Here is a 72,089-nt window from a genome sequence, read left to right on the forward strand (position 1 = left end):
ACTGAGTGTAACTGCAGTCTCTTTAATATTTTGGATGTACCCAAGTTCATCTGAAAATCTCAATTTTTCCCCCCGTTTGATTTATTTTTGCTCTGAGCATTGACCTTTAGGCAACTTGATTAAGTGGAATCACTTTCCATTTGATCCTGCTCTTTAACAGCTTTTTGTTTCCCCTGCCTTTTCCTCCCCAGGAAAGGTTAAGCAGAGGTGACCTCAATCACATTTTCCTTATTCTCCACTTCACTGTCTTCTGGCATCTCTCTCCTCCAAGGGAGAATTTATCATTGCTCATCTCATTTAGTTCGTGTAATAACACAAAACCTGCTCTTACATTTTATTCTCTTTAACTTGCCAAACTCCAGTAAAGCCACGTCCTTGTTCATGATCATCATCCTGAAAAAATGGATGGGAAAAAAAAAGGATAACTGTAAGATTTGTTTGTAAATGAAGGGTTAAAACAGTCTTGCAGCACATTTCATGGCAATTCAGGACAATTTTTTTTTTTTTGTGACAAACTCCTTTTATGTGGTGTTTTATGGAGTTACCTCCATTCATCTCCTTAGTTATTAATTTTTATTTATTATTTGCCTGGAGAAGAGAAAGTTGGGTGGAGAGCATCCTTCCAGGATCTGAAGGGGTTACAGGGAAGCTGGAGAGGGACTGTTCATCAGGAACTATGATGACAGGAAAAAGGGGAACACATCCCAACTGAAAGAAGGGAAATTTAAGTTAGATCTGTGGATGGAATTGTCCCCTGGGAGGGTGGGGAGGCCCTGGCACAGGTTGCCCAGAGGAGCTGTGGCTGCCCCATCCCTGGAAGTGTCCAAGGCCAGGTTGGAGCAACCTGGGATCGGTGGAAGGTGTCTTTGCCCACGGCAGGATGGTGGAACTAAATAGATGATCTTTAAAGTCCCTTCCAAACCAAACCATTCAGTGATTCTGGGTTTCAAATAAATGAGTTAATAACCACTGCACAGCCATGGTCAGTTTGCTTTCAGCTGTATTGGCTGTTGCTGAATTGAGGAAGCACAGAAAGGGATTGTTTCAACAGCTAAAAACTTTCAGAGTTGTTACTTGTACCTTGAGGGTAGTTTTCTTTTTTGCAGCAGTTCAAAAGTAAAAGCCCAGTAAAGATCCTGCACTTATTTATACTGAGGGGCAAAACTACCCTGAGCCTCCTTGGTGGTGAAACCAGAGGGCCAGCACATGTTCTGCATTCACCTTGGGACAATGTATTTGAAGCACCTTGAGGTAGAAGGGATAGAAAACAACAGAACTAAAAACCTACAGCTTTTTTAGCCTTGAAGACAGGCAGGCTCATAGAGCAGCAGGAATTGGAGAGCTGTAATAAAACTGGAACTTTTTATTAGTTGTGGAGAGAAGTGGAAAAGGCCGAGAGAGGACAGAGCCCTGGTGAGAGAAAAGCAGCTTTGCTGGGGGATGTTTGGGGTGTTGTAAGCCCAGGGAAACGTGGAGAGGCACTAAAATGTGACACAATGTTGTGGTTGGGATGGCAAACAGAAAATAGTACAGTTAAAAGTATGGGTATGTATGAAAAAATACATAGAGACAAATGTATGCATGTGCACATATTTATTTGCCCAAAAGGGGTATGAGTGGAGATAAAACTGTTTTGGGTGTTGATCACCAAATATAAACAGAGTGAAAACTTGGGTTTGGGCTTTGCAGATGCAGGAGAAAAGTGTAACAGCAGCTCAGGCTCCAAGTTAACGGGCTGGTTTGGTCTTGGAGTTTTCAGCTCTCGAACCAGCTTGAAAATATTATTATATATAATAATATTAAAATATTACAGCTGTAGCTTCTGAGAAAATACATGAAAGGCTGTTCTGCAAACATGGGCAATGGATAATTATTGACAAACATGGAATCAGGGAGTTGTTCAGGGTGGAAGAGACCTCTGAGATCATTGAGTTCAACCATGAACTCAACACTGACCAGGCCACCATGAACCCATGTCCCCAAGTGTCACATCCACATGTTTTTTTGAGCACTTCCAGGGATGGTGATTCCACCAGAATAGGCTATTCCAATGCCTGACCACCCTTTCAGTGAAGAAACATTCCTTAAAATCCAACCTAGACCCCTCCTGGCACAACTAGAGGCCATTTCCTCCCGTCCTATCCCTCGTTACCTGGGAGGAAAGGCTGGTTTGGGACACTCAAATATGATTTTCTTCAGTGGTTTGAAAAGTTCATTTTCTTTCCCCTTTTCCCCTCCTTCCAAGTAAATGTTGGCCTGGTGGTGTGTGGGCTGCAGGAGGAAGGATTGAAGAGGACTCTTGCTGGCAAACAGAGCAGCCCAGCAGAGAGGAGAGGGATGGGCTGACATTCCAGGAGCAGCAGCAGGAAAATGTTCATCAGCTAATCAGGGCCCTGCATCCCATGTTTAGGAAAAAAAATCGATTAGGGAAGTTTAAAAATGAAAATAAAAACCACTAAATCTAAAGGATATTTCCTCTCTGGTACTGGAGGTGCAGAGCTGCCACCAAAGCCTGATTTGAAAAGAAATTGTGTTTGCATTTTTAAATAGAATAATGAGTATTTACCCATGTGAAAATGGGAAAATGTGGAATTTGGGAGTCTAAATAAAACTAATAATTGGTTGGAAAGTGCAACTTTAAGCAGGGCTTTTTGAAAATTGCATATTGGAGGAAAAATCTCCCAAATATATATTGTGTAGGAGAATTTGGGCTGGTTTTGGGCTGTTTATGGTGAGTCTTGAGTGTAGATTTTTTATTTTTTTTTTGTCAAGGAGTTTCTCTTCTCAAGCTAACACCTTTTAGAAGAAATTAGTTAGATTGGATGCAGACCAATCACTGCAGAGAATCATAAAAAGGGTTTGCACATAGTAAAGATTTGCATTTGTATCCCTTTAATTCACAAATTCCACATGAAATGTAGATGTGCCATTCACAAGATTTGGTTTCTTAAGGCCTGTTTCCAGTTCAACAGACTGTCAGAAATTGTACTGAATATCTAATTACCAAAAGGCTTAGAAAATATGTGTATGCAGCCACCAGTGATTCCAACCTCACCAAATTTATGAATCTTTAATTGCAGTTGCTGCAGCTTAATCAGAATAACCATATCTGAATTTTTCCTTGATTTCCACGAACAATTCTGGCAAATATAGGTAATATAGGCAGAATATCAGATATTGATAGAAGGAACGTGGTCTTAATGTGCTGCTTTGAAAGCAGCAAAGTAAAAATTCCATGATTTCTTTCCAGGGGAACAATGAGACATCCCTAAAAAAAATAAAAATGGGAATTTTAAAAATAAAATAGCAGCACACTTAACTCCAGCTTTTCCCCAAGGGACACATCTTTGTGACTGCTCTGTATACACTTTTATTTCATCTATTTAAAAGACCTTCTTGGTTTTCCACCCTTTCCCATTGAAGGAACCATCAGTGATATCTCAGAAGGTTGAAAAGTTCTCATCTTGTTTCTAAACTTGAAAGATAATGGATGTCTCAGGAAACAATCCCAAAAGCTACTTGCAAGACAGAATTAAAAATAAATAAAAGAAAAAAAAAAGATGAGAGAGGGAACCTCCCTTGTGGATTTATGTCCTTTTGATTTATCTGGAAGAAAAACTGAGTTGTTGTGACAGGAGTGAAAAGGGCTTTAAATTCCTCCTGAGTAAGATCAAGATATTCTGAATTTTCAGTAGTGAACATGTGGGGTGGAACACAAAAACTTGGCTGTTCAAAATAATCTGATTTTTCTCTTGGTCTTCCCTGTATTCTCTCTCTCTGTGACTTTCATCCATACTTGCAAGAGGGAATTTCTCCTGGAGTGAAATTATACCGTAATAAATTGGGGGTTTGGTGTCTTTTATTTGTACAGTTAATGACTGAGCAAAGCATTTGTAGGATTTAGGATTTGTAGGATGGTACAGATTAGATCCTTAACTGCTGTAGAGGAGTGTCCTCAGACCTACAGCTGATGAGAAATCCCATTTCCTCCAGCCCATCCCCAAACCCCCACACAGCTGATCCATTCCAAACTCTTTCTATAAGGATTTTCTTGCTTTACAACTTTAAATTTATGTCTTTAACCTCCTATGTGCTGAAATTTGGTGCTGCTCTTTGTGTTAATTACCATTGCTTGGCTCATTCAGGGTACATCAGCGTGTCCATGGGGGATATTTTTTGGATACAAAGCCCATTCCTCCCCTCCCCTGTTAATTTTGGTGACGGGTATCCAGGAGAAACATCCAGAGAACCCTCCTGCCTCTCTGCCCTTTACCAATACTTTTAATAAGGAATAATTTTATTATAATCAAGGAGCTGACATTTCCAGCAGCCCTTCCTGAGCAGGTTCCCTGCAGGGAACTTGAAATTTGATCCAGGCCTTGTCAATTTTTGCTCTCTTTTGCATCTTCCTTGACCACTTTCCCCTCATTTTGTTGGCCCCCAGCGGTGTCTTGGACCAAAAAAAGGTGTTTTTTGTGACAGCTCTGCTGCTTCTGTCCCTTGACTCGTTGTCCAAACATTTCACTGCACTTTTCCTTAAATAAAAGCCATAAATCAGCTAATTAGTTTGCATTTTACATCCCTTATATAATTAGTAATAATTTTTAATTCTTAAACCAAACCATACTAATTAAAGCATAAGAAATATTGCCTTTCACCTTAGAAATGGTAAAAAAAAAAAATAAAAAATTTCTGAATTCTGGCACTTGGGAAATTAAACCTGAGAACCCTCAAACTTCCAACAGAGACTCACTGATGCTTTGAAGTCTCTCTCTCCCTCACATCCTGTCAACTTTACCAAACTTGCTAATCTAATCAGGGCAAAGGGTTTTCTTCTCTTTGACTGAATCTTCTCTCCAGTCCTTACAGCTAAAATTTACCTTTTACACTCGTTCACCTCTAGTTTTGCCCAAAGACTGGAGAAGCCAGAATTTGTGTGATTTCAGATTAACAGGCCTTTGCATGTGTGATTTTTGGCTTCAGTTTGATGGTGAGAACCCCAGGGGGAATATTTCTTGTTAAACATCCCCCTCCTCTCTGAAATAATGCCAATATTTCAGTCTCTGTGCTGATGTTATTGATTGGATTCAAAGAGCTTCAGTGTTGCATTCTGAATTTTTTTCAAGGTATCAGATGAGTAGTTTCTCATCCTTTTCTAGTTTTGATTTATTTGAACTCTTCTTACCTTTCTCCAGCCACATGTTGGATGCTTCTTGTTTCCTTCCAATGACTCAAATTATTCATGTGTGAGAGCTGAACACCATTATGGCTCAGCTACAAGAGTTTTACATTAGCCAGAATGCAACCCTCAGATTTATAGGAGTTCCTCTAAAGCCAGAGATTATGAATTGTATTGACTGGTTGTGTTGAGGGAAATCTTTCTTCACCACTCTCCATTTGCACAATGTAAACTGATCCTTTGCTCTCCCCTCGTGAGACCACGTTCCATTCAGGGAAATACATTAAAACTTCAATTATTCAGCTGACTTTGCTTTTAATGTTGTGAAATCAAATGCAAACACAGCAAATAAATCCCTTCTTATGTATTAACAATTGAATAAATACGAGTGTTTTGCCAATAGAAGTTCCTCTTCCTCCAGATTTTTCTCTGTTTAGTTTTGACTTTTCAAAGTAAAGTGGGACTGGTTTCCCTGCAACTAATTTTGGGTTTGGTTGTGCCTCTTTAGGCTGGGATTAGAAAGATTTTGTGCCACTGAAGAGCAGTAGGTTTGCCAAATAATATACAGGTTTTGTGACATACACTTCAACATAATAGGAAAAAAATGATTATTTGACTATTTCTTTGTTGTCTGAATAAGTCAGAATAACATATGGAAAAGACTTGTGCTGTATTCTTTGCATAGAAACTCATTTGCAATTTGAACTATGTCTGTAGTCTAAAGCTGACCTTTCTTTGCTGATTAGGAGTAATTAAGGCTCCCTTTTTCCAGCACTCATTTGGAATCTGAGCTCCCCATAATTATGATGTTACTGTAAACTGAAGATTAAATGCCAAAAAAAAAATAAATAAAACACAACCAAAATATAAACCAATTTCTGACTTTCCTGAAAGTGTTTCTTCCTGATATGGTTTAGTGGCTGTGGTGGGACTTGGTTGAAGGTTGGACTTTGATGATCTTAGAGATCTTTGCTAACCTGAAAAATTCTATGATTCTATAAGCAGCTTCTTCTCTAGAGACCTCAAATACTATAGAAATATTATAGAATATTATAGAAATTCTATGAAATGTGGAGCATCCATGTGACTCTTCTTATTTGTGATGGATTTCTCACTAAAAATTGACTGAGTTTAGAGGAAAATGTGCTGCTGGTCCCACTTGGCAAGGAGAGGACAGTGTCCAAGGGAAGGACAGAGCGAGGAGTGATCTCTCCCGAGTTCCTGCACCAGTCTGGGATGATCCCACTGTGGCTTTGCACCTCAGCCTCCAGCTGGAATTTAAAGAGATCCCCACAGGCAATTCTGGCCTTTATGGAAATAACTCAAGTTTTGAATAGATTGAGACAGAGAAGCTTTTTTGGGGTTTCTTTGCAGACCTCTGAGCAGGACATATTTGAGTCTTAGTCCCTGTGTTAGCAAAGCCTCAACAGAGACCCATGATATGGGAACAGGGTTATTTATGTCCTGCTAAATTTAACAGGGAATTCTGGAGAGATTTCGCTGCAGATGTGTTTGTTCCATGGACAGAAATCCTGGGATTCCTGAGTTGATGGTGGTGGAGATGGGAATGTGCACGTTGCTGCCATGTTGCAGAATCCACTGGAATGGCTGTCATTGCTAATTTTTTTCCCTTATTTTTCCTCTTTTCTCTGTTCTTTCATCTAAACTGGCTGCCCTTGACTTTCAAAAATGGGTATTTTTTTTTTGTGCAGAATTAACTTTCTCTGCAGAGAAGAGGCACCACCACTGACTCATGTGTTAAACACATTGTTTGATGTATTTACCTTGATTTACTTGATCTTCTTACTGTCAGTTTTTATCCTTCCCCGACCTTCTGAGAGTTTATGCCTGGTTTCAAAGCTAATAATATCTGCTAAAATAGGAACCTGCTAGAAATCATATGCTGGGCTGCAAATCACTGCAGAACAGGTTTGAATTCAGCTGGAAAATTGAGGAAACTCTGTTAACTTTATGCAACCTATTAACTGCCTTCCTGTAATAATAAAGATGATGTTGGTTTTATAAGAGTGGTTAATGATCACCTTGAAAGAACAGCTGGAGGGCAGGAAGACACTTCAAATACACAGTGAAGGCAACAGGCTTCTCTTTTTTAATTCTTTTCTAAAACCTATAGAAAACATCACATGAAAATATTTAATGTAAGAATTTTCAGGGAGAACCAGATATTTCCAATTAGAAGTGGAGTCTAAGAAATTTGGGCAGGTGAGATTTTTTTAGAGCTTTGCAGAGCTGAAGTGCCTGGTGATCTGGACCTTGTTCTTGCAAGCCAGCTTCAGATTTTCTTCAGCTTCAGAAACAGAGAGGATGAAAAGAAATATTGTGACTCCAATAATAAGTGTTTATTACGTTGATGAATATTTATGCAGTACAGGAGATCTGAGAGCTGCTAAAAAGACTCCAAAGTTGAATGTATTTAAGACAAACACTGGGAACGTTTTGTTTGATAAATTTAGTTGGAATTTGCTATTGATCAGACGTTTAAACTGTTATGGTGATTAGTGTGTAAATGATTAGTGGAGCTCTGATTCCCTGTTACTATAAAATCCATGACAACAGACAAGTGAAGTGGTAGGGGCAGATTAAAACAATCAGTGCTCCAATTCTGGTCACTAAATCTTGAGCAGAGCTTTTCAAACTCTACAGCTTGATTCCTACAGGTGCCTTTTCCTTCTGCTTTAAATACCCCCCTATATACTTGTTTTATTTTTCTCCTTTTTTTTTGTTCTGTTTAGTTTAGTTTTTAAATTGCATTCAGTAAAAATGAGAGAAATACTCACCTTTTTCCTCTTGCTTTACCTTAGTTATGATTATTTTAAGAAAAACACTGCACAATGTTTCACATCCCTTCCAGGATGAGAGGAAGGAACTCATTTTACTTTGCAAAGAGATAATTCCAGAATAATCCATGTGTTTTCATTCAATTAAACCAATCCAAGTTTACAGTTGTGTGGAAAAGCCTGATGGTGTCTCAACAGTGTGTCAGAGATACTTGAGGAAAATGAGGGGAAGGAAAATTTGGAGAGTCTGAGATTTGGTGTTGAACCAGCAGAGAACTGGGAAAGGTTTAATAACACTTGTTACCTCTTTTTCTGCAGCAAAAATGACTTGAGATCAATGTGTTGGTTTGGTTTCATGTGTATATTTTGTATGGAAGGGATTTTATTCTCTTTACCACTGGTGGTGAATCTGCTGTGTGTGTGTGTATATAAAAAAAATAATAATATATATATATAATATATATAAAATATATAATATACATAAAATATATATTATATATATAAAATTATATTATATATATAAATATATATATAAAATATATACAAGATCATCATGGCTAGGCTTTGTGATATATATAAGATATATATATTATATAAAATATATATAATATATATACTATATTATATATAGTACAAAATATATATTATATAAGAATATATAAAATATATATTATATATTATAAAAGTATATAAAATATATATTATATATAAATATATAATATATGTTATATAGTATGCATAGAAATATAGAAAAATATATATTATATATATATATATATAAGACTTTTCACCTATTTTCATTGTCATGGAACTCCTACTTGCAAGTGTTTCTGGAGGAAAGGGAACCTTATGTGACTACAATTTCTCTTCTCCTAAATGTTCCTTTTCCTGGCTCCAGATTTACTGGTGTTTTTCTTCCTGTACTTTATTTTTTTATTTGTGTGAAGCTCTCAGCTTCTTTCTCACTCAAATAGGTTTTCAAACAAGGTTTCTCTGAGCTGCTTTTCTCTCTGCGTTACTTTCCTGGCGAATTGTTATTTTTTCACCCCTCTAAACCCAAACAAATTCTTTATTTCCCAGGGAAATTCCCTCTCGGAACAAACTGGGAGCTGAACCACAACTCCAGAGCTCTTCCTTTGGACAAGTCAACAGCAGAGTTTATCCCCTGGCCTTTTGTAAAGATTTACATTTCTTTATTAGAGCGAGAAAATCTTGCAAATCTGAACCCTGAGACACAAAATTCCTTAAGAAAACTGCACTGTACAAATATCCAAGTTTCTCACCTGTTCTCCAAGGAGACACTTCCACAAACACTTATATTTGACTAACCCCTAACAAATAATTCCTTTTCCTTATGATGAATGGATAAAATCATCTTCTCATTCAGAATAAATGTTTTGTCTTGCCCTCCATATTTCCATCAACTGTGTGTTTCCACAAACTTTCATTTTATAAAACCACAGAACTCTTTATTCTTTAATTCAACAGGGCTTGTTTTATACATTGGTGTTCATCCCTGAAAGATTTTTAACTTTTTTAACTTTTGTGATATCTCTCTGTGAGTTATCCATAATTTCATTTGTTTTTTCTCCAAAGGAGGCTTGAGAAGCTTGGATAATTTAATCAGGAATGTTGGTGTCATATATTTCATAAAGTAGGATAACAACTTCCTGTAGTTGTATAAGGCCATTCGAGAATATCCACAGAATTGCTGTAATTTTCCATTGGTTACACTGGAATTTTTCTCAAGGGAAAGATGGATTTCTCCTCCTTGCTGGCTTAATTTCTGATTTGATTAGAAATTTTAGGGAATTATCACTTTGGGAATCTCTGCCTTACCAGTCATTTGCACAGGTTTTGAGTATATCCTAATATTTTATGTAACACCCTTGGTTTGTTGGGTAGGAAATAATAGAAAGATAAGGTAGAAACTGGTTTAAATTGGTGTAGTTTTACAATGTAAAGGTTTGTATTTGTCACCTTCTTGTCAGAAAAGGGACTTTGGAGGGAGGGTCAGGTTTCCCTTCTCCTCATTTTATCTCAAACTCAGCCCTTGCTGTGGAGACCTTTTACAAGATTTACTGGTCAGGACTCCCTGGCACTGGAAAACCTTGGTGATCAAGTCTTCTGATACACATTTTCTTGAGAAAAGCTTTTTAACAGACAGTAGAGCTGAGAGAACATTTCTAGACCATGAGAAACTTCAGAAATTTTAGTAATTTTTTTCCAAACTTGAGGCGAGAAGTTGAAAAGGAAGAAATGTTAAGAGCGCTGATTGCTTTCCAAGTTTTTATTCATTTCTCTTGAATTGGATATTCTGTTACAGCATTCCACTGGAACCAAATATTTTGACACTCCGGCAGCAGAAATATTTTCTTTTATTCCTCTTACTCAAAATGTTTGATTGAGTGAAAGCTTTCACCAGCTTTGAGCTTTGTATTTGGGGAGAAACATCAGCCCACTCAAGTTCTGGTGGTAACTTGGAGCACTGGGTGTCTCTGCCGGGTGTCTAAAAATACCCTTTTGGTCCATGGGTGAGAACACATCTAATTCCTGGCTTTTTAGTGGAGGAATTGTGAGGTTCTGTCTCAGGAGTGGAAACATCCAGGAGGTTGTAGGGGGACAGTGTTGCAAGAGAGCTCAAGCAGGAGACAGAGGTAGAGCTCAGATAGGAGACTGAGGTACCTTAATCTGGTTTAAAAAGCAGTGCTGGCTTTACTCTGATAATCATAAAATCCTGGCATGCTTTGTGTTGGAAGGGAACTTAAAGATCCTCTCATTCCACCCCCTGCCATGGGCAGGGACACCTCCCACTAGCCCAGGTTGCTCCAAGCCCCATCCAACCTGGCCTTGGACACTTCTAGGGATCCAGGGGCAGCCACAGCTTCTCTGGGCAACCTGTGCCAGGGCCTCCCCACCCTCCCAGCCAAGAGTTCCTTCCCAGTATCCCATCTAACCCTGCCCTCTGGCAGTGGGAAGCCATTCCCCCTTGTCCTGTCCCTCCATCCCTTGTCAGAAGTCCCTCTCCAGCTCTCCTGTGAAAGTTTCACGCTCTTAAAACATGCTGGCACTTCTTTGCTGTGCTCAGTCTCTGGCTTTCCGTGGAAACTGGATTGGGAAGATAATTGCTGTTGTGTGTCTGAGTGCCAGCAATGCTTCCTCCTGAATGCTCCTGTTCAAATCAGCTCCATTCTCTTTGTTCCACTCTGCTGGCAGTGGCTCTGTCAGCTGCATCCAGCACTCCTGGTTCTCGGGATACATTTATGCTCTTTAATTTTATTGGTTTTTAGTGCTTTCTGTTGTTTTTTTTTTTCTCCCCGTTTTAGCAGCAAGTTTGTGTTGGCAGGGAGGTCATAAGCAGAGTGCAAAACCATTTAAAAGCAGAGTCCTTCCCAGAAGAGTGAGAAGAGACCTCCAACATTATCATTTCCAGGCAGAGCAAAGCATCCCCTGAGCATTTTGGGGGAGGTGGTGATGGGAAACACCACGAGAGTTGTTTAATGCAACAACAGCAAATGAGGGATGAGGAGGCACAGCTGGTAAATGGATGTAAATCATGAGAGATGGGGATGCCAGCGGGGCAGGAGAGCCCCTGACACTAATTTATCTGTGGTTGCCACTTGTGTGTATATCCCGTGTATTTATGGATGCTGTGTGGGAGATCTATTGTCCCCCAGCGCCGCGGAGAGGCAGCTCCACGGGGGTGAGAATTACAGCTTCCAGGGGGGAAAGCTGCCATCCAGAAGTGTGAAAAATTACTCAATGGGATTAAGGACAGCCCAGCAGCTTTTATCTGGCTTTAGTGTTATTGCTGAAGAGAGGCTTTCTCCTCCCTTTGTTTAATTCTTCCCAGCACGTTGGATGCAGCAGTTGGGCTCTGGGTGTACTCGCTGTGCTGGGCTGTGATTGCAGTTTGGGTTTATCTTGATTACTGCACGTCCCCAGAGCCATTTTTGTATTTTGTTGCTTCCAGTCCTACCTCTGTTGTGGGCTGGAAAGTTCCTTTTCATCTCCTCACCGAAGTTATTGCTCTTTATAAAATATTAGCAATGAGGGGAGTTTGATTAAGGGACAACACCTTGCTGTCCTCAACTCCAGCACTGGTGCCCTTTAGGGAAGGATTTGCCTTATTTTGGGATGGTTTGCTCAGTTAAGAGAAGGAAACCTCTAGATTTAGCTCCAGTTCCCTGTTTTCTCACAGGTTTTCTGTTTCAGCAGAACATCTGGGCCACATCAATGAAAGTAAGACACAAACTCCTCTGGGGAGCTGGGCCTTGGAACGACATTGCTCAGCTCTCACTTCTTTCAAAAGAAATCCCAATATTGCCCCTTTTCAGAGGGTGTTGGGAGAACAGATGTATGGAGAGCTTTGACTGTTCAGGTGCTGCAGCAATGGGAGCTGGGCAGGACAACAATTGGCTTTTAGATGTTTGTCTCAGCTTGTGTCTTGCACCAGACTCCTGATAATTAGATTGTTGCCTCTCCATCATTCTTTTCTTTGTTAACAGCCATTTCTTATCTTTTCCCATTGTCACTTATTAATTACCCATTTACACCACATCTTGTTGAACCTATTGAGGAATTTTTTGGCTTTTTCTTATTTGCTGACCAATAAATTCTTTATTGGGTGATTTGATCGATGTCCATTCTTTGATCAACATCAATTCTTTGATCATGCAGTATCTCATTACATTCAAGGGCATTTAAATTACATTTAGCAAAATCCAGCCTATTAAGCTCCAGATTCTCATCACAATCTTTTTCTGATCCTGTTAACTCCTTGGATACTCTTGCTGGAGTCTTCTGCTCTGACAATCATTTATTATCTTTTTATCTTGTTCATTGTACCCTCTCTGAGTAAAATATTTTAAAAATATTTCAGCTGTACTAAGATTTTTCCCATTTTTTCACGATTCTCTTGGTAGAGAGGAAGACACAACTTGATCATAGTGGGAAGAGGACAAGAGAGCTCAGGCTTGAGTAAACCTACAGCTTAAATCATCTCCTGAGTTTAACATTGGAAGAGTTGAGGAACAGATGAAATAGTAAAAATAGTAATAGTAAAATAGGAAATACAACGAATCCTTGGTTATAATTGTAACCCAACCTGAAGATTTCTGTTCTTTGCCATCCTTGGCAATGCTACTGTGTCCACTCCTTCAGCTTAATAACCTCAACTTCCAGCTTGTGTTCTCCTTCTAAAGCCCAGAACTCTCATTCCCAGGAGCAGGAAAGCACCAGGCTGCTGCTCCGAAGACTGTGCCTTCTCTTCCTGCACTACTTCAGCCCCTCAATAAATAAAACAGACACCGTGAGCCCATCACAATCTCACTCTTTTGGTAATTATTGATTTTGGAACTGCAAGCAACTTCCAAGCGAGTTAGCAATTTTTAATTCAAAACGTTCATCTTCCGTTACCTTTTTCTCTTCAGTTTCTGCACCTTTAAACCATCTCCATCTTGCTCTAAACTCATTTCTTTTTAAAATATATAATTTTAATTACTGTTGATAAGGAAGCAATCCTCAGGCTCGGTACCAAACCTAATCCCTCCTTCCCTGGCAAGCCTGATCATTTATTGCCAGCTCAAATCACCTGCAGGCTTTTGGAGGCAGCTGAGCCCAACCAGCCCAGCCTGGGGGCCTCAGTCCTGCCCCAGCAGTGCCAGAGGAAAGGGAGATGAGTTTCCTTGTAAAACCCAGTGGGGGAGGTTTAGTCTAGACTGTCTCTGCCTTTATTGTGTGCAGGAGGGGAGCCTGGCAGTGTCACAGCAAGCTCAGAGTCCTGTGGCTCTTCGATGACTCTCTCAGTGAATAATGGAACATCATTCCGGTGCCTTCACACACAGAACTGCACAAGAGCCTCTCAGAAAAGCTCTTGAGGGGATCTCCCACCAGCTATGCAGCCATGGAAAGGAAAAAAAGAACCTAGAAGCATATGTCATATTTGCAGATGAATTTTGTTTTGTTCACGTATCTGACAGTCCTCTCCAAATATTGTCTTTAGATTCCATGCTGGTCCCAGCTCAATATTGCCACATCTGTATTTCTTGTATTTCCTTCGGGTTCATGTGCTGCTGTGGGCACTGAGATTGATGCATTTCCTGATTTTTTTTTTCTTTTTTTTTTTTTTTTTTAATATTAAGTCTGTAATATGTTGCCCTTCTTCAGGTTCTCACTCTGCCAATATGATATTTGCCCTTTTGTTTCTGGAGTGTCCCAAATTGCTCATAGTCACAGCGATATCATTTGACTTTCTATTCCACCCTGTATTTATATCCTTCTTCAGGGCACTATTTGTTCATGCTCACAGGTTTTAGTGTCACATTTTTACTGACAACTCGCAAACTTATTTTTCAGTACCCACTGACCCAGGGCTGGCTCTCCCTTTGCTGCCTGATTGTCTCCATGACATTCCAGTTTGGAATGGATGTCATCAAACTTTCTGGAGCTGAATGCAGACACAAATGAATTGTAGCTTGAAGAGCTGTCTCAGCACTGCCTTTACATCTGCATTTCCTATTTTCCACTGACTTTGATGGATGCATGCAAAGTCTCCCAGGATTTACTGTAAGATCTGTAGCTAATATGAATATATTATTACTCTTTCATTGTGAAAGTCCTAATAGCAAATAAGTGTTATTGTAGATGGTGCATAATCTTACAAAACTGAGTCTTATGGTACAATTCTGATCTTCAAATTAGTGAAATTAAACAACTGGAATATATTCAGTGGATAAGGATGTTGACCAGGTTGTTAAAACATGTTTGTCTGGTAAAAAAAACAATTCAATATAAAACTTTAAACGTTAATATTTAGAGAATCTTTATGGGCACATAAACTAAGCACCTAAGATTGAATGCCCAGCAGATTCTGTGAGTGCCCACCAGCTGTGAAGCAAAAGAGAAGTGGCACCTGCAGAACCTCACAGAAGTACCTGCAAAACCTGGAGCTCTGAAACATCTGAGAGAACATCTCAGACTACTTCGTGTAGAGACATGAGTCACTGGGATGTGACATTTTGGGAGAGACAAGGGTGACTTCATGCACAGAAGGGACTTCATTTAGAAAGACTGAGAAGTTTGAATGTTACTTTTTAAAACATCTTTCTTTTAAAATCTCCACAGATTTGGTTTGTAACTTTGAGGTGATTAAAACTAAGTGCTATTTCGGGACTTCCTGCGTGGTTAAATCCTGAATAGACAATAGTTTTCTTTAAATTTTCAACTTTGCTTCAGTCTTTACCCTTATCTGCTCTTCCACTGATCTCTCTCCTGTCTCTCTGAAGCCTTCATTGTTTGTGGAGTAACATAATTCCTTATCACATTCTCACTGAGGGAATCTCCCTGCTGATTTCTCTGAAAAGGAAAGGTTGATCTAACACTTACACCCTTTGCTTGCATAGTAATTTGCTCCATCTGGGTGTTCTCTTTTGGCCTCCCAGGTCTGGGTTTTACATCCAGCCCCTTATTAAACAGTTATGTTCATACATTCACTTCTCTCTTCCTTAGACTTGTCTGTTGTGCTTCTGAACACCCAAGTTCAGGATTCCTCCAGGCTTTAAAATATATGAGCACAGTTTGCAGAGCAGCTTCAGATCAATCCACTGTTGGAAGACCAACCTCCAGAAATTGTTATTATCCAAAGAATCATGCTGGAAATTAAGAACATCTCTGCCAGTGGTCACAGGTTGAGTGGCAGAAAGAATTAGACTTGTGAGGCTTTAGAGTTCAAGGTGATTTTTACCTGTTATTCTGAGGAGACCTGGAGGGCAGATGTTGTGCTTGCAAGAACTTGCCTCGTTATCCACCTCGAAACCTGGAGTGTTGACATGTGAGCAGATGGCTGGAAGGCAGAGGGAAAACAATACCTGGAAAAAAAACCACTGAAGAGTTGTTTTTTTTTTTTTTTTTTCCTGGGAAAAAAATATCATTTTCCTGGGAGATGTCCCTGCATGGACGAAGGGGAGCAGATCATGGAGGGGTCACAGTAGAAGAGTTTGCATTGAAAAAGCATCACTTTTATGGTACTTGCATCCTTCTCACATTTGTTGATTTAAATTTTTGGGTGTATTTTCATTCACATTTTGTCTTTTGGCTTGTTTGTCTAGTTTTGAATCCTCACTGATATTTTTGAGGCTCTGTGGCTGCACGTTGTTTACAAGGGGGATGTGGGGCACTGAACTGTGAGTGCCTTTTGCCATCTTGAGACCTTCACTTCTTGTATGTTCAATGCATTTGTTATTTAATGAACTACTTGAGCCACACAGGAGTTCAGATGAGTGTTTCCAGTACTTAAAAGGAGCTTACAAAAAAGAGGGAGAGTGACTTTTCACATGGGCAGGTAGTGATGGGACAAGGGGAATGGTTTTAAACTAAAAGAGGTGAGATTTAGATTGGATATTGGGAAGAAATCCTTCCCTGGGAGGGTGGGGGGGCCCTGGCACAGGTTGCCCAGAGAAGCTGTGGCTGCCCCATCCCTGGGAGTGTCCAAGGCCAGGTTGGAGCAACCTGGGCTAGTGGAAGGTGTCCCTGCCTGTGGGAGGGGGTGGGAGGAGATGATCTTTTAGGTGCCTTCCAATCCAAACCATTCCATGATTCTGTGATTTTTATGATTTATCTTTCATCATTTAAGACTGAACATTTATCACCCCTGCAAAGGCACAATAATTAAGCCAGTTCTGGCTGGTTTGAGTAGCTGTAGGAGTGGAAATCTTCTAAAAAGGTAACAAAATACACTGTTCTCTTCAATCTGGTATAAATTAATTCACTAGTGTAATAAACACTTTACCTTCTCTGAGATAAATCACAGCCTCTCCATCTTAACTTCTCATTAATTTACACTTCATGATCACCAAAAATGATAATAACCCACTGAACATTTGGCTGCTGAGCATCTTCTGAAACGAGTGCTCGCTAATTGTTTGTAAGTCCATGGAATTTAATTAAACTGTGCTTAAATGCCTTAGAAGCTGATGACTGAAAATCAGCTAAATAAAATGTTTACAAATGGGCACATAAATATGCATCCATGGGTAGGAATGGGGCTGTTTGCAATGCTGGGCTCGTCTGTTTGCAAAGGCAACATCGGGTACAGAATGTCTCTGATAATTACATTGGGCTTAATAAACACAAATGGCTAGGATGCTTATTTTTAATTATGTTAATGCTTTCTTTTTTGAGGCATCTCAGTAATATGGCTCATAGAGAGATGTTTGGGTTTTTTTGTGTTGCAGGGAAAAGTGAAACAGCTCAATATTCACAATTTAAATACCTCAATATTCATTGAGCACCTCAATATTCACAATTGAAACACCTCAGTATTGAAGAATTGAAACACCTCAATATTCAGAATTGAAAGACTTCAATATTCAAAGATTGAAACACCTCAATATTCAAGAATTAAGCACCTCAGTATTCACTGAGCACCTCAATATTCAGAATTTAAACATCTCAATAGTCAATGATTTAAACGCCTCCATGTTCAGAATTGAGCACCTCAGTATTCAGAGTTTAAACACCTCAATATGTTTTACATTTATTCAACAGTTTTCATTCCAGAAGATTTTTGTCCCTATCAGATGCCTCTATTTATATACCATAGATGTGCATATGAAAATACCTATTTGAGATACCAAAATGTGACAGGACAAGGGGAATGGCTTCCCATTGCCAGAGGTCAGGGATAGATGGGATATTGGGAAGGAATTGTTGGCTGGGAGGATGGGGAGGCCCTGGCACAGGTTACCCAGAAAAGCTGTGGCTGCCCCACCCCTGGAAGTGTCCAAGCCTAAGGAAGAGCCTGGATCTAGCCAAGAATCTCTCTTTTCCTGTCCATTTGTCTTTGGCTGACACATTTGTAAAAGCCAGGTGAGTTAAGGCTTTACACACACTTTTAATAATTGAATTTTTGGCAGTTTTTTCAGTGCTTTGCTAGGGGAAAAAAAAAATAATTAAAAACCCCAGTAGAGCAGGATGTTGCCAGGGATTTATCCATGTAAATTGGCTTTCTGGGTTCAAATTAACTTTTCAGAAATGTCACAGAACAGTCACAAATGAAATGCAGTTCTGTTCCAATTAGGGAGAATTTGTTCCTTGGTTGTTATATTTGAGGTAAAAGAAAAAGAGACTCTAATCACTTACTTTAAGACCCAAGTAGTAGGAGTGAATTTTACAGTAACAAGAATCAGTCTTCCAAGAACAGCCACAACAATTTCCAGCAAAAGAAAATGAAAGGGAACTCAAGCTTCCTCGTGGAGACTTTAGAAGTATCACTTTTTAACTTGATTTTTGTGATAATGGGAAATTGTATTGACTGGTTCAAGCTGAGTCCTTGGAATGAATGCTGGGATCTCCATCCTGGCCTATTTTTATTCCTACTGAGTTTATTTATAGCTGAAGTAGAATGTTACTGTTGTGCACCTGTAGCCTTTTATTCTTATTATTCCAAGGTGTGACAATCTGGAAGCTGTAGGGAAATGAAATCTGTAAAACACTCTTGGTTTCCTCATTTGTCATTTTTCCTGTCCAGTGTTAAATATAAAAATATTAAACCCAATTCTGCATATTCAGCCATCAATTCTTTATTTTCTTGAGTCTTATCCCACTGTGAGGATAGTCATAAGTCATGGATACTACTCTGTTTGCAATAAATGTTGTTAAATAATTTAAAAAATGCATTTAAAAAAAAAGAAAAAAGAAGTGGTTAATAATGGGACTATTTCCAAATTTTAATGAGATTCCTCAGGGGCCCAGCAATGCATAGTGATATGTCTCATTATCTCATTAGGTGAGTTGGGATTATATCAGGAGAAATTTGGATTGAACCAAGGTGCTCCCTGGATCCAGGGACCTGGTGCAGCAAATGCTCAATAAAAAAAAAAAAAAAAAGGTTTCTTGACATTTGTTATTTTTCCTGGGTTGGGTTAAAAATTAGTTTCAATTAAGAAAATGAAGCTCATGCAGAACTAGAGATGCCTTGATGCTCCCAAAGCAGTTTGGGGCTTTATATACCTTTACACTAATCTTGTGTAAATTCGGTGTAAATTAGCATAAATTCATAAATTAATAATAATAAATTCATAATTTTTGCCCACAAGTTTTGTGAGATATGGGGGGTCTGGCTAACAGTCAGCAGATAGTGACAGTTGTCATGTTGTCCTCTTTATTTTTTTATTATTTTTTAGGGAAATCAATACAGGAGTCAATCAGAAATTTAACTTCAAACAGGATGGCATAGCTTGGTTTGAAGGAGGGGAGCAACTGCTGGAATTTTTAGCTGGAAAATACCTATTTGGTGACATACTCTGTGCCTGGATATCTGATATGAGTATAGGTTGTACAAATTGTATGGGTTTTATAAAATGAACAAGTCTAAGAAATGCTAATAAAGAATAGGGTGATACTACAAGCCCTCTCATATTACAGAATTATTTTAGATATTATACATGGTAGCTCTTCTATGATAATGATGTCTGATCCCAAAATACAGGGCTGATGGTTTCCTGTGGGCAATTCCAGTTAATCCCTGAGAGAGATCAGCAGGTCACTGAAAACTGAGAATAAAACACGACTGTTCACCCTCCTGGTAAACTTCAAACAGGGTTTTTTCTTCCTTTCACCCAATAGATTAGGAAGGGCCTAAATCCTGGAGTGTGTTGGGAAGCAGTGAAGGGTCTCAGGCCACTTTTTGGTGTCTGCTCTGGGCACTTTTCTGATTTATCCCATGTCAGAGGTCAAAAGGAAGACACTGCCTGTTCCTAATGTTTGTCACTCACCTGCCATGTCCATATCTTGCCTCCAGTGTTGTTGATGTATTTTGTACCTCAAACTCTTCTCTGGATTAAGTGGTGGCCTCTGGAAAGAGTTGCTGGGAATTGTTCCCATGTTGGAACGCAGAGGATAAGTGGGAATCCTTCGAGTGACTGACAAAAGCAAAATCTCTTCCGAAGGGGCAACTCCTAAATGTACCTTGGGAGGGAGGAGTTGGTATTTTGTAGGGCTGATGGTGGGTATTGCTTTTAATAGAGTTAGTAGGATGTGTTTGGGGTGTTTTTTTTCTTTACACAGAGGGAATTTTTTATCTTTGTGCAGCTCAGAGAACCGTGGCACAAACGCGAACTCGGACAACCTCCCATCCCTGTCTGCTGGCATTTCATTCCTGGGAAAAACGCTCTGATGTGTCAACACAAAGTGTGAATACAAAGGAAAAAAAATATATTTACCCTTTTAGTTTGTTTTATCAGCTCTGTTGAGTTGTTGATATAATGTCCCCAGGATCTCTCTTCTACAGAGCAAAGGAGCCTCACGTGTTCCAGGAGGCTTTCAGCACGTGCCCCACTGGAGGTGTCTCATCCTACAGGGTTTGAGGGCTGGAATTCTTCCCTGGGAGGGTGGTGGGGCCCTGGCACAGTTTTCCCAGAGAAGCTGTGGCTGCCTCTGGATCCCTGGGAGTGTCCAAGGCCAGGTTGGAGCAACCTGGGCTAGTGGAAAATGTCCTTGCCCATGGCAGGGGTGGGACTGGATGATCTTTAATATCCCTCCCAACCCAAAATATGCCATGATTCTGTGTGCATGCATTGCTTGTTCACTACTAATTGCATATAAAACAGTGATCCTTATGTTTAAAGTACAAAAGAATGAAAGATGGTCTGACTCTAAAAGACATTTCACCAAACAACCAATTAAATGGTGCAGCTACGGATATTGTAACAGTATTTTTACTCTTTATAACATTTTCCTTCCAAGAAACCCACTCTGACTACAGCACAATTTGTCAGGTGTCTCTTCCAGGATACCAGGAGCATTTAAAAAGCTGCATGCATAATAAAATTACAACTCCCATCCCCAAAATGCAGCTTCCTTGGAGGTAGAGGGATAACAGCTAGACAGGCATCACAAAAAAGGAGGTATTTTGTCTAATGACAGGAAACTCAGGGGAGCTCAGACTTCTATTAATAAATATTTCTGAGCCCTCTGCATCCTTGGAGGGAGTCTGAGAGCTTCACTTGTGACTCAGGGATCACATTTAACCCATATTTCTTCCAATGTCTTTTTTTTGTGGCCAATATCTGCTCCTGACCCCTGTGAATATATGAAAAAACCTTAAAATCCACTGTTAGAGCAAAACTGGCAGTGTAAAGTTCTTTTTTTTTTTTTTCCTTTATCCTTAAAGATTTGCAGTACAGAGGTTTGAAGATGTGACTTGATCAAAACACAAGTTTGGAGGGGTGGGTTGGGGGGGTTCTTTTTGTGTAAAAGTCTCTTTAGGATTTTTGGTCCAATAAAAAAAACAACTTTCAGAACCATGGGGGGGAAGTTGCTGATTTTCAGCATCTGAGTCCAGGTGACTCTCAAAGTTTAACTGCAGCATCTCTAATTCAGCAACTTCCCTGGCAAAAAGAAACCACTGAGTAAGGCAAATGGTTAAATATATTTAAAATTCAGAGGTTTGGAGTCTTCTGAATTTCTGTCTGCAGTAGATACCTTATGGGACCATTATCAGAGCTGTTGGGAACTCTCATTTCACAAGTAGGAGTCTGATATTTCCATTTTACACGACTTCTTTTTTTTTTTTTTTGCCTGCAGAGGCTCAGGATCAGGCTGTGGAGATGGGAGATAGAAGCCCTGTGATATGGGTTATTTTTGTCAATAGCAATCACGGGTAATGAGATGTATCTCTGGCTTTCATTTGAATTTTAAAAGGTATTTCAAGTTATTTTTAAAACTTTATCGCTGGTGTCTGAAACAGAAGATAAGACAGTGAGTTTGGACACTTTGGGAAACTCTCTGCTTTGGAGATCAATCAGATAAAGGGTCTGACTGTAAATGGAAGAATGATGTCAGGGTCACATTAGTAACTGAATTAATAAATGGAAATATGCAGGTAATTAGACTTCTCAGTGTTATTAATTATTTCAGCATTTCTTGCTGCAATATGGGAAACTATATATATTATTATATATTTCAAATTTGTTTCATTCAGCCAGTTGATGGCTTCCCTTGGACAAGAAAAAGGAGAGAGAAGGGGACATTCATTGGTTGCTTTTTGTTGAGAGTTGCTTACTGAAATAAGGTTTTACTTTGTGAAAAGACAGTTCTGTAAATCATCAGTTGAAAATACTCATTGAGAGCTTCAAACTGTATTTTTCTCAGGGTGTTTTTTTAATGATGACAGATATTCCATTGCCATGGCTGTGAAAACAGTTAATATCAGGGGGAATTTTCTTAAATTTCTGCTAAAAAACCCTTTTGTTTGAGGATGTTGGAGCTGCCAGAGCCATTGGAGGCTCTTGGCCAGAGGGACAATGTGCAGCAGTAGTTGTACAAAGTGTGGAGAGAGAGAGAGAGGTGGTTCTGTTGAGAGGTGACAGTGTTTGTGCATGAGAGTGGATGGACACATTCCCAGCACCATAGTCTGTGTGAAATATGGAAATACAAATGTAAAAGGCTGTATATTATATATATATATACATACATACACACAACCCAATTGGGCTGTATCACAATGGAAATATCTCCTTGTTCCTAGGACTGTTTTTCAGGAGAGGTTTAGGTTGGATTTCAGGGAAAGGTTCTTCCCCCAGAGGGTGGTTGGGCACTGCCCAGGCTCCCCAGGGCAGTGGGCACAGCCCCAAGGCTGCCAGAGCTCCAGGAGTGGATTACTGGGACACAGTGGGACTGTTGGGGTGTCCTGTGCAAAGCCAGGATTTGGATTGATGATCCCTGTGGGTCCCTTCCACCCCACCATATTCTGTGCTTTTTCCAGAGAGCAACAGAACTGATTTATTCCTGTATTAATCTGAGTCAAAGGTCAGTTTTCTTAAGGCAGGGGACTAAAAGATTTGTGTTACTACATCGATACTGCCCTGAACTCCTTCCTGCCTGTGAGCTGGACTGGGTTTCTTCAGCTGTTTTATGCAATGAGGGGATCCAGGTGGTTATTAATAAGCACAGACCTGTCAGACACTGAGCCCACACACAGCAATGAGCACACAGGCCCTGCCAGACTGGCTTACACTTATTAAAAACCCCCATATATTAAATATACACTCGAGAAGCACGACCCAGCCAGAGCTCCAGTGCAGGCATATGCTGCTGAGAATATCCAGCAATTTAAGACTCAGTCATATGTTCTCCAAGGAAACCCACTGATACCTAATTACAGGAAGATTACAAACGATAATGACAACATAATGAATTACAGAACCTTTATGACTTATTAGCAGAATTTCCTGCTGTGCATCAAGACATCTCCATGAAATGTGAGGAGAACCTGGAGTGGCATTTGCTGTCTTCAATGGTGAGCCCAAAGGGAGCTAAAGAATTGTGTACTCTTGGTTTTATGAGGGTGGCAGGAGTTCTTGTGCCTGTTTTTATGAAACTGGAGCCAAGAAAATGATAATTATGGTATTTCCTACCCTTTACCATCTCTGTGGGTAAGATGATGTTTTACACCGTGGTTGATTTTCCAATTAGTGCTTTGTTGTGGCCCCACATTTTCCTTTTAGCCTTTGTCAGAGCCCCCTAATTTGTTCAGCTGGTTTTGCTGCCCTGCCCTACAGATTAAGAACATGCAAATAAAATTGCAAAAGAAAGGAATTAGGGACTTTGATAAAGCCCAGATTACACTTCTTATCACTACTCTTCCTTCCTGTTACAACTTATTGGGTTCAGACAAGGTGCTGCACTCATGGATGAGACCATGACATAGCAAATGTAGATGAAAGTCTCAGTGCTCTCTGTTCAGCCCCAAAACCACTACTGATTTTAGTGAAGTCATATTTAACCCCTGATGTGCCCCCGTGGACCACGTGGGTGGCTCAGAACTCTGCCATTTTAGAATTATCCCTATGAGTGGTCCCAAATTCATTGCTGACTGGAAAAGTTGAGTTTCAGCTTGATTTGCTTAACCAGGATTTCCTGAAGTCTTGCTAAACTTTATTCCCTCCTTGTATAACTCAACAGTTCAGCAAGATCTGGGCAGAATGAAATCCTGTGGTGCTTGGGGATGGAATTTGTTTTGACCAAAAAATAAGGGCACAGATGAGATTTGAAAGAAAAAGACCAAACAGTGTCAGAGGAACTTGCAAGGGATGTTTCCCTACAATGGTGTATTATATCTAATACTGAGCAGACAAAAAATGTAATGAACACACAGTAAATTAAAAGAAATCTTGTATTTACTTGCCTTGTTAAAAGTCAATATAAACCCAATGTGCTTTACCCACAGGAGAAGAAAAAATTGCTTCTCACTGGTGTCAAATGCAAGACCTGGGGTCATCTTGAGAGATGTGAAATAAAAAATTTCATGAAACCAGTATATTGAGCACAAGCATAAATCAAATATCATCTGTTTGTGTTTCTGGAGAGTTGCTGACAATGTCCTGCACTTCACTCTCTGGGGAAGCTCATTTTTTTTTATTTTTAGGGGTTTTTTTGGTAAAAACTGAACTCCGAGGTCTGCCTTTCAGTGAAATGTTACTCTATTCTCGTGGAAATCAAATCCTTTTCAGAAAAACTCCTCTTAGGAAGAGGAGTAAAACCTTTTGTCCAATCCTATTATTATGTTTAGTTTTACCTGTCATTTGCTTCTTGGGAAGCACCTGACAGGTACTTTTTTGTCATTATGATTCCTTGTCTGATAGCTGGGAACTTCCAAGGGGTTGGAGGGCTTGTCCCTCTCTTCCCAAGTACAGACAAGTGCTACTTGCACAATTCCCACAGCTGGAAACCAACCAGGGGTGAGGGGTGGGATACCCTGTCCCTTGCATGTTGTGATAATTATTCAGTCCCACTTGGATTCTATTATGGCTGAAGTGGGAATTAAGGAGCTGGCCCAGGATCTGGAGATAACCTAGAGTGGAACTAACTGTAGGGTTGGCATCAAAGAGAGCAAAGATAGATCTGATTTAGATACATAGATTTTCAAAGGCTCATTCTGAGTACATTTAAAAAAAAATAAATCTCCAGAAATCTGTTCAAGATTCTTAATCACTCTTGAATTTCTGCTAAAAATGTGTCCTATGCAGGGCCAGGAGTTGGACTGGATGATCCTGGTGGGTCCCTCCAGCTCAGGATATTTGATGATTCATTTTAGTTTTTTTCACTTGTAACTCTCAAAGCTCAAGTATTGTTCTTCTCCTGCCTTTTTGTTGCCCTGCTGACTGTTAATCAGGGAGGGAGGATGGCAAGAATAAACCCCAGGAAGTAAATAATTGTATTTTTCTAATATCAACTTTATTATGTTACGTTGAGACCCAGTTTTCCTTCACTTGGAGAGGAGGCTCCTGGTACCGTGATCACTACTGGATCAGCAAAAACTGCAATTAAAACCCACACATGATGATTGAAACAAAACTCATTTCTGACTAGCTTCTATCATTCTAACACTGATTATCCTCTTTTTCTTTTTTAGCCCCAGGTTCCTGTAGCCTTTATTAATCCATTTCAACATATGCCACATGTTAATTTTGTGGAAAAATCTCATAACTTGGCTTTTTCCCGATGGTCATCTCTCTCTGTTCATCGTATTTTCCTTCTCCTTTTATTCTTTTCATTTCTGAGGCCTGGCTACTTTTGTCAGAATTCTCCAGGTGCTAAACCTGCATCACCAGGTCAAAAAAGAGTTCTCTTATCTTCTCAGCTTTAGAAATTACTCTCTTAAATCACAAGACCTGGGCCAGTTTCTGTATGGAAAAGTCCTACTGAGTTAATAAGAAAATTATTATAATTTCAGGGGGTTTTTTGTTGGTGGTGGGAATTCTGTAGAAGACAGTAATTATGATTTTGGACTTGGTGAACTATGGAATTGTGTGGCTTCAAGGCACCCAAAGCCATCAAATTCGCTTTTGAGCTGGAGTGCCACAGATCCACAGAGGAATATATTTGATTTCTTTTATAACTTACATGAGTTCTATTAAGAGAAAAGTAAGATATTGTATTCTACTTGCTGGAATAGAAATAACTGACAGACTGTTCTGATATTTCAGGCACTCGAAACCCAGGGAATCGAATGTAAACCATTGATTTCCCTTCCAGTAATTGTTCCAAAGAAAACTAGTTTATTCCTCAAAAGAGAACAGAAGAACTGACTGTGGGCACGTCAGCCAAAATCTGGTTGAAATATGTGATGTCTTGTATCGATAAATAGATGGACAGAGAAAGTCGGGAAACTTGAAGCCCGAGTCGGTAATTTACTTATGAAATAATGATTAGATTTACCAAAAGCACTCCCATAAAAGGATTTCAGGGCAGTGCAGTAAGAGGTTCAGTCTAGAATTCCATAGTCTGGCAGTGCAGGGTGGGAAGCCCGGCTGGAATTCCCTGCAGGCAGGAAAAAACACAGGGAACAAACCTCCAGGTATTTGTTCGGCGCGTTTTTTTAATTTCATTTTTACATCTGTTCTGCCTCCTTGTAGTTCTTGTAGTTAAGGCAACTATTCCAAATGGCTGCGGTGGAAAACACATTCTCTCTGATTCCGAGCTGGAAAATTGAAGCAGCGGGTGAGCACAGGTAGGAAAAGTGCTTTATGGGAAGAGCAAATGGTTGTGTGATTGCTGAGGTAAAACTGCTGCTGGCAACCAGAAAATATGGAAGAAAATATCTAAGAAACCAATCATAAGCTTTAGCAACTCCAGGGTCATAGTGCCTTTGTATCAGAAAGAAGGAATTTTTTTTAGGGTGTGTTGTAAGACTGGCTGTGGTTCAATTTCTGGGGTTTATTCAGTCCTTTCATTCAGTTTATTGAGAAAAAAAAAACCTCTGGAATAAATGGAGTGGTTTCTCCTTTTGCTTCCCAGTGATTCAGTTCTGTTTGTTCATCGTTTTGTTAAACACCCCAAATATTTAGGGCCTGAAAAGACATTTATTTATGAGTGTGCAGCTGGCTGGAATCCAGGGGAAGTTAAGATGATGTTTGAGAGACCTTCTGATGTTATTCTGAGCTTATTTTCCTGTCAGAGCCATAGTTAGGACAGAAATTCGATGCCATTTGCAAGTTTTCTCAAAGAATGTTTCACACCTATTGCTGGAGAGGAAAGAATCACTCAGCATATGCTTTCTGGAGCTGATATACATCCTAAAATCAATTTTAAACACATCTGTTGATACACTGAAGAACTAGAGAGGCTTTCTATGCATCTTAATATTTTATTACTGCTTCAATTTGAAAGGTTAATTTGAAAAACATGCCCTCATCCTAATAATTGAGATTTTTTTTTTATTTTTTTTTTTTTTTTATTTACAAGGGTTCTTCAGTGGTTTGTTTATTAATCCAATGGCAAACAGATGGCAGAGAGTTGTATTTTTATTTTTTTTCTCCCTGGCTGTATTCCTCTCCCATCTGACCTCATTCAGGGGTTTCCCAGTCAGCTGGGTGGTGTTGCCTGAATGGGGAACATTTGGTTTATGTTTGAGATTCCAGGCAGTTCTTTGAAAGAAGGTGTGAAGATGACACAGGAAGATAATGACTAATAAAAATAACACCTGGAATCTCCTTGTAGATGTAGAATGGTTTGACAACTGTAGAAAAAGCCTGGGGAAGGGTTTTGTCAGTCTGAGGATAAAGTGAAAAATAAGTGACCAACAACATTTCATTGTCTTGCAACACAAACACTAATTTTTCTGATCTGTTTTTTGGGATGTGACAGGAAATTCTGTCTGCTCTGTTTGCTTCCCAATGCAGCTCAGTTATAGAAAATAAGGTTAAAACCCCAAGAAAGGCAAGATGATAATTTTTCTTTGGAAGAGGACGTGGAAAAGGGGCTCTGGGAACACACTGCTGGCCTTTTCCAGGCTGTTTTGTCCCTGCATTCCCAGGAATCACATCTCCAAACTGGGCAGGGCAAGGCTGACCAGCCCAAATGGAGGCTGAGCACCCAAAATTGCAGTTTGAAACACCCACACAGAAAGGTTCTGCTGTGTTTCTGGGTCATTATTGTAACCTCAGCCCACGATTTCCCCTGCATGTCCTTGACAGCCCAATGGCAGCAGATGCATCTTCCTTGTCTTCTCCAAATATTTTCCTGATTGAACAAACCCAGAGCTTAAAATATTTAAGAAGAATTTATGTTGCATGAGCTGAAGTTGCTCCTGTAATAATTTTATTTGCTACTTTATTTTTTACATTACAGTGAAGACAGATTGGGTCAGAGAAGCCAAATCAATCTGTGAGACCTGAGCAATTTGACTTTATAAATTCAAAGCTCAGAATTGCTGAAATTCATCACCTTTTTTCCTCTCATTAATACCAGAGGAAGAAAAGAGTTGCCTCTGACAAACTCCAATAATATTTTATCTAATGAAGAATACTTGTGCCTCATTTATTTCTGCAAAATTCCTCACCCTTTAAATACTTTGTTCATTTTATATTAATACTATTATTGTTGTTGTTGTTTTCTTTCTTTCCTCCTTTTTCCTCCTTTTTCCTCCTTTTTCCTCCTTTTTCCTCCTTTTTCCTCCTTTTTCCTCCTTTTTCCTCCTTTTTCCTCCTTTTTCCTCCTTTTTCCTCCTTTTTCCTCCTTTTTCCTCCTTTTTCCTCCTTTTTCCTCCTTTTTCCTCCTTTTTCCTCCTTTTTCCTCCTTTTTCCTCCTTTTTCCTCCTTTTTCCTCCTTTTTCCTCCTTTTTCCTCCTTTTTCCTCCTTTTTCCTCCTTTTTCCTCCTTTTTCCTCCTTTTTCCTCCTTTTTCCTCCTTTTTCCTCCTTTTTCCTCCTTTTTCCTCCTTCTTCTTCTAGTTCTTAAAATAATAATAATAATAATGACTTTTATTCTTGTGCTCTCTGAAACAAGACAACCTTGATGATACACAATGTGTTTAATCAAGACAGGGAGAGAACTGGAAATCTTGGATATTCAGTAATAGCTGTTTAGTATTTAAAGAAACTATGCTCAAATTTCATAAATGTGTTATTTAACTCAAGGAGAAGCAACTCATGAATGAAGAAGAGCAGAGACTGTTGAACCTTGTGTTGCTGAAGAGTCAGCTCGTGCTTTTAATGGGCTTTAATATATTATTGTGAATGTTGGCAGGGTGCTTTCTCACTGACCTGAGGAGCTGGGGGGAATGACCATGTGTTGCTGCTCTTTCTCCATCTGAAGCTCAGATCAAACCCAATTTTCATGCCCATTGTACCAGGGGTGGCTGTTGGGGTGAAAGGTTCAGCCTCTGCCTAAGGGGTCACCCATCCCGACAGCATCGTGTGTGTGTGGACGTTCAGCCAAGGGTTGGGAATGTATCTTGGGAATATCTCTTGGGAATATCTCTAGCCCTGCTTGCTTCAAGTAATTACCACCAATTATTTACCCCAAAGCTGGTTTTTGGAAGGAGAGAGGTGACAGTCAAGGCTGGTAAAGTTTGGCTTTGGGGAATATCCTCTCTGGCCATCACTCTCAGCTGGGGATTCGGGCTGGGGGACTTTCTGGTTGCTGCTGAGAATTATTGCTCTGAGATGCAGTGCTTTGGTTTGATTTTCCTGTCTTTTGCAATGTTGGACTGCCTGTATGATGTTTTATCTTCCCATAAATTTAATTTACCGTTCTCACTCTCCACCTCCAGCAGATTTCCAAGCAGAAAACTAATGTGACCTCGCTGGGTTTGCATAGAGTGTGTCACCAGCCATTATGTGTGCTTTATGATTTAATCCATTTTAAACTCTTCCTGTAAGTACTTATATTTTTCACTTAATTGTATCCATTTGATCCTCAGCAGTCCTTCAGGAGACAAAGTTATTGGAGCATTATCTAGTCATGAAGCATTGATTTGTGCTATATAAAGAATGTATGGATCTTGCTCTTTTAAAATGGGGAGACCTCTTTGTACTTGATCTTGTAAGTGGGAGAATATTTTCCCTTTGTGAACTTGAGGCTGAAATCTCTCCAGATCACGACTTTATTTCTGTTTAATAATATGCTGCTTAATACACCCTTATAAATGGTATTTGGATTTTATTTTGTGACCTTTGAATTATAGTCTAATGAAGAGATGTGTCTAAAACAAGAAGGGAAGAGCTATTTACAGGATATTAAGCTGGGCTTAAATACACTTTCAGATCACCCTGAAAAATTAATATGGATTTGTTTCTGTGTTCATCTGTGTTTTTTTCACCATGTTAATGTGAAGGCTCTCAAAACTATTTAGATACCAAACTGCTTATTGAATTAATGGATGAATTTAAAGACTGGATTTGGGGAAGATCTTCACTTTTTTTACATGTCTGAGTAATGTCCTTTATAAAGATGACTTGGACTCTGTGATGCACCACAGTAACAATGACAATTACTGAAAAATCACTGTAAAATCTGGCATAAAGTTGATATCTTTTAAACTAAGACTTAGTGCAGCAGAGCTGGAGGGTTTGAGATTAACCCTTAACCCTTTTCCTAAGAGGTAAAAGTTACCACCATAAAATCCTCAGTACAGCTCATGAGGAAAATGGGAAACAAGGCCTTTTACTGAGTCATTGCAAACCAATGGTCTGAATACATTTTTCCTCCACATCTAATATCTTTAAGCATTCATTTACTGGAGGAGGTTCATCCATGGAGGTTAAAAATGAAATCTGCTCTGTGAATTCAGTAAAATGAAAGGAAAAGTGCTACTGGAGTCGTTGCAGGTCTGATTTCTGTAAAGATTTAAATGGGAACTGTTCAGCTGAGAAGTGGAGTTGTTGAGAAACTATTTGATTTCCAAGATGTTGAGTATGACAACTGTGGTCTGTCACCTGGCTTACATTTTCCTGGACTCCTTCAGCACCCATGAGGATGGGCAGGAACCAACTGAATGGTTAAAATCCATCTTTGATCTCATAAGCAACACCAGCCACCAACCCATATGTTCCTTTTCCAAGCTGTAACACATTATTTGCTGCTTTCCAAATCCTTTATCCTTCTGAATTTGTAGCGGATGTCGCTGCTGTTTTTTTCCCAGGTTGTTGTTTGCTCTCTGCTGTGCTTTCATTTGCTCCACAGTGCAATTGTGTCTGCAAACCAGAGCTGAACTCTGGCTGACAGCACCTTATGGTAATGTGGCAAACAATAAGACCGCTTTGTTATCAAGAAAATAATTGAAAGTACATAAAGAAGAATTCGTAATAATCAGTTATGAAAGCAATGAGGAAGGAAGACAGCATTTCATAAGGGCTGATGGAATTAACCTTCCAGCACAACCAAACTGTGAGCAAATGATGCCATAAAATAAGCCTTGCCATCCTTAATTGCTTAATTAGCACCGTATTTTAAACCAGGATTTTAATATAAGGTGTTGCTAAGCACCAGAGATTCACCTGAGATAAAATGCAGACAAGTGAAGTAATTTTTGAGGTGTTTACAGCAGCCCTCGTGTCAGCTTGGCTGCTGGTTTGGGACACAGTGGGGCAAGACAAGCCAAAATATGCTCCAGAGTGTCCTGGACTGCAGAGCTGTCACCTCCCAGCTCATTTGTCTGGAAGAGTGATGTTATCAGCATGAAGCTGTACAGGTATTTTTAGAGGATATTTATTTATTAACCCACTGTGTCTCCATGGGATGGTGTCCACAGTGATCCAGCAACAGACCCATTCACACCTGAGCTGGGAGAAGTGGTACCTGCAGAAATTCAGGTGTGGAGTGGTGGGTTGTGGAGCTTAATTAATTAATGTTTGTTATGTGCTTTTCATGAAGGGAGTTCTGTGTGTTGGTGCTGTTATTGGATCTGTAGTTGGATTCTGAGGAAACATCACTTGGTCTCTGAGACTCCCTCAAAGGAGGTCGTATCCAGGTTGTATCCAGGTGGGAGTTGGTCTTTTCTCCCAGGTAATAAGCGATAGGACAAGAGGAAATGGCCTCAAGTTGCACCAGAGGAGGTTTAGTTTGGATATTAGGGAAAATTCCTTCATCAAAAAGAGAGTAAAGCACTGGAACAGGCTGCCCAGGGAAGTGTGGAGCCACCATCCCTGAAAGTGTTTAAAAAACCTGTGGATGTGGTGTTTAGGAACGTGGTTTAGGGCTGGAGCTGGCAGTGCTGGGTTTATATTTGATCTTGGAGGTCATTCCCAATCTGAATTATTCCACGATCGCGGCATTGAAGGGCTTTGTGATACTGGGCAGAAACCAGTTGTACTTTCATTTTTCTTTTCTTTTGTTGTGTGTCTTTTGCTTTGGTTTGGATTTGTTCTTGGGTTTTGTTTGGTTTTTTTTGTTTATTTGTTTTTGTTGTTGTTGTTGTTGTTTTTTAGGGGTTTTTTTGGTGGTGGTGGGGTTTGTTTTGGGTTTTTTTTGGGGTTTTGGGGTTTTTTTGTGGTTTTTGTTTGTTTGCTTTTGTTGGGTTTTTTTGGGGTTTATTTGTTTATTTGTTTGTTTTTAGTTATTTTTTTGTTGGGTTTTTATTTGGTTGGTTGTTTTGGACGTTGTTTTTTGAGAGTTTTGTCAGATTTTTTTTTTTTGGTTGGGCTGGGAAGCACAAAGAGGCTGGGAAAAGCAGGATCAGTGTGTATCAAACCTACCCCATTTTATGATGTTCCTGTTCCACAGATCCAGTTCCTCAGTGACACAGAGTCATTCATCAACTTCATTAACTCACTGGCAGCTCAGTTATAATCCATGGATTTACAGGTGACGCTTCCCCAGACAGGGAATGATGGAACATCCTTTTGACTGATGGTCAAATTAAGCAAATAAATTAGCTGGAAGTTTTGTGGGAGAGTGAAATGCAGCTGGAACAGGAGGCACCTGCCCAAAGAGAGGTGTGGAGGCTTTGCAAAAATTCAAAGTGGCCAATTTAACCAATTAAGGCCGAAATGATTGTTCTTGCAGCTAGAAATGTGTATTCCAAACACATTCCAAAGGGAAATGTTTGGATGGAAGGCTTGAAAAATAATTATTTGTTTTCCTGAAAGACACACTGTGCAATCGAAGCAAATAGAAATAGCAATCCTAAAATAGCAAGTATTGTTTCTATTTGTGCTGCTTCATCAGCTAAACCACTTTATGATGCTGTCTCTTTATCAAAGAGACATTTAAATGGAGGAAATGATTTTTAATACTAGGGCAGAAATTAATTTCATGCATCTGCTGGCAAATGTCTACTATGAAGAACTGAGTAAACAAACATTTGCACATCTGCTCCTACTATATGGCAACAGGATCTCACATTATAAAGGAAGTTTGGGGTTTGCTTTTTTAATTTTTCATTATGTACTTTGCCATTTCAAATGTTGTGAAGCACAGTAAAAACACAGAAAATAATTTTGTAGCCAGGAAGAGGCAGAAAAATGTCCTTGCTGATGATAACATGGAGCATTAGTAGGAGTTACTGCTTTTTAATTTAGTATATTAGCATTTTTGTTCAGTGTTTGAGCAAGTCCAAGTCCTGCCTGTGGGGTTTCTGATAGAAGTGTCTCCACTTTTTGCTTTTTAGCAACTGGGTGGCAGAAGCTGAGGAAGAAAATCAGTGTTGGCCAGGCCAGTCTTAACATTTTAAATATCCTGTTACCATCCTTTGATTCCACTTGGACAAGCTGCAGCCACAAACCTGGTGAATTCCTGGGGCAGGAAGACAGAGGAGCTCCTGCTGCTGGAGATGAGAGCAAGCCATAAGCAGCAGGTTTGTGCTCTTCCTCTTCAGAATGTTTTAAGATGCGTAGTTATCTATAGCAGGTATTTATTCACTGTTTTATGCTCTTTATTCTCTTTCCCAACACTCAGCATGGCCCAAAAAGGTTGCTGGAAAATTCTGCTTTGCTGATTTAAATAGGAAATGTTAATGGCAAGAGCCTCCATAGGAAATCCAAGCTTGTAAGTGGTGTGGTTGTTCAGGAACAAGTGGGACAGCTCATCACTGCAGCTGATGGTCTGTGTGTCCTGATCCACCAGCTCACAGTCCTGCTGCCCCCCTGAGCCCAGCCAGCCTCTGGCAAAGGGGCAATCCAGAAGGAATGCTCCATGCTGAGAAGGGAAGGGAAAGGGATCAATTAAGAACAGCTGAGAAGTTTTTGCATGGATAAAGGGAAATCACTGTTGGACTTTGTGTCGACACGTCACCTGTGTGGTACCTGAGGCATGTGAGGCTGAGAGAACAGAGAACAGCTGCTCAGCAGATGGAAAGGTTTTTATGTCAATCTGGCTGAAGGAAAAAAGATCAAACAGATGAGTCTGGAGCTGGTGTTAGGCCTTAGACCTTTAATTTTCTATAAATAAGTAATAATCTCATTAGACCGGTTGTTCATAGAATTATGGAATAGTTTGGGTTGAAGGGACCTTAAAGCCCACCTAGTTCCAACCCACTCACCATGGGCAGGGACACCTTCCCCTATCCCAGGTTGCTCCAAGCCCTATTCAACCTGGCCTTGGACACTCCCAGGGATGGGGCAGCCACAGCTTCTCTGGGCAACCTGTGCCAGGGCCTCCCCACCCTCCCAGCCAAGAATTCCTTCCCACTCTCCCATCTGACCCTGCCCTCTGGCAGTTTGAAGCCATTCCCCCTTGTCTTCATTCATCTCTTGAGAGAACTGAGTGCTGTTGGCTGAAAGGACTCACGTTGGGGAGTTTTGGCTTTAGCCTGGCTCTGTTTGCCTTCCCAAATGTCAGGTGATTCCTGCTACACTTTAGACCCTCTGACAGAGTGGGGAAGGGTCTCTGAAGAAGAGCACTTTCCCTATATATTTATTCAGTGTTTACTGAAGAGAAAATAAATGTCCTTTGGCTGCAAATTTACTGGTAGCGTGTATTTTGGGTGATGTTTATATTCCATGAATAGCCACAGAGGCTCCAGGAAATATGTGGATGTCTATATAGGAAAGATAGTGCTAGACATCTGATTACACACTATAAAAAGAGATTTAAATATGCTTTAAGTAGTCTGTGCAAGGCATCCTTGAAATCAGTCATAGACACTCATAAGCAGTACAAGCATAATAACATATTTTCTCTCTGACAGTGACTGGGAGTTAATTCTCAGGTTGGAGGTTTTTACCTGGCTCCTTGCAACACATCCTCCCCAAAAAAATCCTAGCAAAGCAGAAATTCTGATCTTGTTCAACAAATTAAGCTGAAGAGCAAGTGAAGCCTCTGTAGCATAATTAGCTGGGATCTCCTGGGTATAGTCCACCCTTTAATGGCACTGCCAAAACAAAAGCAGGAAAACCCCCTCCCCAAATCTAAGCACTGAAGGTAACACTGTTTTTATATCCTCAGAAACACAGAGGAGGGAAGTTAGGGGATATGATTTATTATTTTAAAGATGCAACTGGTGCTTTTAAGTCACACTCACAAATTCTCCTCGTTTTCCTGGTTTTCTCTGATCTGTGTCCTTAAAATAAATCATCCCAGGAGCTAAACAGTGAATCAGAGGTGTCACTCACCTGAACAGCTCCTAAACACACAAGTAAAGAGGAAACTAGAGCAGTTTTTGCCCACTAACTGCAACAGGAACAACTCCAGTTTCCTTGAGGTTGGTGAGACCTTTCCCATTATCCCTCAGTGGGGCCCAGATTTCATAAATCACCGAGGTAAAGTTTAATGTAAAACCTATTGAAGTCGATGGAATTTCTTCCCCTGATTTTAATGGCCCTTGCCTGGGGCTCACAATGGACACGATGTTAATATTACATGCAGTGTTGACCCAAAATGCTGAGCTCTCATTTTGTTGCTTCTAAACAATAAAATGTGGTTTGTCAGCAACAAGAAGACACACTTGTTCTGGGTTATTGTGAACTCTGACTCTGCCTTTGGAGGAACTGGAGGGTGCTTTGCATCTTTTTAAGTTTCACCCCAAAAAACTCCCAGGCAGGTGGCACCTTGCACAGAATAAACTTGTGTTTCAGCTGTCCCAATTTGGCAATTTGAGACAAAGAGAAAATTGAAAAAAAAAAGAAAAAAAAAAGTTTTTCTAAATTAAAGGCACTAAATCTTAATATAGGGAGAAAAAGCGTCGGACACAAATCTCTTGAATTAAAACAAGTGTCTCTTTGGATGGGTGAAGAGTAAATCTCCTCAAATGAAATGCCAGCACTCTGGAGGATTAGTTGCATGCTCTATTTCCCCCTCACAAATGTGCCACGGGGTGATGGGCAATGCCCCTCCCCGTGCCCCCGTGAAGGTGTGTTATCTCCCTGATGCAGATACAGCCAATCCTTGACTTGTTGAACTCGGTGCTTTGAAACTGTGGTTGCTTATTAAAGGTGACAAAGTGATCACAGGCTGGGAAAGAATAGTGTTTTTCATTGAACCAAAGGCAAAGTGGGATGTGTTAATTAATTTGGAACCCCTCTTTCAAACCAGCTGTACGCTGTGTAACTGAGGGGGTTGCATCTTGTTTTATTTACTGATCTGGAGCTGGAATACTTGGAGAACTGGCTGTTGTTACAACAGCCAAGAAAGGGGCATTACTAACACTGCAGAGATGTGCAGGATGTTTCTCCCTCTCTCCCTGCTCTGATGTATTGAGGTAAAACCACATGCCTGATTTACTTCCTTCCATTCCTTCCTATCCCTCTTCTTTTCCCCCATCCAAAGCCTTTCCCTCTGCACCCGAGACAATTCCAGCAGCTCTCTCACTTTTCCACCTGCAATGCAGAGAGGAGTGCAGAACAGGAGAGTGTATATTTTTTTAGGCAGGGAAAATATGCATGCCCTGGGTGTTGCTTTTGATGGATGATTTGCTATAAAGTTGGCTCGTAAAGACTTTTGTATCAGGCAGAAATACAGGGAAGGCAAAAACAACGACCCGAGGAAGGAAGGTGGTTTCAGTGGGTGGTCTGGTTTACAGGCACAAAAAAAGTCTCAAGTTTCTTTTTGTGACAGTGTTTTTGCCAAAACTGAGCTGAGCAAAATTTACTGGCCCTCCTAGCAGAGAAGTGCAGAAGGCTGAAGAGCAAAGCAGGAGTAACTTGCTCCCTGAGTAGGAAATGCCAACTGTTGCACGTCTGCTGTGAGAGCAGAAGGAAAAACAGGCTGCCCGTTGGATTTTTGGTTGATGTGAATCTGCACAAGCCATATGAACCTTAGAAAACAGTCTATTATTTGTAGAAGATGCTCTGCAACAGTTTAAATTCCTTTTCCCCTCCCCTGAAGAGAACGTGGAATAGATAAACACCAAACCTTTCTGATGTGCTGGAGGATGGGGGGAGCAGGAGCTTTAGCTCAGATGCTCACACTGGGCAGAGTCAGGAGGAAAAGTTGGGCAAAACCCTCAGGGAACATGACAGGGCAGTGGGAGTGTATTTGTGCTGCTCTAATGCCCATGGGCATTGTCCCTACAGCCTGAATATTGACCCCTAATGCACTTCATGTTTACCCCAAAACACAATGGGCAGAACGTGGAGAAGTGAAGCTCTCCTCAGTAACTTGAGAATTAAGACACAAAATTATGCCAGGACCCTGTAGCAGATCTGTAGATTCATTCCACAGGGGTATAAGACCCAAATTCCTATGGAAAAGGGGAATCTGCCACAGGATTCTAGCAGGTCCAAGGTGTATTACATAAAAGTTGACCTTTCCCTGAAACTAAATCAGGAAAAATCAGCAAGAACAGGGCAGAGAAAACGTCATTTGTCACCAGATAAACCCTTGCTGTGCCCACAGCTTGAGCAGGATGTGCTGTCTCCATTCCTGCACCTTGGGAAGGACATGGGAAGTTAGAGAAATTACCAGGGAAGGTCAGGAAAATGAGGGGAAGGTGTAGGAGGGATGTGATACCTCACTTTGCAGAGGAGAAGCCTGGGCAGTGTCACTGAGGGTCACAAACCACGAGGTGGGGGTGAAGTATCCAACAGATTGCACCTTTTATTTCACTGTTTCTCCATGTATGGATTTTAAAAGCTGTTAATTTTCTCTATTTTCCTGTTTTGCACACTAGATCTGTATAAATTGCACATACAATTTTTTTTTACTTTAAAGAAAACTCACATATTTACAGGCAGGGAGAGTGAGTGGTTTAATTCAATGCTCTTTTGTGGCAAAATAAGGGCTTTGGAGAAGAGTGCTTAAAGAAAAACTGTAAAACATCAGTACATTATCTGCCTCGAAAATTTGACCTCACAGCAGGGCAGCTAAACCCATCCAGTTACTAAATGATTTTGCTCTATAAAAGTCTTTGGAAAGAGATTTTATCTTTTTTTTTTTCTTCTTCTCAGGAACATATCAGAGCAGAGGAATTGATTTTTTGGAAAGAAAATAAGCTCTATAGTGCAAATTATGTTAATTGCTGAGTAAAATGTCAATATTACAGGTATTTAGGCCAACTTATGTTGAGATGCTTTGCTAAAACTCTTGCCCTCTTGTAGTTAAATACATCTAGGAATGGATTTAAGGAGTAGTTTAATGTGTGTGGGGGGTTGTTTTTGTTTTAGGGTTTTTTTTGTTTGTTGTTTTTGGGAGTTGTTTTTGTTTTGGGTTTTTTTGTTTGTTGTTTTGGGTGGGTTGTTGATTTGGTTGTGGGTTTTTTGTTTGGTTTGTTGGGTTTTTTTTCTGGAAAATAGGATTTGATTTTAGAAATGATTGCATATGGAATATTAGACTGGTTACTTGACCCATTTATAACCCACCCAGGATTATTCTTGAAATATTCTTTCAAAGTCTATGGAGACCTCATCCTGCTTTCTCTAGGCAAGGAATACTCATGGAGAACTTCCATGAGGTGAGTGATGATGACTTCCATGAGATTTCCTCCACCATCTGGGAGGAAAAGCAGGATGAGGTTCCTCTTGGTCACTGCTGCTTCCTGGGAACACAAACGAAGAGGGAAGGTCGAACCATGAGAGAAAATGGCAAAAAAGGCATCAGGTGTGACCTGCAAACAGAAACCTTGCCAAAGAATTCAGTGCCCAGGTTGGAGCAGCTTTTAGGGGTTATAACTTCTGTAACTCAGATTTATGGAAGGTGTAATTCAAGCTGACACCACCTTTGCCAGCGCCGGGAGGGTCATTTTGAGCCGTTCCTGAGCCACGAACAAACCATCGCCCATGGGATGGATTTAGTGTTCACAGCTGGCACTCTGCTGAAAGAAGAGCTTTAATTTGGGGGGGAATCATTAAAAAAAAAAAAAAAAAGAGTTCTTTGTTGCTGGTTGAAGTTGCCTTTGAACCTCGTGGTGTTTTTTGAGGGCGGTGCCTGAGTTTCAGGGTTTCGTTCCAAATTCCCGTTTGCATTTTGGATCCTCTTTGAAGAACAGGAGCCAAAACTCAACTGCTGGTGTTTAGTGTTGTCCTGCACCACTGGTTTTTGTCATTTGAGGATTGTAAAGGATTTTCTTCCGGTTTTTGGCACCTGTACACGTGGCATGAGCTGCTCAAATGAAGGTCTGTGAGTGTACATGGCAAAATTAGCAGAGCTGAGTCCAAGCTAAAATATGAGAGAAAAAAAACCCCACACAAATATTGATGAAAAGAGCCTTTAATTTTCCCAGAAACTTTATCTGGAGCACTGCCATGCTCCTTTAATCCTCATGCCCAGAGTGGAGGCAAAGTAAGAGTAGGGATGGAAATGATTATTCAGCCCTGAGAGTGGGGCTGGGGAAACCTCCCTCCAGTCCCCACCACCACGTCCCAGCAGCTCAGCTCTGCAGCTTCTCGTGGCTGCTGACCAGTGGGACTTGTATTTTTTTATAATTGCTAATTCCTTTTGATTTTTCTATGTTCTGTTTAGATAATCTCCAATAAAAACTCCCAGCCATTCATTTCTAGCAGGAGTTTGCTCCTGTCCCTGTTCCTGGCTGGGGGCAAAAGTGCTGTGTCAAGAAATGGGATCCAGATCAGGGACAGAACCACCGGCATTGATTACAATGAAACATTTTAAAAATGCAATAGTCAGATTCCATTTTCTTTTTCAGTTCTATTCCAGTTCAATACCAAACTTTTTTTTCAGTTTTTAATGTGAGGAATTTATGGTTTACGCACCACAGTAAAAAATCCAGTGTTTGCTCAGGGCTGAAGGTTGCAACAAGTTTTTGTTTTTCATCCTCTCCGTCACAGAATTACAGAATCACAGAATGGTTTTGGTTGAAAGAGACCTTGAAGATCATCCAGTTCCACCCCCTGCCATGGGCAGGGACACCTTCCACTGTCCCAGGTTGCTCCAAGTCCTGTCCAACCTGGCCTTGGATACTTCCAGGGATCCAGGGGCAGCCACAGCTTCTCTGGACAACCTGTGCCAGGGCCTCCCCACCCTCACAGGGAGGAATTTCTTCCCAATATCCATTCTAACCCTTCTTTCAGTTTAAATCTATTCCTCTTGTCCTGTCTCTCCATCCCTTGTAAACAGTCTCTCTCCATCTTTCCTGTAGCTCCTTCAGGTCCTGGAAGGCCACAATCAGGTCACCCCAAAGCTTCTCTTCTCCAGACTGAACAATCCCACTCTGATCCATCACTTTCTCCCCTGGCTCAGTTCTCCCAGAAAAGTCATAACATTCACACTTGTGTTGTTTTCCATTGTAGGAGCTCCCGGAGGATTTTTCCTTCAGGTTTGGGTCATATTTACAAAGGAATGGAAAATGTAATTGAATTTGCTCTTTCATCTTCAGGTTTGCACATCTCATGGATGGCTTTATCCCCTGAATTACATTCCAGGAAATCTGTGCTTCGCTTCCCACGTGGAAGGTGCACAAAAGGGAACCTGCCTGTAGGATTTTGGTGCAGCTCTCTAATGATTTGCACAGGAAGAGCTCAAAAGTGAAGGACGTGTTCTGGGAGACACAACTTTCCAAGAGGTGAGTGGGGTGGGATTTCCCCCAAATCTGGATTCCACTGAGCACAAAGCTGCCTCAGGGGTTATTCTTTGTCACCCAGGACTTTTCTGAACTGAGCCTTCCTGGTAAAAGTCAAAGAAATCACAAATATATTGAATTCTAGTGCTAACACTCACATATATATTTTGTGAGCTCCTCTGCTGAGTTTTCCAGATGACTGCAGAAGTGTCCAACTCATTCCTGATGAGACTGAGATCTCTTTGTCTGGATATTTGGATTAATATTTTACATATTTACATGTGTTTCAGGAAAGCTGGGAGTGCATTTTATTAGAAATATTTGGTAATACAGTATTTACTGAGAGAACTAAATCAGTTCTGAGATTCTTGTCTCTAAATAATCAGAATTTTGATTTTTAGAAATTATTATGCTTTTGAGGTAGAGCTTAATTTATTAGAATAACTTAAGGAACTGTGCAGTTAATAAAGCTGTTTATTAGAGGGATATAATCAAATTAATGTTAATGTTAGAGCAGCATAATAAAAGTAATAAGAATGATGAGTGTGTATTGACATGTCTGAGGAACATTGGCAGAAAAAATACATAAGTCCAAGAAAAAACATTATGTAATTCTGCTACAGAGAGATGGATGAGCTTTTAAAATTCCCAGAACAAATGTATCTGTCTGATTATGGAGATTATTAGTGGTCAGGTGTAACTCTGAAGTTATTTTGAGTCATTACTTTGAGATTCCAGCTGCAAACTCTGCTTCACTTTATAAATCCCAGCTCGTGTTCGTGTTGCAGTCTCAACACCAACAGTGTTTAAACCATAAAGCCATTGATTTAATTCTCTGTAGCTCATAAGCAGGTCTGTAATTGCACAAAATGGAAATGAGCTCTTGGCAGCTCAAAAGAGGCCCAGGGTTGTGTGAGGGGAGCTCAGGAGTTATTATGGAAGTTGCTTATTCTAATAATCACTTTTAAATGGTCAGTGTGCCCTCCAAGCAGCTTTTGGACGGGCAGAATAACAAGCTGTGCTGCTCTCAAATATTCTTTCGTGGTATTAATGTCACTGCACCCACGTGATCAAGGACAGGGGAGGCTGCCCAGGTAGTTAATCACTGTGTTAATGGGAATATTCTCCTGGAGACATGGGAAAGGTGGGTCAGAGACCGAGGTGAGGCTGCAGCAGCTCCCCAGCCAACTCAAGCTGCTTTAATTTAACCCTCTTTTAGATTAGCTGGGATAAGTCTTCATTTAGGATAATGGGAAGATGGTATTAATGATGATTAGCATTAAATCCCCCCCTTTTAAAAACCGGTGTAGGATAAATTTTCATAGAGGTTTATTCTTTCTTAAAAAGCACTGGGAATATGTTGTTGAGTGAGAGGGGATTAGGCAGGTCGAGAGCATTAGGAATAAATTGTTGCTGTGACAGAGGTTCCACAAATAGAAATCATTGAATCATGGAATGGTCTGGGTTGGAAGGACCTCAAAGCCCATCTAGTGCCACCCCCTGCCCTGGGCAGGGACACCTTTCACCAGCCCAGGTTGCTCCAAGCCCTGGCCAGCCTGGCCTTGGACACTTCCAGAAATGGGGCAGCCACAGCTTCTCTGGGCAACCTGTACCAGGGCCTCCCCACCCTCCCAGGGAAGGATTCCTTCCCAATATCCAATCTAAATCTTTCCTCTTTCAGCTTAAAACCATTCCCCTTGTCCTGTCACTACATGTTCTGCTAAATAGTCTCTCTATGTTTTACAGGTTGGGATGAATATCTCCCTCTGTGTCCAGAAAAAGAGAAAAGCACTTCATGGGAAAAGTATTCCTTAATCAGAAAACAAAAGCACAAACTATTTTCTTTCTACAGTTTTTGTTTTTTAATGATACCCCTTTATATTCTTTTCTGCATTGTTACCATCATCAAGTGCTGATCTAGTGGGCAGGAAAAAAGAGCTAGAATGAGTAAAATAAAACCAAGTTTTCTATAAGTTATTTCACCTCCAAATTCAAGAATTTCTGCATCTCCTAAGTAATGGCTTTACATTGCTTATAGGATTTTTGCTTTCTTAGATGGGAGTCCAGAAGCTTTGATCTATGTGTTTGTCATGTCCAGAGCTGCTATTGCATCTTCAGGGCTGAAAATCAAGGGCATAGAGAAGCTAAAATTTGGCAGGATGCAGCATCTGGTCCAGTGAGCTAAATTAATATAAAATATGTTCACACTTTAACTGCAGTTCCAGTAATTCTTTTGCACGGGGCACAAAGAGGAAAAGCAATTACTGATTGTTTGTTGTGGCTTTTTCTGTTGCACACTGGGTTGGAAAGGCACATCATTACTGAAATGTGAGCCTTCACCTGTCAGACTTTTGTCTGAAGAATTTATCAGCACTGACACTTCACTGTTTAGGTCAGTCCCAACAACAACCCTTCACCTTTTGTAGATTGTTTGATAATCGATCCCAGAGCTCTCTTAAACACAGCATGAAGTTCATTGTCATCTGGCCAAACCTCAGGCTGCACATCTGGATTTGGCTTTGCTGGGACAGGAATAATCCTCTTTTCATCCACCAAACAGGCTCAAAGCAACAAAACTTGCCAGCTTCCATAGCCAGCCAGAAATAGAGTTAAAAATATTTGGTATGGTGCATGAAATGGTTAAAAACCCCACAGTTTTTGATGTAAATTGGAAGTCAGACTGTTCACTTGAAACATTGCAGCCACCACATCAATAAGAAATAAGAGATATCTCAGTCCTTACCTCCAAAATTAATCGATTGCACATTGATCTGACGGAGAACAGAGAAAATAGTTTTGTAGTTTTTTTCTGTCTTTTTTTTTTCTTTACCACAAAGCGATCTGTAGTTACATCAAATATATTATTCATATGATTCCTTGTCTTATTTGCAGCTAGGAGTGTGTTTTAAAAATTTTAAATGCTTGCAAGCTGTTAGAAAATTGGCAGAATGGGTAAGTGAGCACCTTTGGGTTCTTTGGAGTGAGACCTCAAGAGCAGTGGGGGGCAGAGGATGGTTGGATTACAGGGAATGTGAAGACTGTGGAGATGCACAGAACTGAAATAGGAATAAAACTGGAATGAGTGAACTGGAAAGGGAGGAAGAAAAGAGTGAAGGCTGTAAGAGTGTGCTGGGATGGTGCTGATGGCTCCTGGGATGGAGAGATGAAGGTGCTGCTCAGAACCTTTAGACAGAGCTTAGAGCCAGCCTGGTGACTTAATTTTTTCATGAATATTTGAGATTGTTTAAGATCAATTAAATCCCCAATAGGCCCAAACCTGTAGTGTCCCTACTATAATCAAAGGGATGTAAAGGTGTTTCAAAATCCTGTTGTCCCGATAACTGATCTCATTCCCTTCTGCACCTCAGCCCATGTGATTTAGGAATAAACTGTTGCTGTGACAGAGGTTCCACAAATAGAAACCATCGAATCATGGAATGATTTGGGTTGGAAGGGACCTTAAAGCCCATCCAGTGCCACCCCCTGCCATGGGCAGGGACACCTTCCACTAGCCCAGGTTGCTCCAAGTGTCCAACCTGGCCTTGGACACTCCCAGGGCTGGGGCAGCCACAGCTGCTCTGTGTCTGTCTGGATCATTCTGCTCCTTAGACCTTTTGAACCTCCTCCTACTTTCTTCCTTTCCAGGACGTCTGGTTACATTTTTGGAGTTGGTTTCCCTGTGTTGCTCCATGTCTATTTGGGACTAAATATTGTGTCTCCTGCAGCTCCTGCTGCCACCAGCATTAATTCTCACCACAACTCAGCCAGGGGAAGCCACAGGTGAGTGGAAATGTATTTCTAGTGCACACAAGTTTCTTCAGAACCTGGAATCTGAAACATGACCAGAAGCTTCCAAACCACTGACCAGAAGTGAAGACCTGTTGAAATCCAGGTGTTGGCAGAGAGCATCAGTTTGAGCTCCAGCCCATCCAGGGTTTGGTTTCAGGTTTCTCCCTGACTTGACCTGAAGAAAGCAACTGAATTCCTTTCAAACCATTTCAGATATTCAGCAAGACCAAATAACCTACACTCTAGAAAATATCTGATCCTTACTGGTTAAAAATTAGTTCTTATATCTGAATTATTTTTCTGAATTAATGTTGTAACTTTGCCCTTGTTTTCTGTAAGAAATACAGTTTTTCTTAACATCTGGCTGAGTTCTCAGCCTCGGTGATACCCTTGTGGTGAGGATTTCAGCTGTCTAATTAAGTCTTGGATTGGATACAAACTTCATTCCTTGTTTATAACCTTTCAATTTCTCATGCTGCTCCTGCATTTTTACATCAGGAGACTAAAAAACAAGATTGCCCCATCCCTCTGCTGTTGGTAAATCTGTGTATTTTATTTATTTCTTCCTGCATTTGGCTTCTCTCCAAGGTAAACCATGGTACTTTAACAAGTTTTCCATGTCAATAATGATTCTTATTTCTCTTTCCCAAAGCCACTTAGGCCGGTGGGAAGCTCTGGGAGTCGATGATGCTTCTGAGCACTGTTTCAGACAGCAGGAGTGAATCAGGGATTTATTTAATGACATTACAATCTTTCCTGTATTATTCATCATCCTACTTACACATCCCAATGTTTTCTTGCTGTTCCAGCAAGGAGAGTTCTCCTTTCAGCTGCTGGAAACGATGCCCATCATTGTCCTGAGTTGCTACAATTAATGTTGAAGCTCATGAGGGACCTGGGTAGTTCAGACTTTCCTCTGCTGTATCTGTTACTCTATATTTCCCCACTCAGTTCCTTTTGCTCTCTTTGAATGTTAATTTAGGCTGGATGTTCCCAGGGAAGCTCGGGAATGCAGACCTGACAGCATTTGCATTTGGTAATAGTGTTTCCTCTCCATGCTCACTTAGAGTGTTTTCACGTGTCTATCACACAGCTTATCCCAAATGCTCGTTTTAAGTAACTTTAACTGGCTAGAAGGATGTTTTAAATTTATTTCTAAATGTTTCTGCTGGCACAGTGTAATTTGTGAGAGGCAGACAATTTTCTAAATCAAAGTGGAATTCCTATGCAGGTACATATTATATTTCCTGTAATACCTGGAGAGCACATGAAGTTATATCTCGTTACAGCTGAGTACCAAAAGGAAGTATAACACTTTAAAACCTGTATGAATAGGGTATATTTCATGTCAAGCTTCATGAAATAAGATTTCAAGCTTTGATTTCTAATATTGTTACAATACCTTTAATTCACATATATTTTTAGCTGTTATCCATTTAGAGTTTTGAAAGTTATATTTCAAAACCTGGTTGGACTTGATGATCTTACAGGTCTTTTCTAACTCTAATGATTCTATGGTTCTATGTACTAATAAATATAAGGAGCAAATATAAGGAACATTGGATTCCAATGAAAAATGAGTTTTGGATCCCATTGAAAATATATTGCAGGATTGTTTTTGTCAGGACAAGGCCTGACTCATGGACAGACAGGGAAGGCAAGTTTGTTTGGAACTGGAATATAATTTTGACTCAGTGCAATTGTGGCCATGAAACCAATGTGGACACTGTGAATTATTGCTCTTGCTTTGCAGGAACTTTGAGTTGTCTGCACTGGATTTATGGCCATCCTGTGGTCTGTGCCACTCCTGCCACACAGATTGCTTTGGTAGGATACCTGAAAATTTGGAACTGCCTTTCTTGAACCCTGGACTCTTCAGTGGATTCTCCTGATGTGTTTGTCACTCGGTGCTCTGTAGAGATGTAGATGGTGGCAAGGATGGAAGAAATACCTGTGGGCTTTCAGGATAAAGAAGAGCATCAAGGGAGTGAAAAAATGGATCTTATTGGAGAATTGGCAGTGCTCTGGAAGTGTCCAAGGCCAGGTTGGACGGGGCTTGGAGCAACCTGGGCTAGTGGGAGCTGTCCCTGCCCATGGCAGGGGGTGGGACTGGATGGACTTTAAGGTCCCTCCCAACCCAAATCACTCTGTGATTCTGTGATTCTGCTCCTACACGAGCACCCTCCTTGATGTTCCCTCACTGTCAGAGGTGAGGGGCTTTTGCTGCATTTGGGGCAGTCAGGGGAGGGCATCACCTGAAAATGGACACCATGGGGGGAGTCAGGGCTGTGGTAAAGATATTTTGGATCCCTGTATATCACTTGACAGCCTGTGGGAGGATGATTTGTTGTCTACACAAAAATTCAGTGGGATAGTTAACAACCCTGTTTAACTAGTTATTATTCCATATGCAAATCCTCAGTGCTTTAGTCTTGATTGATGTCCAGCATTGAATCATAGAATGGTTTGGGTTGGAAGGCACCTTAAAAGTCATTTAGTTCCAAAGCTCTACCATGGGCAGGGACACCTCCTGCTGTCCCAGGTTGCTCCAACTTGGCCTTGGACACTTCCAGGGATGGAGCAGCCACAGCTTCTGTGGGTAACCTGTGCCAGGGCCTCCCCACCCTCCCAGGGAAGGATTCCTTCCTAACATTTAACTGACATTCCCTGTGTTCTTCCAGGGTTCTCTGCTGATTCTCCACTGCACTGACTGATTGGAGCTGCACGAAGAGAAAATCCACGTTGTGTCCAAGAGGTGCAGTGATGATGGTGGATGCAGCTGAAAGGTAAAGGACAAATTAAAACTACTCATAAATGATAAACTAAAATCACTCACAAACAAGCTGAATGGAGGGTCTTACACTCAGCCACACAACACTGGCACAGGGACCCCAATGTCACTCTCATGTTCAGCTCCACTGGTGCCAGTGCCCTCAGCTTGGTGGCACTCAGGGCCACATCCTCCAGCTGGGTACCTGGAAGGGTCTCCTGAGACAGACACAGGTAAAGGATGTCTTGTATTCACCTTCTGCTTTCTGCAGTGAATGATGAATTACAAGATTATTCCAGGTGTCTGAACGTTTCAGGCTTTCAGTGAATATTAAAATACCACCTTGAATGCTGTCAGGAGATATTGTTAATATTAAGATTTTACCTGAGTGCCTGGATGTGCCTAAGAAAGAGGAGAGAGCTGCGTGTCTGTGCTGTGAAAGAGAAGCAGACAAATTCAGGACAGACCTCTAGTAAATGTAAAATACCCCAGATCAGCTCTGCTGTGCTGTCAGTGCTGTGCCTTCCATCCCTCCCACGAGTTCTTTGTGCCTCTTAAAAAGTTGAAAAAATGTTTCAGGAAGAAACTTTCCCAAAGTGTTTTATTAAACCTCGTACTCCTCCTGACACATTGATGAAGTTCTTCTCTAGTGGAAGCTCCAATGATTTTAATTTTACCAGGAAAACACATGAAAATTAAGCAAGAGAAAAACCATCAAACTCTAATAAATCTTTTAAAACAAATTAAAGTGATGGCTGAGCTGACATATTCAATTTTCAATAAAAAAAGGATTTCCAGCATGTCACGGGCATTACTCAAAGACTTAAATCTGCAAAACCAGAATCCTACTTGTTTGTTTGCACTTGAGTGCATTAAATCAACTGGGTGACTGGTCTGTAAAACAAGGCACTGCCCTCACTGTGGTTCCCAGTGCTGGGAGGTTCTTATAAATAACAGATAAAGGGGGGAAAAATGACTTTTCAATGAACTTTCTATGCACAAATGCTGCAAAGTTTCATGTTTGGCTCATCTGCAGTTCAGATAATTAGTGATAAAGTGTGGGATTCATGTAGCAAAGTAATAATTAAAGAGCTTTAAATGTTTATGTTGTCCATGCATTCCACCATGGAATAGTGTTGGATGTATCCCAGGGGACTTCCCTTTGTCACTTGCTCAACTGAACATAAAAACACCGGGGAAAAAAAAAATCCCGATCCTAACTGGAAAATTTCCTTCCTTCAAGTGTCCTATTCAAGGATGACACACTAGAAAAGTAAAATTAACCATTAAATTACAAAATATTGGTGCAAGTATTTCACTGCACACACAGCAGTGCTGTGTAAAAAGCACCTCTGAGAAGCTGAAGGGAAATGTAGGGATGAAAACTATGATTTAGGACCAGGATTGTTGGTTCCTGTGTCATTTCTATCCTCTCTAATTCTCCAGCCAAAGGACTCCTTCCCATTCCAACTGATAAATATAAACTCCGTGTCTGTTGTGTCTCTTTATTTAATTTTCATCATTTCTTTCATTCTATATCCCCATTTTATTGTGAGCAAAGAGATATTTCTTCCTAATTTTCTGAATAAACTCCAGAAAATAATGTGTTGATTTGCTAATACCAGCAGCAATTATTCTCTCTGCCTTAATTAGTAGTCTTAACTTGATGTGTTTCTGATTATTTAGGCAGCACTTTTTCAATCATGAAGCAATTTTAAGGTCTGACAAGTGATGTACATTGGATGCCACAGTTTTTACAGCCTAGTTTATTCAGCTTTTGATGATTTGTGCCTCCTGCCCCACACTCCACCTTTGAATCTCTACCTTATTGCCTTCAAAAGCTTGGGCTGCTGTTTTTATATTGAAATAATTAATAGTGGGGACCAAAAAAACGCAAGGCGTGAATCCAGCAAAAAGTGGGTTCTGACCTCTAATTAAAAGGAGTTTGTGAGTACAAAAGAGATCTCTCTTTTATAATTATTCATCCATATTGTGCTTTTAATGAGTGTCTCGTGTGGAGCATCAGGAGCTGGGACGTTGTTGGATTGCTCAGGAGCTGAGCTCCATGAGGGCCTTTGCAGGGAAACTTTATTCAGGTTTTTTTTGTGTGTGGGACATTAAATCTTTATTGGAGAAGGTCTGTCAGTAACAGCCCAGTAAAAACGACTTGTTGAATATTCCTGGTAATTTATGGTGCACTTCCAAGGTCAGCCTTTGGCTGGAGGGGAGGGTGAGCAGCACACGGTGTGGGGACCAATCCCTTTGGGAATTCCTGCCTGTTCAGGGGCTGTCAGGTGTGACAGCTGCACTTACAGCAAGAGTTAATGCTGCAGGATTTGTCAGGGCTCTCTGACTTTCCTGCCCTCACCTTTAATTCACTCCCATATTTCCATTTTCAGTGGGCACAGGCCTGATGTGTCACACGGATGGGTTGGTTCCTGTTTTTCATATTAATGGATCTGTACCCTCATGGCGCTGATTTGGCTGTTGTTGGTGTCCATCCTATTAACCAGACAGGCCAGTAATGAAGGCATTAAAGCTTTTCTAGAACAAGGGTAATAGAAAGTGCCTCAAGAATTGCTATAAGCCTTCAGCAAATATTCTATCTCTGCATTTCCAAAGCCCACACCGTAATTAAAAGGAAGAAAAAGCACTCCCAATTTATATAATTCCACAAAAGACCCTTTCACTTAGACTTTTTGTTTTAACATTCCTGCTATGTGATTTGTTGACATTTGAGGTTATCTTAAAAGTACACCAGTTCCTCCTTTATGAATATGCTGATTGTCTATTATAAATCCATCTTCCTCCAGGTTAAGAGAACTTGTTATGTATCAGAAGTTTTGTGCAGATTCTCATTTGTCACTGGCAAAGTGGGTTTTTTTTCCTCTTTAGAAGAACAAGCACTTGGTCAGCAAGGGAATATTTTCTGGAAATAATTTAATTGGGAAGGAAAAAGGCTCTTTCCTCTCTTTTTTACTCCAACAAAAATGATACCCCTAATTTAGCTTTGTGAGTCATGGTGGGCTCAATTCTACTTTATCCCATCTAAAAGCTGCTGCTCTTTGGAGTTACATCTCAGAGCTCTCTCTTATTTTTGTGGTTGGAGTTAAATTTGATTTGATGGCTCAGTGTTTTAAAATCAGAATTAAACCACGAGCTGGAAGAGCTTCCCTTCCCAAACTGGTCCTGAGCTTGAAAGTGCTGCAAGTTGATTAATCTCTCGTTGCTTTGAATTATCTCAGCTCCTGCTGAATTCATACCTCACATTTCATTTGTCTGTTAACAGGTACCTCCCAGTGTTGTGTAAATTGTACGTATTGGATTTAAGCAGGAGAGATGAGAATAGAAAGAGGAAAAAAGCAAGTTTAAACAGCTTGAAACAGGTTGAGTGCTAATTGTGTTACTTCGTTTTAAAAGCTCGCATTCGTAGATCTGTTTTGTGGATTTTAAAAGCCACAACAAAGCTCTAGATGGAGCAGTTCTTTGCACAGAAAAAATATCGTGTGGCCACTTTGTGTAAGACCTGTTAAAAAATTGCCAATGAGCTTTTTCACACTCTACTTCTAGAACCAAGCAGAGAAGTTAAAATGTACACTGAAGATTTAACAAAACAAAACAAAAAACAACGACAAAAAAATAGGCAAAGTATAACTAGAAAAGAAAAATCTTTAAAAAGCAAGAATTTTGGTGAGAGTTGATTGTTTTCAATATTTTTAATTTAGAGTTTGATTCATGCTGGCTTCACAGTCCCTGGGAACCCCCGCATGGAGGAGAGGACACCCTCCTGTCTTCCCATCTCTGGCTCGAAAAGGAGTTTATTTAGATCCTGGAGAGGAAAATAAATAAATAAATAAATAAATAAACGTATAAGATGAAAAAAAGGTGGGGAAAAAAAAATCAAAGCACAAGGAGTTTAGAGCTGGACTGGTTGGTGGATAAGTTCCACTGATGGATTTTTATTGTGGGAGCTCTTGGCTGGGATTGTAGCAAACATTGTGAAGGAAAGGAATAAATATCCAGGGCTGGAGTTACTGTGTCTGCCAGGGGTATAATCACATGTAATGGAGCAACCTGACATGGCACTGCCTGGGAAAACAGGCACATGGGAGTTGGATGCCAGGAGAGGGCCATGAAGTTGGGCTGCTGGGCATTAAACCAAGTTCTCAAGAGAGGGAACAAGAGAAAAGTCTTTGTGAGCAGAAAAAAGAACCTGAAACTCAGGAGCACACCCTGCCCAGGAGAGTAGTTCAGCAATGACTTATGGCTTTGTCACACCAAAATGATGTGTTTTGACTGCTGTGATTATTCTGGAGTCATTATTTAGTGGTATTTTTAGCCTTTCCCTGTGCCATGCCAGTAAAACTTACAGGAGACGGGGACGTTTTTGGAAGGGTCACTGTCACATCGTGGCTCGGTGACAATATATCTGGGAGCAGATGTGGCTGTAATATTTTATTTATAGATGCAAATAAATCCAGTGTGGGTCAAAAATAAATCAGGCAGGCTAGTCCAAACAGGTGTACATTCCCCCAAAACCAGCAAAAAGCTCAATTATTTCATAATAAGCTTTTCTAAAACAAACTAAGAAGTTGCTTGTTATCAAAATCACATTTATTCTGCTCTAACATTTATCTATTGCTCTTGTTCCTAAGACTTCTCAACTAAGCTTAAATGTTGGTATTTAAAATCTTTTCCGAATGCTAAATGTGTTGAAGGCATTTGCAAGTTTTATATTATGGCACCATAAAATCCATGAAGTGCTCAAAGCATTTAAACTGAACACAAAAGCTCCTGCAACTCGTTGGTTTGCCTCAAGTATGATGATTTTTCATGTATCCAAAATGAAGAGCAGAAGAGGGAATTCCAGGTATTTATTCTTGGTCTCAGTGGACCTTTTTTATATGTAAAATTGGTTAGTTAATAGTATTTGAACTTTTATTCAATGTAAGTAGTCAGGGCTCTGCCTTGATAAGTATTTTTTTTTTTTTTTAGCCAACGTGACAGAGGAAAAAATAATAATATCAAGCCATTGCCTTTTTAAAGGAGTCATTATCTTTTTATTAATCTTCTGATGAGAGGAACTTATTCATCTCACAGCAGCCATTTCTCACTCTCTTTTTCTGGTGAATGGATCTTTTGTGAGGCAGCAAAATCTTACCTTGACCTGTAACCAAGTTTGAACCTCTTCTCTCTATAACAGAATTGTTCAAATGCCTTCTTTTTAACATCATGCATTTAACTGAGTGCCAGGAGCTTCGGGGTTCAAAGAAAGGCATTTCATTGCCTGTGTTCAAACCCAATTCCACCTGTGTCAAAAAATCAGGATTTATTTTTCACCGTGTACTGCTCAATTTTTATGCATCTGGATGTGCAGCATTAGCAGAAGATTTAAAGTAACTTTACAGGAAGTGGTTTAACACCTTTCTGAGAGCTGGTAGGAGATGGTTGGAGGGACTGTTGTCCAGAGAAGCTGTGGCTGCCCCAGCCCTGGAAGTGTCCAAGGCCAGGTTGGAGCAACCTGGGACAGTGGAAGGTGTCCCTGCCCATGGCAGGGAGTGGGACTGGATGGGCTTTAAGCTCCTTTCCAACCCAAACCATTCCATGATTCCATGACTGGCTGTGAAGATTTAGACTCCACTTTCAGTGCAAGTCACTGCACCAAAATTTGCAGCACTAAATAGTCCATATGTTGTGTTTCTGGACTCTTGTAGTTATAAAGGAGCAAACACTACAAGAATTCAATGATTAGTGAAGTTCACATCCCTGCTGTTTTCTCTCCAACTTCATGGACATTTTACTTTTGTATATACAGTTGTTTAAGTGTTAATTAATTTAGCTATTAAATTGTGGGGAATTTAATAACAAGCAGAATGGAAACGGTAAATTAAATTAGTTGCTCTGTAATAAAATCCTCCCAAACACATTCCTCCCATCTAGGTTTGATATAACCCAATTAAAACCAGGATAGAACTCATCCCTTTGTCTTAATAGGCATATTAAATTAGCTATTTCCTCCTGAGGAAAAAAAAAGAAAAAAACACCACGCTTAGAAACAAACCCCACAATGTTTAGGAATGGGAAAAGAGTTGATTTTCTTGTCCCCTGCTATTTGTAATCTGTGATTAAATGGTGTGAAATGGGGCTAAGCCTTCCTGGTGATGCCTTAGAGCTCTTCCTCCTCCCCTGTGCACTCCAAATATGTCTGGGACAAAAGTGGAGCGTGGCAGGGCTAATCTTCATTTTCTCCACAGTGCTGGGAAATCTTCTGCAGTGATGGAAACTCTAAAACAAAGGCTGCCATATGTTTAATCCCACCAAGCTGGAGCTCTCACAGAGGCATGGGTATAAAGAAAGAAATCCTGATGATGTGCAGTTCCTACATTACACGGTAACAGTAAGTGGAAGATGTTTTTCTGTCTTCATGCATTAAGTTAATTTCTTGGGTGTTTTGTGGGGTTTTTTTGTGTGTGTGTTTTGTATTTTCAAATTTTGAAATCCTGCTGATTTAGAGGATCAGAAAAATATTTGGGTTGATGCTCAGATGTGTTGTCAAATATGCTTATAGTGCTGCTGCCCTCTGCTGCAGGGTATTGTGATCGTGGCACATCACAAGGGCCTGTGGTGATAAAACAAAAGGAAATGGTTTTAAACTCAAAGAAATTAGGTATAGAAGAGATTTTAGGAAGAAATTCTTCCCTGTGAGGGTTGAGAGGCCCTGGCACAGGTTGCCCAGAGAAACTGTGGCTGCTCCATCCCCGGGAGTGTCCAAGGCCAGGTTGGAGCAACCTGGGCTAGTGGGAGGTGTCCCTGCCCATGGCAGGAGGTGGCACTGGATGGGCTTTAAGGTCCTTCCAACCCAAACCATTCCATGATTCAAATCATGCAAGTTTATACCTGGTTTTGACCTGAACCACTTTCCAAAGCATCTGGGCTTTTTCAACAGTTTATTTGTACAACACTTAAGTCAGCAATACCTCTATTTCCATATCACACCTTGTATCTGACTCTTATTTTTTAGTGGAATAGGAGCATTTTAAATTGAAGTTTGTAATTGCAATAATCACTATGGGTAGGGAAATTCAGTGATTACCAGTGCTTCAGTAAATAATTTGGCTCTGTGGTTCCTCAACTCCTAGTGGATATTAACAATAGAGTTGTTCTACTGCAGGTACTAACTAATAATAGGAAGTATTTGCTTTCCATTAGGTAATTACACCTATTAATTAAACTCTATTTAATCACAGTATGTTTTCTTTAAATCCTGGCGCAGAAAATATTTCTTAATATAGACATGAGTTGTTTGGGTGAATAATTCCACTGAATATTGTATATTAATAATTCACAGCCATGATGTTGCTGTAATTTCCCCAACAGAACTTTTAGCTGGTAAACTCTGATGATTTCATGGTATTTTCCTCCTAAAGAGACTCTGGATCCTCTCATGGAATTGGCAGAGCCCCCCCTGACTTCAGTGGAGCCTCAGGGATTCTCACCAACATTTATTTGCATCTTTAGAGGCATTTAAAAATCAGGTCTTGTAAAGAACCAATGATGTGGCATTAAAAGAAAGTCAAGCTCATTGTGCCATGAACAATCCTTTGGAAGTCATCAAGGGAAGGGTAATTCCACTTTTCCTGCCTTTTTCTCTCTCTTCTGTCATGGGAGAGGTTGGGGGTTTGGTGACAGTGACTCAAAGTGCCCATGTGCTGTTGAGGGGTCCTGTCCTTCTCCTGATGGCTCCCAAAATGCAATCCCTGAATCCAGCTGAGATCAACTGGGAAGACTCTCTTTGTCCAACAGGAAGTTTGCTCTAAAGCAATGAGTTCATACATTCATTGTCACCCTGTTAAAATTCATAAATCTGAATTTTGGGTTTATCTAAGTGCTTATTATTTTTAAGAACAAATTTATCTGTGTTGCTTTCCTGCTCATTAAAATAGGAAAGTGATAAGCAAAACTGCTTTCCTATTGATTAAGTTGCTTCTAATTATTTATTTCATCTTTCAGTGCCTCACTAATCAGGCTTGATGATCTCTGACAGTTTGCATGCAGTTATCTTATTTAGAGGCACAGCTGAAGTGACTAATTTAAGCTGCAGAAAATGCAATACCAGCACTTTAATTTTTAATTATTTTGTAGTATGTGTCGAAAAAAAGAATCCACAGAATAATGCCAAGTGGAGCAAAGAGGGTTTCTGAGCACTCAGTCTGGGCGAGAACCCCAAAAAACATGAAGCTAAAGACTCAGCCAAGATGATGGTTTTTTATTAATTTATTTAGTTATTTTACTAATTGGCTTGGTTCTCAGTGAGCAGTAAATTCAGTTTTCCCTTTGAGCACATATCAATATATATGACCACAATGTGTGTGTATGTATATATATATATGTGTATATATATATATATGCTCTACTTTAAGGTCATTCATTAAGCTTGAGCTACATTTGATCTTACAAGAAATGGGCCAATTTGTGGTGCTGTAGCTGTAAAAGGAGGACAGTGGTTGCTAATAAAGTGTGAGAATCCCAACCCTGATGTATTTTAGCACAGTTAGAGGTTTCCTCCAGCAGAGTTCATTTGCAGTGTGAGTTACTCCACCCCACCCCACCATAAATGTCAGCTCTGCTGCAGGGATCACAGTTCAGCCTCATGAGGTGGTAATGAGCCAGCATGGCACAAATATGGAAAAAGTGTAAATAAATATCCAAAGTATTACGGTGGCATGACAGAAATGATGATTAGATCCATAATGTCCAGCTTCAGATGCACTCCTGGAAGAGCAAAAGAGGTTTTGTTGCTTAAAATGGCATAAAAAAAGGTGAATTACTTCACCTGGGCATCATGCTTGTCTGATTTAAGAGCTGCTGAACTCACTCTCTAAAAGGCCAGTCCCATTTTTCCCCCTGTGATTCACCCAGAGTGAGGGAAGTTATGAGAGATAAAAAGCTTGTAGAGCTGTTAACACTGTTTTATGGTGGAATTGATGCCCAACTCTGCCAAGTAGCACAGATGCCTAATACACTGGATTTGTAAAGGAGATTTTAATCTTCACAAGTACAGATCTTTTCACTTCCAGTCCCTGGCTCTCTTGAGTGAGAAGGAGAAATAATCTGCCAAGCTGAGGGCACTAAACCAACATAAAGAAGGCTCCAGTCCCTGAGATGGGCACTGATGGGCTTGAAGGCTGCCTGTCAAAGTACCTGCTGTTCAAGTCTAGAACTTGGATGGTTTTTTTATAGGAAATCACCATTGAGTGGGAGGCAAAAGTCTCAACAAGGCTGCAAAATGTCAGAGGAAATGTGGATCTTTGGAATGCTTGGGATTGAAATGGAGCTTCCAAGAGGAGTCAGGGCTTGTCTTGTGGATGGGGGAGCTGGAGGGAAAAGTGAGGGACATTTTGCTCTTAATATCAGCCTCCACTGGTGTTTCTGTGTGTATATATATATATATATATATATATATATACACATATCTCTATATGCACAAGCTCACCCATGTTCATATCTCTGTCACAGGCCAATTACACATTTTGATCTCTTGTAGTAACTTCTTTTAGGCCAACAGATCCTACTCCACACAAAGCCAACAAGCATAAAACAACACCATGAAGGAGGGAGAAAACTGGTGGAGAGAGAAAAAAAATGAAGGGGAGCACATTCTGTAAGTTCTGGGTTGAGATTTTAAAGGGTTTGGGGTTTTGTTTTTAAGTGTCTGTGAATTTAACTATAATCTGGCATGAATTCTTTTTTTCTTGACTGTAAGAGAAATAATTTACTTTGGGACATTTCTAAATCATCATCCAGCATCATCATCATCCAGCATCATCCTCCTTTCCTAAGGGCTGCATTTCCATCCTCTAATAGTGTGGTTTCTGTATTTATGGGTCAGCTTATGGTATTTCATACATTTTATTCATTTTTAACCTTTGGTTCCTGAGTTAGAGGTTTTAATCTACTCAAATGCCCAAATGCCCCAAGAGAATTGGTACTTCTGGGAAAATGGCAATAAAATTTTGAGAAAATGGCAATCAAATTTTCGTAGGACTGTTTGCCAGTGAAAGGGTTGCTGCAGCTGTTGGTCAAAAATCCAAAAATCCAGTCAGGTCAAGGAGCTACCTGTCATCAATCCAATGGTAATGTCATCATCATCATCACTGGGCAGCTCACCCAAAGTCCAGGTGGGCCAATGGGCTGTCAGTGACTTCAAAAGGATTTCTATTGAGCCCATGGTGGTTTATCAGAGCTAAAATTGCTAAATGATGAGTCAACCTCAAGGATCTTCCCTTCTTCCCTCTTCCTCCCAGGCTAAATAATGCCATTGTTTGGCTGTCCACTGCCACTGAGGAAAGCATTGGTCAGATTATTCTGGATTTAATGAAGAATAATTATGTCACTGAACCCAAAATCCCTCCTGAGAAAGCATTGCAAGCTGAAGGTGGAACTCCCAGAAACACAAGTGGTGGACGTTTAATCCCATTATATTGGACAAGCTTCTCTAGAGTGGGTGTGTTCAGAGTCAGAGCTCTCTTAATTATAATTTTTTGCCTGATTTCTGGCCAGGAGCATATATTTAGATTGACATGAGCCAGCATTAAAAATTGCAATGAAGTGCTTGCTGAAAAGCAGGATACCTGTGCACGATGCCAGTGAACAGCAGAGGAGCTGCTGTTAAGATGTCTCTTAACAGATAGAAAGCTCTGGGGATAAACTCAATTTAAATATCCACAGGTTAGGCAGTGCTTTGCATTCCTGTTTCCTGGTGCCTGACGGGATCTCACCCGCTCCCCAGGTGCAAATAAATATAATCATCACTCCCATCATCCCGGATTTTCCGCTCAGCTTCCCCAGCCCTTGGCTCTGGAACACTCTCAGGCTCCAGTGACTCTCGTAACACATGTGAGAAGTGGCTCTAGGGCTGCAGGATGAATTCATTTCTGTTTAAGCTGCTGCATCACACCAGGTTTTTGTTTATTTTTTTTGAAGGAACAAGTTGTCGTGGCTGCTGTTACATGCACAACTCCAACAGGCTTTGTGGAAATAATACAGATAAGCTGATACAGAAAAAAAATGCTGGTTTCATAATAGCTGGGGAACATTCCTATTTGTATTTCCCATTTTCCTGGCACACAGAGGATGGAATTGATTTCATGCAGGACTCAGTGCTTTCACTATCTCTGCTCTCACAGGGAGAAAAGGCACCTGAATGGGAGCAGATCCTGCTCTCTTACAGGGGATTTGTTGCATTGGCTCCTGCTTGAAATGAAAGGCAAGTGGAATGGGAAGGAAGCTCTGGAACTGGGAGGAATCCCAGGGAAAGTGCTGCTGCAGGGAGGTGGAATCATTTAATTTGGAAATGACCCACAAGATAATCAAGTCCAACCATCCCCCAGCACTGCCAAGGCCACCACTAACCCACGTCCCCAAGTGCCACATCCACAGGGCTTTTAAACACCCCAAGGGATGGTGACTCCACCCTGGGCAGCTGTGCCAGGGCTGGACAAACCTTTAAGCAAAGAGATTTTTTACAGTACAAAATCTAACCCCCCCCGGTGCAACTTGGAGCTGTTTCCTCTTGTTCTGTCGCTTGTTACCTGGGGGAGAGACCAACCCTCCACCTCTCTCCAGGTGGAGAGCAAGAATCCCAGAATCACTGATGTTGGAAAAGCCCTCAAAGATCATCCAGTCCACCCTGTGCCCAACCCTCACCTTGTCCCCCAGCCCAGAGCACTGAGTGCCACAGCCAAGCCTTCCTTGGACACCTCCAGGGATGGGGACTCCAAACCTCCCTGGGCAGCCCCTGCCAAGGCCTGACAGCCCTTTCCAGAAGGAAATTCCTTTTGATGTCCAACCTGAACTTCTCCTGGTACAGCTTGAGGCCATTTCCTCTCCTCCTGTCCCTTGTTCCCTGGGAGCAGAGCCCGACCCCTCCCCGGCTCCCCCCTCCTGTCAGGGAGTTGCAGAGCCAGAAGGTCCCCCCTGAGCCTCCTTTTCTCCAGGCTGAGCCCCCCCAGCTCTCTGAGCTTCTTCTCATCAAACAAGACAAAGAACAGGGACCATCTTCTGCCCCTGGTGTCCACTGTCAGCCTGGTTGGTTCACTTGCACATCTCTGGAGCAGCTCCAGCCTGGTAGGAGAGAGGGAACAGAAAGGGGCTGAACAATGTGAGCTGGCTCTCTTTGGGTGTTAAGAGTGCTCGAAGCTTGACCAAAAAATCCAAATAAACCAGTTGCCAGCTGAAGTTCTTTGTGCACAATGTCACTGGCAAGAGAAGAAAGAGTAAATGTATATCTGAGTTGTGAAAGGTACATCACGTCCCAGAGATGATTAAAAATACATAATAAAAACTTACCTGGAGGGGCTTGTGAGCACATCAAGGGTCTTTATGCCAAATGGTTTTATAATGGCTGAGGAAGAAATTATTTATTAGTTCATCAAACATAAAGGAATAGTTAATGATAGCATTCATTATGATCTTTGTTGTGGCACATAATTAGCAAGCTCTACTTCTGTCTCGATGCAATTGCTGAGCACTGACTGGTGGAGTAACGTGTATGATTTATAATGATATTACAAGCCACAGTTTCTCCTCTCCAAATTAATGAATCCTAGCAGAGAGAAACAGGGAAAGCTTTTAACCAAGATTTCAGAGTCTGGTCCTGAAAAACCAAATTGTGAACCAGCAGCTCTTGTCTTGGAAAGGCTCTTTGCCAAAGTGTGGGGCTGTTGGAAGTCACATTTCTAGCAACAATCATCATTACTGGAGGGTTTGGGTTATTTAGAGCATCCAACACATTTCTACTCAACTTCCTTATCAGCAGGGAGTACTTTTAGTCCATCCTTTTTTTCTGTAAAGAAGAGGACAGGGAAGCTGTGACTTCATCACACATTAAATATTCAAGCCCAAAGGAAACCTCTCAGTGAGCAGGAAATTGAACCTGATCTGGAGATTTGGGCTTTCATCATCCTCCCAAAATGTTACTATTCCTCTGTGGTTCTTTCAACCACTTCAACCACTAAAAATTCCTAAATCATCATTCACCAACACTAATTTAAGAAAGGCTCTCAGACATCTTCAGAGTCTACAGTGTGGAATTTATGCTAAATAAACATCTGAGGTGGTTCTAATTTTATAATTCCAATAATACAACTGCCCAGGATGTCATACGTGTAATCAAACAACATTCGTGTCCAGGTTTGTTTATTTACTTATTGCACACTTAAATTCTGCCAAGGTGGCTGTTTTTACTTCTTTTAACAGACTCTAATATGGAATTCTGGCACCTGGATCAGTAATTTGGGGGGTTTGGTATTTTTAAATGCATTATGTTCCCTTTTGAAAACACAGCAAAACAAATGGCTTCAAGTTGAGCCAGGAGAGGTTCAGGTTGGATTGGAGGAAACGTTTCTTCACTGAAAGGGTGGTTAAGCCTTGGAAGGGGCTGCCCAGGGCAGTGGTGGAGTTTCCATCCATGAAAATGTTCAAAAAACGAGGAATTGTGGCACTCTGATATGGTTTAGTGGCCCTGGGGGTGTTTGGTCAAACATTGGACTTGAAGATCTTGGACCTCTTATCCAACTTTGATGATAATAGCAGGGAAATGCTCAAGTACTTTCCTGGCCTGAATATTTGACTTGGCAAATATTCTAAATTGCTTCAAATGCCTCGACGTATTTAGGAGCATAAATACAGCATAAATAAATAATGTGGATTATTAGAAAGCATGGCACATGTTAATGTGCTTACCATCATCAGGGAAAACGGTGCAAGGTAATTAAAATGCACAAAGGGTAGATACAATTAACATTATCTGCTTACAACTCACTAATGATTAGGTTTCAGACCCACTGCTCCTCATGGTACTTATCAGGGCTTTCATTCTTTTTTTTTTCAGCAAGTAATAATTGAGATAAATATTTAAAAAATGTAAGTAGGGCAATATTTACTTTTGGATTTCAGATTTAGGACTTGTGCTACTTTGATGATTTTTTTCTGATGGCTCCCAAGCTAAAAAAAAAAAAAAAAGCCTTGAGGTGTCTTCATTTCCAGAATTTTCATCTTTTCAGTGGGGTTTCTTTGCATTCATCATTTTTTATACAGGGGTGTCCTCCTGGTCCAGGTGTGGGGCTCAGTTAAACCAAACCAGATCAGAAACTCTGTGCTTGAAGAGAAACATCTTTCATCATGAAGTCAACAAAGCTTTTCCTTTCCCCAAAACACCAATGAAATTTGGCTTTGGGGGCAGAGCAAAGTCAAAAAAAGCCAAAATAAAGGACAGATCTGGATGGGTGGAGCACCTTGTGCCACCTCCCTGAATTCTGCACCCAAGTCCCTCCAGTGTTGAGGGTTTGGCCGTGGTATTGAAACCTGTGTGCAGTAATTTAATTAATTTGGAAATTAATTGGGTTTAAACTGATAGTTATGTTTACTGTCAGTATTACAAGCCCTTCCCCCCCAAAAGATTAATAGGAAGGCAATTTATCTTATTTACTGGGAGCTTGGGAAACTCAAACCGAAGTACTTTATATAAAGATTAATCTGTATTTAGAATATATATAGCCTATATATATTATATATATATATATATATATATATATATAGCTATATATATTTAGAATATATATAGCCTATAAAACCATCTGTATTTTTACAATATAAGCCTTAGGTCCAATTTGTACTTGTTGGGAAAATTCTCAGTGATTTCAGAGTCTTTGGAGGAGAAGTTCAGTGGATTTAGGAAGATGTTAACTCCCTGTTAGAGATGGATGGGATTAAGAGGTCAAACTGGAAAGTAACAGAGCAGAATAGAGCTTGAACCTGACAGACCAATCACTTGTTTTCATAGATTTTTAAGCAAGAAAGTGCCATTATAAACATCCTTTCTGACCTCCTGTGTACTGCAAGCCAGGAAATTTAATCCTTGATCCCCTGCATTAGAGGCAAGTGCTCGGCTCTATTTCATAAAATGCTTGTCTTGTTTGTTTTGGTGGGTAATATTTTACTTTCTCAGGGTGTAGAATATCAGCCAATTTTGGCTCAGTTTGCTGTGGATTTGTTTTAAACGTTTAGACATAAATTGTATAAATAAAGCTTTCACAAAACAAACCCTACCAAAAGCAGAGCAGTCACTGCACAAATCTGTCCCATCACTGCACAGTTCTTGCCTATTTTTTTTTTTTTTTCTCCCTTCAGGTTAAAAAGATCTCTTCGTTTGCTCAAGAGTCTTCTCCCACCTGGAGCCTTCTTAAGCCTGGCTTTACTATAAATCCAAGATTAAAATCCTCACTCTATCAACAAGTGGGACACAAAATGAAGGTAAGACTCACCTATAAAAAAAAAAAAAAAAAAAAGATGTTTTTTAGAGACCCACCTCCAGCTCAGGGAACTGGAGGGAGGAGGTTGGAGTCGTGGCCAAAAGGTAAGTCAGAGGGTAAAGGAAGCAGGAGAACTGATGAAGAAGGTTCTTTGTAGGGACTGTTACATCTCACATTCATTACAAACACAGAAGTTTGCTCCCCACATTGAGAAAATCAGTTTCTGTGTGTCCTGGCACACTTTAAATGACTGTATTTGTGTTCCCTCACTTGATTGAAACAAGAGAAGTGCAATCTCAGGGGAATTTAGGCACTTAGGCTGTTCTGTTCAATCACAATGGATATATTTATGTGTAAAGAGATCTGAATATTCCACAAAAATCTCGATGTGAATTGTGCCCAATAAAATCAGGTATCTGAATGTGACAAGGTGGAGACAAACTGAAGACAGAGAGTCCCTAAATTGAAATGCATTGCCCTGCAAACACTTGCTTCCTGAATAGGATAATTTAAGAGCTTGGTGGTTTTGCTGGTGGTTTACATCAGTTTATCCACATATTTTGAAGGTGGCAGGAGCACAGGATGCAGAACCCTGAAGAACATCAACCATTGTCCCTCTGTGGATGACTCTTCTGCAGGACTGAAAACTTGGATGTGCACATGGGTCAGTGGAGGCTTTGCTTGTTGGTGAAAAGAGTTTATTTGAACAAATTCTTAATGTTTTCACCCTGTAACAGGATTCTTCAGACTATATCATAAAATCATGGAATGGTTTGGGTTGGAAGGGATCTTAAATCATCTTTTTCCACCCCCTGCCATGGGCAGAGACACCTCCCACTAGCCCAGGTTGCTCCAAGCCCTGTCCAACCTGGCCTTGGACACTCCCAGGGATGGGGCAGCCACAGCTTCTCTGGGCAACCTGTGCCAGGGCCTCCCCACCCTCCCAGGGGAGATGCTCAGGGTTTTTTAAAGTTTTTGCAGTTTGAAAACAACATCATCTCATGTGGCACCAATGAAACCCCTCAACTGTTTTCTTGAAACATCCTGGTTCGTGTCATCTGCCCAAATTAATGTAAGCACTGTGTTCTCTGGCATCTTTGCAATCACTGCTTTATCTTAATTATAATAATAAGTAATTTGCAAGAGGTATTGAAGTGGAAAAACAAATAAAGTAAAAAGAAGAATTTCAGATAAATGGATTACCAGAAAGATATAATTATATTATTGATTGCATTATCAAACATTAAATATTTGGGGTTTTTAAATCAGCTTTGCAGCCAAAGCAATGCATCTAACTCATTAAATTATGAGTATCAAAATATGGACAATTATTAGTCTGATCCCGTGAGGAAAGAATGAAAATGCTGGAAAACGTGAGTTTATTTGCTTTGGAATGGACCAACTGTGGCTGCCCCATCCCTGGGAGTGTCCAAGGTCAGGTTGGAGGAACATGATCTGGTGGAAGGTGTCCCTGCCCATGGCAGGGGGTGGAATGGGATAAGTTTTAAGGTCCCTTCCAACCCAAATAAGTCTGGGATTCTATTATAGGCTATGATGTCATACCTTTTATCCATAATAATTAATGGATTGCCTTGGGAACCCCCCAGACAGCTTTGTTTGCTTCACCAGACCCTGGATAATGCACAAATTTGCTAGTTTTAAATTATGCACAGAGATGGTTCAAATCCTAAAGTTCTATAAAAAAACCCCAAAATTAGATGACCAGTGCCATGTGAGAGGATGGGGAAGGAAATCTCTCAGTATTCCCTGAGAGATTCCAGTAACTCAGTGTTCTGGTTTCCAATTTTTATTAGATTTTTCTCTGGAAGGAATTTTTGCTTTATGAAGCTGGGAAAAAAAAAAAGAACTGAAATGGTGTTTTAAGGTTTTAAAAGTCCGTTTCTAAGAGTTTTCATTGTTCTGAAAGAGGTGAGATATAAATAGACCAACTTGCCACAGAGGAGCTGTTGGTTTTGACATCAGAGGGAGCAAAGGGAGAGCAGTGAGTGCCACTCACTCTTGTGTTGCTGCCACCACCAATTAAAACTAACAATGGGGCAAAGCCAACAAGAAGGAATAAATTTGTCCAGCTTCTCCAATCTAAATGTGTAAATTTAGCAAAACAATTATGCTGAGGTCTTGTCTGTATGGAACACTTGCAAAATGCAACCTCTGAAAAAAAAAATCCGCCCTAAAGAAAGTCAGGAACGGGTCTATTTTTAAGTTTCAGCATTAAATGCAGCAAGTGGGAGTAAAAGTCATTATCCAAGGGGTACCTGAGGATACTGGGTGGCTCAGGAACTCTGGTGCAATCTGTGCTCTGGTTTTGCCAAGCTGGAATTTCCAGTCAAAGCACGCTGGAAGTTCATGGATCTCCTGCTTTGACTCTTGTTCTTGGTTTGTTGGGGTTTTCTTTCTGTGGAGGAACTAAACAAGAGGTACCAGAGGGGAAAAAGAAGGATGGAAACTCTTCCACAGGCCCTGTCAGTGCCGACAGCTGAGGGTTAGGAAGGTGGAGGATGAGTGTCTATGGGTCTTTCAACATATTTGCTTCTTAAAACATGTCTTCACATGAGGCTTATGGGGCTGAGGGATTTTTTGTGTGCTCTCACCCTCCCTGAGCTTTTGGCATTGTCAGTGGTGTGTTTATTGTGCTGTTCCATCCCTGAGACCACGTCTGAAGTGGGCTAAAAAAATCGTCTACCCATGTATTTTAAAAAAATGATCATCTATTCTTTTTGGTGACCATGAATGAGAGAGAGACAGGACTGTCCAAATGTAAGTGCTCCTTGACTTTGAAGGCTGTAGATCCATTCCTGAGGAATTCATTAAAATACAATCCTGTTAATTGCAAAAAAAGGACATGGATGCTGTCAGGCTCTCAAGGTTGAGAAAATATAGCTGAGGTGATTAAATTTGTGTAAAACTGGGTGGTGGCTCTGGTGACACAGTGAGAGACCGAAGGAAGGATGAGCTCTGGATGATTTATTTCTCGTTTATGTTTCCAGGTGAGTTAATAAAAACTCATTTCAGTTCATCTGCATCTGTTGAGCATTGTCTGTGTGTCTTTGTGGTTGGAATGATGCTTTGGTCATGTCTTGGCACTGCTGGCAGAGCTTAAAGCTTCTGATGCCCATGAATTAAATGAATCAATCTCTTCCAACACGCTTTAAATTGATCTTTGATTGGCCCACATGGCTCTTGGATAAGGTACTCTGGTATTAGTCAATTTGACTTGGAGGGCTGATGATACAAATTAAAATGGAAAGATGATCTATATCGAGCAGCTGCGGTTCTGCAGTGATTTTTTTTTTTCTTCTTCTTCTGTTTTTTTTTATTAGTATTCTGCTCTGTTTGGGAAGTCCTTGCTGTGAATACTAATGGCTGTGCCCAGGGCTGTGGCCAGAATTGCTAACTTGGGCATTTGCATTAACGATCTGTGGCTTGGATAACGGCTTTAATCCTGCCTTCAAATTACTCCCAATCTATAGCACAAAATGCTTCTATATCCTCTGCTTGTAAGAGCTGATTTGTGTCTGACCTGGTCACCCAGAGCTGCCTGCTGGTTTGAAGGGTCTGACTTTACTGCATCATCCATCTTCACAGTGGTTTGAATTTCAGATGAAGGCCTTGAAAACGTGTGGTTGAGACCAAGGCCCTGAATTCCCAAGGGAACAGGTCGTACTCAGGCACCTGGACTGCAGAGGTGGCTCCTTGTGTGCAGCTGTAGGTGCCCAGGTAGAGTAAATCTCTTCCCTGATCCCAGCAGGACTTGTGTGACCTTTGCACGAGTGACAGTGAAAAGAAAAGGGTGTGAAATGCTTTGCATGTTTTTTTGTTGTTTTGATCAACCACTAGCCAAATGTCAGTGATTTCTATGGGTGTGGATGAGGTGAAACCCCTCAAATATTCTTTCTGCTTGTCTTACCCTCACAAAGAAGTGAGTTATTTTATAATCCCAAGATTACCTGTTGTATTAACAAGCAAAACCAAGGCCTGTTCAATGTCAAGCATCTTCTGGTTCCAGTCCTTAATGTGCAATTTTATGACCAAACCTTATTTCTTTAATCCAGCAAATTTTAGCCCATAATTATAATTTCCTGGTTAAATTCAAAGTAGCCATTTCCCCTCATCCCCTGCCAAAGAAGATTTCTAATGGGACAACTGACAAGTCAGGACTCTTCTAAATGTCTGTGTGGAAGCTCCTTTGTGTCAGCTCCTTCTGAGCCATCGGGATGTGATTGCCTTGTCAGCTGCATCAATAACAGAGGGGGAAGATCAATCAGTAATGAAGGGAGATGAGGTCATTTTTCTAAGTGTGTAATTGGGATTCTTCCCCAGTAACTGGAAGCTGCAATTACAGTGGTCAGGCTGGATGTTGCTCTTCCCGTGTCTACAGTTTGGAATAGCCAATGATAAATAAAATTAAACCAATGTGTGGCTTTGTAAACGTTTGAAGATAAGTAGGAAGGAGACCAGAGCAATGTTCTGCACTCACAAATGGCACCTGAATCCTCCCCTGATGTTTTCTGCATAAACCAATCTGTTGTAGTTAATTAATATGCAGCAATTAATTTTTATCCCATAATTAATACTCAAAAGAAATATGGTACAGGGTGATTGCCTAAACCTCTGGTGAACCTTTATCCAGGACTGTCTGGTGAGTGCTCTTGTAGCAAACCTTTATTCCCAGGTGCTGCTTTGACTTTCCCATCACAGGAGTGCAACGGGACACCCTCACACAGGCAGCAAGAGGGAAAACATCCACTGGATTCAGGAGTGATCAGCAATCCTGGCATGGTGGCTAAAGGTGGGATTTAGGTTAAATTAATTTCATAGAATCATAGAATGGTTTGGGCTGGAAGGGACCTCAAAGACCATCTCATTCCAACCCCCCCGTCATGGACAGGGACACCTTCTACCAGATGATGTTGCTCAGAACCATCCAGTCTTGCCTTAATTTTGGCCTTCATTTCCTATTGAACACAGGGAATATTGAAAGCTATTGTTATTTAAACAGAATATTGCAGGCAGACACAACTTCAGTGGTGTGAAAGGCGTGAGGAGAACAATCTTTGCTCTCCCTCTGCCTGCCTTGGGGAGAGCTCAGCAAGCTGGGGCACCTTGGAAAGCAATAAAAGCAAAGCAGTTGATGAAATTTTTCTCTGTAGCGTGTGGTACAGTTTTTCCTTCAATAGTTAGTATGTGTAAGGGAAGAAAGACTGAACACAAGGAGGTCAGACCTCCAAGGGATCCCTCTGCTCAGTGGGTGGATGTGAAGGAAAAGCTGCTGCTTCCCCACCCTGCTCCTGCTGCTTTTCCCTTCCCATCTGCTCCGTGTCCCTGCAGTGTCTGGCTCACAAAGGTTGGATGTCTACACAGGAGAGATGCTTTTGAAGGGATTACAGGTTCAGCATTAAAAAGGTTAAAAGACTGATAAGGATCAGTGTTATCCTGCAGGAACTTTCCTCCCAGCACCTCTCACACAGGGTTTCACGCTCCATTTGCCTTCTGCAACCTTGCGTGGGTTTAAGCTCACATCTCAGCAGGGTCAGCTCATCTTACAGCATTACAAGCAAGATCATTTTCCAGGTAATATCAGGAAGTTTGATGTCTGGGAGAAGTGCTGAGCTGGTGTAATGCAGCAAAGCACCGACAAGTGCCACAGGGTTATGTCTGGGGGAGCTGAGAGCAGAGCTTCGTTCCCACAAAAATCCCCAAGATCTGTGGCTACAGCCTTTCCAGCAGCAGAGATTTATTAGAAGCTGTGACCTCTTCTTCTAATCCTTCTCTAAAATCAGTGGTCTGCAGGTGGGCCAGGGGTTAATAATTGAAAATTAACAATAATGCAGTGACAAATGGCAAAAGTAAGTGTATAATCCTCACCTGTGTCCCTGCTGACACTGCCACGTGCTTTTGGCACAACACCCACGCTACAGAACCCCCTCCCCTGCTCACTGTGTGGTTCCAGCTGCCTGTGGGTAAGGACAGGATGGGGCAGGAAGGAGACTGGAAGAGCTCTGGCTCTTCTGGAACAATTCCTTTGCAGAGGAAGGCTGACAGCTCCAGGACTGTGGGCAGCCAACCTGAGGGCACCTGGGGATTGACCCTGAGCTGCTGATCTCCCCTGGATCAGGGAGGGGATCAGAGAATGCCCCGTGGATCAGAGGTTAAGCCTCTCCAGCTGCACAGGTTCCTTCCAGTGCATCAGAGGGCCAAGTAAAGTGGCCTGTTTTTCTTCTATTCTTTCTGCAATAGGATTAAAAAATTGCTGCCCTTCAAGCGTGTCTTGCTTTGGGGGTGATGGGGGAGGAACAAGTGAGACCTGCAGAACTTTTCATTTTCAGAGTCATGGAATCATGGACCTCTGGAGATCTTTGAGTGCACCCCTCTGTTAGGGCTGGTTACACAGGGATACACCCAGGTGGGTTTGGAATTGTGGCTGAGGATGGATTGAAACTTGAGCTTTGCTGAAATGTGACACAGTATTTTAATTTCTGCCTTCTCGTTGTCCTGTGCTGGAATAGCTTCATTAATCCACATTTTCCTTTTATTGCCAAACAAGAATTTTATGGTTCTTGCTCTGGGTGTGTCTTTCCTGCAGCTTTATCCTTCACTTGTCCAGCATCACTCCTTGTAGTGATTTCTTCTTTACTGAGTGACTCAGGTTAAACTGGCATTAATTTAATAAAACTAATATTCATTTAGTAGCTGTTTAGCCCTGTTGAATGCAGAAAAAAAGCTGTTTCAAGCAACACAGATTTAAAGCAAGAGAAAAATGAGAGCTGACATCTTTAAAAAAAAAAAATCAATACAAAAGATAGGTCATTATTATTTATGTACTTTTAGTCTGGAGGTCCCTGAACATTCTGGTGTCATGTCAAAGAATTAAAACTCTGAATTAACTTAGTAATAAGTTAATAATTTAGTAATTAATTTAGTAATTACGAAATTAATAATTTAGTAACAAAATAGGACTTTTCTAAATTCCCCCCCCCGGAAACCTACTTTTTCTTTTAGTAAAAATTATAGGAATTGGAAACATTTTTAGAAGAAAATCCGTAACTTTCAATGACTCCTCTAAAATACCTTTCTCCTAAGAAAATATACCTCCCTTAGCAGATCACTGGGAGAATTTTAAGTCTTAAAAATCAAACCTGAACCAAAATGCACGTCAGGAAATTTCCTTTTTTTTTGACCTTACAAAAATGAGACCTCCAGCTCGCTGTGACATTCAGAGGAAAACCCACATGAAATCCAGCTCTGGGAGGGAAGGGAAGGAAAATGTTCCATCCCTGGCTCGGAGGGAGGATTAAGGGAATGATGGAGTCATGGCCTGATGAGCTCCACTCCTCCAGCTGGCTGAGCACAGAGTGCAGTGCTGTAATCACTGATTTTCCCCTCCCTCTGTGGGATTTCTAGATGAATATAACTCTGAAATGATGCCTTACTTATCCATGATTTTGTGCTCAGAACTGAGTACCTCCTGCTCAGACGCCAATGGGAAAAGCCACTTCCCTTTTTCTCGAGAGAAGGGATAAATAGGCACATTTTAATATTCAAATGAGCCCATCATTGATTTTCTTTGACAAATGAAATAGCTCAGATTTCAGGAAAATCACAATTTACCAAAAAAAAAAAAAATTAGGGCATACTTTTAATTTAAAGAGAACGCTTAAATACGACAGTAAATAAAAATATCTTCATGGTCTATTAGATGAGGAATAATTCTGCTGCCATGGAAATTGTGTGAGGAGTTACCACTTGGGATGTGAGAAAAATCTCCCTGTTTTGGGTCACTTCAACAAATCTGAAGAGTTTTTTCCTTTCATAAATGATTTTGCCCACAGATATTCTCTCAGAGCTCATATTTAACTCAGGAATTATTATGTGATGATAATGTGACATTTTTAATCTGAAAAAGATTTTCCGGTGATGTATTTTTGATTATTTTTCATTAGGTAAGATGATTTTTACATTACTCTTTCATGTGTCAAAAGTTCTTACATTCTACTTTAAATTGTAGATTCAATAATATCTTTAATAAAAACTTGGTTTAATTTTTAACACACTGCAAAAAATCAGGGCGGAGAATAAGAATGACTCAAGGCTTGCCCTTGATATTAATAAATAAATTTTAGAGTTTTTATTATTTTAATATTTCTAATTATTTACAAATCTGCTCTTATGGTATTCTGGGAGAAGCCAGATGGTCAAATAATGTGTGGCATGTAAATTAAGTCAGCAGTGTCATCTAAATACTTACACAAAACCAAATAGTCTCTGACAATAATTCAACAAACCTTTCCAAAAGACAGGAAAAAGAGTGTTGACCCAAAAATTATGTTTTGGATATTATTTAAAATTGCATTGGTGGTTTTAAACAGAAGGAACATGGAACTTGATGTGTTGTATGACAGAGGAAAGTTGTTCTGGGTTTGCTTTAAAAGTCCTTGGTGGCTTTTCTGGGCCGTTCCAATGGATGGGCCACAGCCATGGAACCTTCAGAAGTCCTGCAGGCACCAGGGTGGGAAACAGGGCAGCTCCAGCTGCCAAGAATCTGGTTTTAATTCTGTGTCTGTCTTGTTTCTCTTACAGGGAAGTCAAAATATGGAAATGGAATATGGAAAAATCAAACCAACAGCCAATATATTTAATTTCTTACTCCAGAAGGTTGAGCAGCTCTTGTTTCCCAGACCATGGCCTATCAGCTTGTACATTCTCCTGAGATGTGCTTGTGGCTTTTCTTACCATCAGCAGGGAAAAAAAGGTATTTTATGTTTATTTACATGATACAGAAACATGAATATTGACAATTATTCAATTCTTTAGTAATAAGTATTTTACTATTGGATTTATATGTTGGTTGAGGGTGGTTGGTGTGCTGGACAGTTTTGTGCCATGTCAAAAATGCAGGAAAAGTTCTGTGAACATGAGGCTTTAAAGACTTTTCACTGGAGAGAACAGATGTTTACAGATGCTGCCCTCACTAAAGTAGCTCCAGTTAAACCAGTAAGGCCAGTAATTAGGCTGGTTTATAAATGTCCAGGCAGTCCTTGAATAAAATGGAATGGGAATCAGGATTAAGGATATTCCTAAAAGGAGTAAATCCAAGAGACTCTGGTTTTCACATTCTTAGGACGGCTGAGGGTGTCACATACAGTCATTTACTTCCAAATACCCACCTTTATTTTCGTAGTGCAAAGGAATATTGTTGAGCCCCCAGGAGAAGACTGGGTAAAAACAGGTTCTTCTGGAGCAAGAGGGCTTGTCTCCTTTTTTATCTCTTTCATTCCAACCAGCAGATCACTGGAGATTGTTCTTGATTTGCTCTTGCCAGAGATTGTCCCTCTTTATTAATGTAATAATAGAGAGATTTAATTAGAGCACATTCTTTATTACACTTCCCACACCGTCAGCAACAAAAGGGGCGAGGAGAGCAGATCATAAACTGTGTCATCCTGTGGGGTCACTCCATCAGCTCTGCTCTGCAGGGCACAGAGCAAGGGCATGGAAAATGGGCAGCCCAGAGGAGGGGCAGGAGGAGGGAATAATAGACATTCTCATCACTGG

The sequence above is a fragment of the Manacus candei genome, unplaced genomic scaffold (assembly GCF_025592945.1).
Source record: "Manacus candei isolate 608988 ecotype Guabito, Panama unplaced genomic scaffold, ASM2559294v1 h1tg000015l, whole genome shotgun sequence".
NCBI lineage: Eukaryota > Metazoa > Chordata > Aves > Passeriformes > Pipridae > Manacus > Manacus candei.